The 72,089-nt window shown below is 37.7% G+C and overlaps 2 protein-coding genes across 2 annotated transcripts; both read right to left on the bottom strand.

Moving 5' to 3' along the window:
• Positions 1–31,481: 31,481 nt before the first annotated feature.
• On the bottom strand, positions 31,482–35,579 carry MYB83 (myb domain protein 83). Its single transcript, XM_079038698.1, has 2 exons — positions 35,192–35,579; positions 31,482–32,694 (listed from the first exon to the last, which is right to left on the bottom strand). The coding sequence occupies exons 1-2, from the start codon at positions 35,491–35,493 to the stop codon at positions 31,977–31,979; spliced, it is 1,020 nt and encodes a 339-aa protein (XP_078894824.1). The 5' UTR covers positions 35,494–35,579; the 3' UTR covers positions 31,482–31,976.
• Positions 35,580–37,961: 2,382 nt separating this feature from the next.
• LOC145064137 (putative mitochondrial protein AtMg00240) lies at positions 37,962–38,723 on the bottom strand. Its single transcript, XM_079011646.1, has 3 exons — positions 38,619–38,723; positions 38,393–38,474; positions 37,962–38,263 (listed from the first exon to the last, which is right to left on the bottom strand). Exons 1-3 carry the CDS (start codon positions 38,721–38,723, stop codon positions 37,962–37,964), a joined length of 489 nt encoding a protein of 162 aa, XP_078867772.1.
• Between the last annotated feature and the right edge of the window lie 33,366 nt (positions 38,724–72,089).

The raw sequence follows: 72,089 nt of genomic DNA on the forward strand, positions 1-72,089 counted from the left end.
CAATTTGTCCTTGAGGTCTTTGATCAAACCAATCAAAACCTAGACAAATCACAACTCTGTGTTTATGATCTAATATCATGAGTCCGTGATAGAAGTGAAACCCAAAATCCAATAAACCTTGAGGAATTGACGGGGAACCATGTTCCAGATCTTACAAAGCTTTTGCTTCTGTACCTTTTATACTCCAAATCATATTCATTTCTTTTGAGTGATCTTAATCAAACATCTGAAAACTACAATGTTTGTTCCCAAAAAGATCCAGCATAAATGTTTTTTTATGAATATGATTTCCGTGTGAGTATATTTTCAAAATCATAGTTACTTTGAATATCATTCGCAACCAAGTTGTCACTGACTACACTGGTCATACAACTAATTTTGTTTACAATTCCTCACCTTATTTTAAGGTTGATATGTAATGAAATTTTCGAAGCCATCCCATGTGTTCAATACAAGAAGCCCTTCGAAACTTCTTTACAAGTTATCGATTGTAATTCACGGGAAACCACACAAGCTGTTAATTATCTCTCTTGATAATTTTTGAAGATATCTTTGCCTGGGATAATATTGTTTTCGTGTCAAAAGAAATTGTTGACATAACAAGTTTTCAAAAAAAAATTATCCTTGTTTCTCATCTAATTTCTTTTGGAACACAGCACACACGAAATCCTTGAGGTTTGAGTAACACCAACTTAAACTGACGATTTCGAAATTCTGGCAAATGACTTTGCTTTTTAAACACCAAAGTGAAAGAGCCTAACCTCAATTCCGAAGGCATCCAACGGTTCCAATTCTTTTGGGGAATACCAAACAGTCCTATCTCTTGATGACGCATCGTGTATGATAAGCGTGTAAGGCGTGTTGACAGTTATGCTTTTTACTTTTTGATGAGTACATTCCGATTTTCAAAGTGCCATGTCAGCAAGCATTCAATGCATCCCGCTTCAAATTCAAATTTCTAGGGTTACATATAAAAGGGCAAATCAGAACTCCATAAAACTTTACGCGATCAAACTTTCAGAAACACAAAAACTCTCTGTGCAATTCATCTTCTTCACAAGTTGTTTTCTCAACATCATCTGTAATGGCGACCACTTCATCACCAACAACAGACGAGATCATCAGTGTTCCGATTCTGAAGATCCAGGGTTCTAACTATCAAGACGAATCGGATTTGTCCAAATATCCGGAAGAACTACACATGCTGGTGGTTGCTTTACAGAATTATGTTCTGTCTAAAGCCATGTTCGACTCATTTGCTGCTCCCATGTCCTGGTTATCAAAGGCAGGTTCTACGGCATCATACAACAAAGAGACTGGGTATGTTGAATTCACAATGGTCAACGATACAAGAATTAGGGTCTCAAAGCGGTTGTTCTGCAAGATTTTGGGAATTCCAAATTCTGGCCCGTATGATGAACTTACTTCTTCGCAAGTAGTGTACATGTTCAATGAGATGGGTCACCAACCTCCATTGACACGTATTAGTGACTTCAAGAAGTCGGGGTTACCAACGATTTGGAATTTTTTGTTTGGCATCTTTCTTAGATGTCTTACTGGAAGAACGGTGGGATTGGATAAAGGAAGGATGGAGGTTTATGCAATGGTTGCTCGGCTATACTACGATTTGCAGGTGGATTATTCTGAGCAGTTATGGACAGAGTTCATCACAAGCATTTCGAAGACTAGTGCCAAGCAGGGAATTTCTTGTGCAAGATATTGGAGTCTGATAGTCCAATATGTCTATCAGAAGGAGAAGATAGAAGTTCCTAATTACGAAGAGAAAGCTATTTTCCACATGTACGGGAGTCCGAAGGAAGTACATGATGATCCGGCCATTTTTACCACAGTTGCTCGCATTCCGGATGATATGCTAAAGAAGGTGGATCCCACGAATAACATGTTGGTGTCATACTTACAATCCATTGACACAACTGTTGTGACTGGGATGTTACAACAAGAAGAGAAGAAGAAGTCGAAGAAGTCAAAGAAGACCAATGGTGACTCTTCGGAAAAATGGGTAAAAGAAGAACAAAAGAATCAGCAGCTAATCGTTCCTTCTCAAACTATCGAAGAGGTGTCTCCGGTTTTAACCTTAGTGGCTGATACACCGGTTATCGAAGCCTCTCCATCTAAGGAAACGATTCCTTCGAAGACGGGAGTTTTTCGAAGAATCAAGATGAAAAGAGAATCTCAGTTGGTGAAGAAAACTCAGGTTACTCATCAAGGGGTTACCATTCGAGAAGTTCCTGCTCCGGTGTCTCCATCTTCGAAAAAGCGAAGGGCTGAAGATATGGCCAAATTTTTGAAGAAAACCAAACGTGTTGAAGAAGTGGAACATGTGCCTGAGACTCCTGAAGATGATATTCCAAAAGAAGTAGAAATCTTTCAGTCTACTGAGATTTCGAAGCCTGTTGACATAAAGATTCTTGAACCAATGTCTTTACCACAGGTTACTTCAACAACTGATTCTCGTACATTCCAATCCATTATGGATCAACCCTTCACCACCATCTTCTCTACACAATCAACTGATCCACCAAATCCATCATCACCTATTACTAAAATAATGGCGATTAATGAGGAAACTGACAACGAAGGGTTTGGAGGAACATTCGAAGCTCTTTCCTTTGACAAAGCCGAAGAGGATTTTCCGGACCATATGCTGATGACGATGAAGCAGTTCAAGATATTGAATTCAAAATTGAATTCTATCTTGCAATCACAAGCGGATGTAGGAAGTGCTGGAATCAATATCTTGGAAGTTGATTCTCTTATGAAGGAAATGGAAAGCAGGGTGATATCGAAGGCTTCAGGGTTAATGCGTGAATCTGAAAGCCGCTTATTGAGAAGACTGATCAGAAGGTTACGAAGGAGGTGAAAGATTTAAAAATGGTTACGAAGGAGCGTCATGTGCTCTTCGTACAGGAAGTGAAGAAGGTTCGAGAAGATGTTAATATGCAGATTCGTGAACTTCATGAAGAAATGACGAAGGAAGTTCAGCATATTCAACAAGGGTATGAATCAGCACATCAAAAGATCGACATCATTTGCGATGCGGTTGTTGAATGTGTTAAGATGTTCGAACCAGTGAATACTCAGATGATCTCTCTTTCAGCCACAGAAGAACAACATTTCGGAGAGTTGGTGAAGCTGCTGAAAGAACTCAAAGAAATTTCTTCAAAATCCTCTTCTCCGATTATCTCTCAAGAATTTCTTTCCCAGAAATTCATTCATTTCGAAGCCATTCTTCAAAAACACCTTACTCCATTACTTCGAATCTCAAGCCTTTTACCGAACGTTTCAGATGCCCCACCTGCTGTCACAGGGGTGCAAGGGGGAGAAAAGGTGGTTCAAGCAAAGGCTGGGGAACATGAGAAGAAAACAGAAGATTCGAAGGTGGTGGGAAAAGTTTATCCTTCGAAAGCTATGGTCAAACCAACTATAGTTTCAGCTGCTCCAGTCATTTTGACTGTGACTACAACTGTACCAATTTCAAGACCTAGTACAAAAGGTATTGTAATTGGGAATGTTGTTTCTTCAAATGTTTCTTCGTCAAAGAATGCAGCTCCTTCGAATGTGAAAGACAAAGGAAAAGGAGTCTTGGTTGAGAAGACTAACAAAGAAATAAAAGCTGAGGTGGTAGCAGAAGTTGAAAGGATGAGGCATGTGGAAAGCATTATGCGACAAAGAGCTCTCGAAGGTTCAAATGTTGATAAGGGAGATCCTTCGAAATTGTTCAACTACGAAAGTATTGAGTCAAGGGTGATGTTCGATCATATGTACTCGTTTGAGAAGATTCTGAAGAAGAGTTTTGTGGTGACGAATACTGATTTTGGTCAACTTGACTTTCCGATCAACGAGATGATGTTCGTCATGCCTCAGTTTAAAGCAGAAACAAATTCCATGGATATCGAAGAGGGAAAGAAGATGAAGATTCGATTTCATGCAGTATTGGCAAAGGCTCAAGAAGAGGTTTAGTACTTGGAGAAGATTAAGAAGGTGGTATCCATCAAAAGAGATGTTATTTTCGAAGGAAAGCTTCAGAACTTGAAATATATTGTAACAAGAGCAAGTGGGAAGATACAAGAGTTCACTGTGGCGGACTTTCCATTGATGAACACTTACGATCTCATCAATATTGCTCTGATTCTTAAAGAAAAGTCCTTTTCTTTCCTCCAAGAGACTGAACCAGATGTCTTCAATCTTGGGTGTAGGCATATAAAAATTTTCTTGGAGAATTATTTCGAATGCCTTGCTCAAACTGATGTCGAGCTTACTACTGTTAAAGGCATCGATATTACAGCACCAATGGCTCCTACGAAGAAGCAGGTTGAGTTGAAGAAGTACGAAGACGGAGAAATCTGTTTAAAGCCATTGGGGATTGTCTTCGCAGGAAAGGATAAAGCTAGAAGAGCCAAGAGATTCTTGTTTCAAACCTCTAAAGTGGAAAGATATACAAACTCACAATATACGAATTTAATTGTTCGTATGAATCACTGTAAGAAGAATTCAGAAGGAGACAAGAAAGAGATAAAGAAAGTTATCTCTTGGTACATGGAAATCCGAAGAGTGCTGATGTATGCTGCTTAACTACTTACTTCATGAAGACTTCGACCTTTATTCCAAAGGGGGAGATTGTTAGGGTATAAATGTTGTAATAAGTCGAAGTGTTAGTTTTGTTACGAAGGATCTTTAGTCTTCGTAAGTTGAGTCTTCGGATGTAATGTTATATTTACTAAGGCATTTTAATGAAGTCTTAATGTCTAGTCCTTAGTATTTTGTTATGCTTTTGTACGCCTATAAATAGGAGTCTGTACTGAGTGAGAACTTAACTTTTCACGTACTCTTTACAGAGAATTCTTTTGTACTCTGTAAAATCGAAAGCATAATATGAGCTGATCAAAGATTATATTTACTCTCGTGTTCATCGTGATTCTTCTTTCTTAATTCTTACGTGATTTGATCTTTAAACTCGATTACAAATCTCTTCAAAGTGTCACTCAGGACCTCAAGTCAATAAAACTTCTCAGTCTAACTTCTCTCGTTCTAATTCTTCTAATTCCTCTCAACCTCATTCTAAATCCACTTCTGTTCATACTCATAATCTAAAATCTTCAACAGATTTGAAAGGAAAATCGAAGGTTTCCTCAGTCAAGACAGATCAAAATCATCCCAAAGTCCAAATGCCTAAACCTGAATCCAAACCGACAGTAACAAATCCCAATAAAATTAAGGTTTTCACCATTAAAAGGAAAGATGAAACAACTTTAATAAAAATAACATATCTTGTTGACATCTCTCTTACTATTCCTGTACCTGTGAAAGGCTCAAGTGGACCCAAGAAACTTTGGGTTCCTAAATCTTCTTAATTTTTGCAGGTTATCAGTGACGAGCAGTTTGACGAAGAATGGTATATTGACAGTGGCTGCTCACGTCACATGACAGGAAGGAAGGAAGAGCTAAGGGAATTTCGGTCTCTTTCAAACGGTGGAAATGTCAAGTTCGGGAACAACTCATTCAGCACGATAAAAGGCTATGGAATGATAACAAATGGAGATTTCACGATTAGAAAGGTTGCATACGTTGAAGGACTGCAGCACAACCTCATCAGTGTATCTCAGCTTGTTGGAGGTACTGGTCTCAAGGTCTCATTCGATGATGAGGGTTCAGAGATAATAGAGAAGAAAACGAAAAGAGTAATTCTCAAATCGGAGCGCAAAGGCAAAATGTTTCCCCTGAATCTCAAACCCATCAAAGGAAATCCAGCTATCTGCCTGTTATCCAAAGCACAATCTGACAAAAGCTGGTTGTGGCACCGAAGGCTCTCTCATCTCAACTTCAAGGATATCAACAAACTTGTCACAGGTGGTCATGTCGAGGTCTTCCATTGCTCAAATTCGATCGAGAACATTTATGTGCTGCGTGTGAAATGGGGAAGCAGAGTCGTCAAAGTCACCCATCGATTGTAAAAACTAAAGTTGTTGAACCACTAAAGTTAATTCACATTGACTTGTGTGGTCCATCATCTATCGAAAGCATCGGCGGTAGCAAGTATATTCTTGTCATTGTTGATGACTTTTCACGTTTTATATGGGTGTTCTTTCTAAAGCACAAATCTGAGGCAACTCTCAAGCTAAAGATGTTTATCAAGCAGGTTGAAGTGCAGCTGAAGAAAGTCGTTCGCAACATCAGAAGTGATAATGGGCTGGAGTTCAAAAATAAAGAATTTGAAGACTTCTTGGCAGAAAAAGGGACCAGTCACAACTTCTCCGCTCCCTACACCCCTCAACAATACGGAATTGTCGAAAGACGAAACCGATCTTTGTGTGAGGCGGCTCGAACCATGCTAAGTTTTGCTTCTTTACCTTTATATTTTTGGGCTGATGCTATTGCTGCAGCATGTTTTACGCAGAACAGGTCCTATCTCAATAAACGCTTTAATCTCACTCCTTATGAGATCATCAACAACAGGAAGCCAAACGTCAAATTCTTCCACGTATTCGGCTCACGGTGTTTCATCTTCAATTCTAAAGAACATCGTAAGAAGTTTGACGTAAAAGCCGATGAAGGGATATTTCTGTGATATTCTCTCACTTCGAAAGCATACAGGGTTTTGAACAAGCGTTCGAGGAAGATTTAAGAAACTTATTATGTGACTTTTGATGACAGCTATGTCAAAAAGCTGAAGGCCAGTGAAGACACAGTTGGAGAAATTTTTTCTCAAAAAGGCCAAGTCACAGCCTCAATTGCAAACCTGTTTGAAAAGTTTGTTAAGTTATTCGATGAACCAGAGAAGGCTACTCTCTCGGAAGCTAGTGCAGCAGACAACAAAGTAGATCATCTAAAGCAACTCATCAAAGATGCTGCCATGCAAATGAATGAAGGAGGATCAAGTCCAAACGACCCTCCACAGCACGATGCTTCAGTTGAGGGGGAGGATCCACCTTCTTCATCACAGCCGGGCTCACATGTTGAGGGGCAGAACTGTTCTCCAGCTACTCCCGAAAGCCCAGCTATACCCGAAAGCCCAGCTGTACCCGAAAGCCAATCTGCACCTGAAAGTCCTGTGGTACCCGAAAGCTCAACACCACCCGAAACTCATGTAGCTCTGGAAAGTCAAGATACACCTGAAAGCTTATCTGTCAAGGGGAGAATGCAGATATGTCTTATGACGATGATAGTCAATCTGAACTAGAAGAGATGGTAAATGCTGAATTGGATCCATCCTATGATCCAAATTACCCTCCTCTTGTCAAATGGACGAGAGATCATCCTGTTTCACAGGTTGTTAGTAAAGTCTCTAAAAAGGTCCTGACCCGATCACAACTGAAGGCAAAGTAAACTTCCTTATTTTCAAAAGTAGAGTTATGTATGTTTAACTCCTTCGTCTCAAAAGTTGAACCAAAGACAGTTAACACTAGTCTTGATCACTCCGATTGGGTTCAAGCTATGCAAGACGAACTTAATGAATTCGAAAGAAATAAAGTTTGGCGCCTCATTCCAACTCCTCAAGATGCCTCGGTTGTTGGTCTCAAATGGGTCTTTAGAAATAAGATGGACAAGGAAGGCAATGTGATAAGAAACAAAGCTCGTCTAGTGGTGAAAGGATACTGCCAGGAGGAAGGGATCGACTATGAGGAAACTTTTGCTCATGTGGCTAGGCTGGAATCTGTTCGAATATTTCTTGCCTATGTTGCACACAAGAACTTTGAAGTCTACCAAATGGACGTAAAGTGCGCATTTCTAAATGGAGAACTCGAAGAAACGGTGTACGTAGAGCAACCTCCTGGATTTGTCAATGAAAAATACCCCAATCACTGTTATATTCTGGACAAAGCGGTATATGGACTGAAACAAGCATCAGGAGCCTGGTATGAAACTCTAACAAAGTTTTTAAAGATGTCCAAATTCAAACAAGGTTCGGTTGATCCAACCTTCTTTCGTAAGAAGGAAGGTAACCACCTTATGATTGTTCAAATTTATGTCGATGATATCATCTTTGGCTCAAAAAATCCTAGCTTAACGGCTGAATTCAGAAAGCTGATGGAGACTAAATTTGAAATGAGCTCAATGGGTCCGATTAACTTTTTCCTTGGTTTAAATATTAGACAGGGACCCGAAGGCATCTTTATTAACCAAGAAGCTTACACGAAGACTCTCCTTGCTAAATTTGGCATGATGGGAGACTCAAAGGTTAAAGTTACAATGGCGTTCGGCACCAAGCTCACTCCATCCTTGGATAAGCCAGCAGTAGATATTACGCTATATCGCCAAATGATCAGTTCTCTAATGTACCTTACTGCTAGCAGACCTGATATAATGTTTTCTGTTTGTTACTGTGCTAGATTTCAGGCGAATCCTCGTGAACCTCACATGCTTGCGGTGAAGAACATACTCCGGTATCTCAAGCGAACTACCTCTCTAGGCTTATGGTATCCATCCAACTCAGGATTCCTCGTTCAAGCCTACTCAGATGCAGACCTTGGAGGTTGTGGACTAGACAGGAAAAGCACCACTGGAGGCTGCCAATTCCTTGACGAGAAGTTGGTTAGTTGGCAATCAAAGAAACAGACCTGTGTCTCTCTGTCTACCGCTGAAGCAGAATACATCGCAGCTGCCTCCTATACATCTCAAGTGATTTGGATCCAAAGCCAGCTCCGAGACTATGGAGTCAATATGAAAAAGATCCCACCATATTGCGATTCTGAAAGTACAATTAGGATTTGTCATAACCCAGTGCAACACTCCAAGACTAAGCACATAGCACTGAGGTATCACTTCATTAAGGATCATATGGAAGATGGGAACGTCGAAATACACTTTGTTCGAACCACTGATCAACTGGCTGACATCTTCACTAAAGCTCTTCCTGAAGCATCTTTTAACAAAATACTACAAGGGCTAGGTATGATGGAATCGGAGTTAGTACCAAAAATTACCTCTCAAGATCAAAAATAAGAAGCGAAATAGACCGAACATTCGGGTTCGGGTCTTGTGCTAATGTACCGAAATGAACCGAACGCTCGGGTTCGGGTCTTGTGCTAATGTACCGAAATGAACCGAACGCTCGGGTTCGGTTGCATAATCTGCTTTTCGCTCATCACTCAAAGGTAGTTTCCTTGGTTGTAGATCTTATGTATAATTTTTCCAAATTCATTTATCTTATTGTCAAAGTTATTCTCTTTTTCAAACCTATTTTCTTTGGCAACCGAAATAGACCGAACGTTCGGGTTCGGCTCCAAAACATTTCTCACCCGAAATAGACCGAATGCTCGGGTTCGGTTCCAAAGTTTTTCTCAACCGAAATAGACCGAACGCTCGGGTTCGGTTCCAATTTTTTTTTTGTGTTTATTTTGTTGTCTTATTTTTTTTATATTATCAAAAATTCCAAATTTTTTTTTTTTCGTAAATTCAAAATCTCCAAAAATATTTTAATTTTTTATAATTTTTTTATTTTTGGCTTTATTTTTTTAATTTTTTTGTCTCCTTGTGGGTGTATCATTTCATTAGCTAAGTGTCCCTAGAAGCATGCTGTTGTATGTGTCCAAAGCCTCACCTGATTCTGAATAATAAGCCTTACTGACTTGGTATAAACAAACCTTGTCTTCCCAATTAGGCTTTCATATTTATTCTAATCATGAGCTACCTAACTCTCTTCTCACATGAGATATGAGTTTTCTGCTTGGTCCTATTTTTTTTATAGCAGAGGTACTTTGATTTCTTTACACCATCTACATTACATTTCTCCATCACATTCGCTTCACAAACGTAACCCTTGAGGCTCTCAAAAATTACCAGTGAGGTTTATGGTTGCACAATTTCTGCGTTTATGATCTTAGCTTCGTGCCACTACGTGCTAAGTGAAACCCAATATTCAAATACCCAAGATGCATTGACGGTGAACAATTAATTTGTTGTAGCTTTCACTGATGAATTGACGGACTTATCCATGGGGGTACAACATGAAATCTCTATTTTTCTTTTGAGTGATTCCTAGGAAATTGTTAAAAACAATAACATTTCTTCCCTTGGGATCCAGTTTTAATTTTTGTTGAGATTTTATATATTTTCCTAGCCAAATCAAATTATCTCCAACCTACTAGTTCAACAGACTACACCGGTCTCACAAGTACTTCGTTCGATTTCTGCCTTATATCAAGATTAGGAATTTTTAATCGAAGCGAAAGCCACCCTAATAAGCCTAATTAAAACAAGCCTTTCAACACTTCTTAATAAGTGTCTGATCGTTATTCAACGGGAAACCACACAAACACTTTACGGTCTCTCTTGACTTTGAAGGAAGAGATTCGTGACCGGGATCCTTTGTTTCGTGTCTTTATTGATATCACATATTTTCCCAAAAGTGTTGTTTTATTTCTTTTCTTTTACACACTCAGCACGGAATTTTTTTTGATTTTCCAAAATTCTGGTTCCATTAATTTCAAGGAGTTTTAATTGGCTTGGTTATTATAAAAGATTGTGGTGAATTTTAATCCACGTGGTAGAATTTTTTAAAAGATGTCGTTACAATTTAAAGGGATAAGATGACGACATGATAACTCAGGCGGGAGTCCAATCGATTTGATTTCAAACGGCGCAAGAGGGAAAGCGTGCAAATCGGAACAGTTTCATCTCCAAACGGCGCCTGATGGGAAGGCGTGTAATTAGGGCCTGACACTCTCTCTCATGCGTGATCATCGGCTACCCCAACTGTCACGCGTCAGTCAACTCCGAAAAACCCTTCATTTTTCGATCGAAGATTTGGAAAGATTTTTCTCTCTCCTTTACCCTAACTATAAAAGGTCGTGTAAACCACCATTTACCTCTTTACCACGCCTATATTTCCAAAGAGCCAGAAATTCTTCAACCTTCACTGTTCATCATCTCCTCCATTATCTTCAAAGCAATGGCAGATTCTTCCTCAGTTCACAAAAACATCCCACATCTTGCCCATTCGCCCACAGTAAATCTTGATCATCGATTTAACCCCTCATTTGTACGACGCATTCATGTTCCCCATCATCGAGTGTCTGAATTTTTCTCCAATCGCTCCTGCACTTACCAGGGCTGAGATAGTTCCAATGGAATTCCTGTCACAGATCTTTGCCACCGCCCACTACGACAAGGTCGTCGACAAAATCTTCTTCGATGTTTTTCAGCACAAGGCGTCGATTTCAAAGCAACGGTTTTGCTCATTGTTAGGGTTTGACGCGGATTCTTCCAGGGTCAATCCGGAATCGATTCCAATGGGTCATCTGTTCAACATGTTCTACAACATGGGATACACAGAGGTGCTTACTACGGTGACTAAATTCAAGAAGTCGTGCCTACCTCCACAGTGGAATGGGATGTTCATTGTTTTGTTCAAGGGTTTATCTGAACGAAGTGTCTGGTCTGATGGAGCCAGCCGTTTATTTCTCTCCATTATGTATGGGATCTACAATGGCATCAACATGGACTACGGGTCCGTTCTGTGGCAACAACTCATTCAGAGTCTCTCCTCCACTTCCAGACATTCTTAGATCTTGTATGCTCGGTTTTGGACCATTGTCACAAAATGGGTAATGGACAAGTACCACGTCCCCATTGTCGTTGGTGCTCCAATGTCTTCGATTGGTACCTTCCATACCACGAAGATCATTGTGTCGGACGCTTCAAAGTTTCCTTTCAACGGGTCTATCCTAAAAACCATGTATGGGGATGTTCCTGCTGATAGCCGGATTATCAGAACGTACAAGGAGTTCAAGCATTCTGGTCCGAGGGATCTTACTCCGGAGATGCTGAAATCAATTCATGACGCCGACAAGCCTGCTCCATGAGGCAAGAAGGCTGATAAGGGAAAACAGGTGGTGAAGGGGGCAAAAGGCCCGTCTCCAAAGAAGAGGAAAACCACCAGGGCTGCTCAGTCTCCACAACAGAAGAGAAGAAAAACTCAACCGAGGCGAAAGTTGGTTATCGCTTCCTCCTCAAGCGAATCAGAGGGTGAGAGTTCGGATTCTGAAGACTCTCAGCGTGGCAACACTCCACCAAGATCTCCAACCCCTGGCGTTCATGTCTCTACTTCTCCTATATCCTCTCCACCTAAATCCATTCCTATTTCTATTCCCCCCATAACCTCCACTACTCAAATACCATCCACTTCTATCCCAATACCTCCACCAATATTCACCGAAGCAACCACAGCAACCACTGCAGATGTTAGAACCAACGTATCTGATATGGGGGTTCATACTGACGCACCAAAAACCACCTCAGCACCCGAAACCACACCAGCACCCGAACCCACACCTACACCCGAACAAACAACCCAACCCGAGCCTACCCATACTACCGAACCACCAGCTTCACCACCAGCATCTTCTCCTGGTCACGCATCAGATGAAGAAGAACCACTCCTTGGCGGGGAAAATATGACTTTTGACTCGGTCTACTATAGCCCGTTTCAAGTACAAAGTGATGACGATGACGACGCTCCTGTCACCAAAAGGCATCTCCAGGAGCTCCATGACAAAATTGACTCGCTCATCGCCTCCTCTTCCACTTCTTAGTCATCCCTATTTGAAGCTGTTGTTCAGAAAATTGTTGAAGCTTTCTCCAAAGCTCAACAAGCTTCCCTTGCTTCTGCCACCACCGCCATAGATGCCTCCACCAAAGCCTGTCAGGCTGCGACCGAAAAAGTCGATAAACTATTTACTGATGCCTCTTCCCTGTTGAAGTCTTTATAGGAGAGTGCCAATGTTGCCAAGACTACGCTGGAACCTATTGTCCACCAGCTGGCAACATCAGTCGCAACTGAGTTGAAGTCATTCACTTCTCTTCGTCAAGCACTTTCTGATGACAACTCAGCTTTTCGAACAACCATTGAAGCGCGTCTCTCCAAGCTTCAAGAAGATTTGGCTGCCGAGAACACTCTCATGGATGTTCTTGCAAGGAAGACTACTGCTCTGAAGGTCAAGAGCCTTCAACTCTCCAACTCTCAACAGGAGATTAAATCTCTTCGATCTGAAAGAGAGGTGATAAAATCATGTGTTTCGGATGTCCACTCTGCTATCTCCAACATCCTAGAGGCACATGATCCAATTCTCAACTACACTGTGAGGCGTGACCTTGCTGAGAAGCTCGCTCCCGCCCTCGCCCTACTCAGCAAAATCGAAGGGCTCCTTGATTTCGTGTCCATTCCGAAACAAGAGGGAGAGAAGGAAACAATGTCTCAACCACCTCCTACCTCAACAGCTACTCACACAACCGAACCTCCTCCAGTAGGCCAAGCCTCCGGTTCCGGTGTGAAAGACAAAGGTAAAAAGATTGCTGAGGAGGAAGAAGACGAAGATAAAGAGACAATAGCCGACTTGTTGAAGCGTAAAAGTCGAAACAATGAGGCTGACATCAGTGCTCGTGTGGCAAGAGAGGCTGAAGAAGCCGAACGTAAACAGAAGGAAGCCCACGACCTTCTTGAGAGCAGGAAAACTCTGTTCCCTTCCTGGACTCTTGAGAGGATGATTAAAGAAGCCATCGACACACCAAGTATCTTGTGGCTGGAACCTGTGATCTCTTTAGATCGGTCCAACACTGTCGACTCACAGTTCGATATGTCACTGACCCGAAAGGCGTTTATCTTTCATGCCTTTTCCAACGTTGCAGAGTTCCCTCATCCTCATCCACAGGTTGATCGGGACTTAATCATTTTCTATCTGAAGGCTGCTCAACCCCAATATCAGACTTGGAGCGCTCAGAAAATTGTCAACGTCCGGATCTTGAAGCCGTACAGTGAAGGTAACTTCATCAATGTTCGGTTCAAGGTACTTCGGGGATCTGCCAAGACAGAACATGCTATTTCCCTTGCAGATCTTCCCAACCTTAATCCCCATGATTGGATTATCTTGCACAACATCCTCCTCACCAACGAAGCTGAATACGGTCCGATCATCGACCATTTCAAGAGGATGCTCGTGTGCTACATCATGGAAGTTGCATTGATGGATCAGGAGATTGCGAGCGTATTTAAGAAGAAACCTACAATATCTCCTGTTGGCTCTGCCAGTGATCTCAACCTGATGCAGATGGGGAAGATTGACCTGAGGAGGAACTCGGTCATGTTTACCAGGAACGAAGGACAGAAATGTCTCTTTGCCTTGGCAGACAAACATCTATACACCACTGCCTGTTTAGAGCACGTTTTAGGGATCATCCACAGATGCAAACAGAACACAGCGGATGATGTCAAGTACTTTGATGATATGATTCAATGGTACATTCGGTTCAGACAGACTATTCTCGCTCTAATCTCATGGTCTGTTTGATACTACAAAGAAGGTTCCCGCTGCTGGCCCAAGCAAGAAGAAGAAGTAGTCTCGCTCCAATTTGATGCAAAGGGGGAGATTGTTGGGTCGTGTTTTGTATTTTGTGTTGCGTCTATTGGGCTCGTTAGATAGTCCATTATGTATCTCCGGTATGGGCCTGTCCATCCGTGAGTTTAGTAGGGTTTAGTATATATAGGAGCTTGCATGCATCCTAGAAGAAAACGATAGAATAGAACGATCAGAGATTTATTCAGCAAGTTTATTGTTATCGTTCTTGTAACCCTAAAATCCTCTATAGCGGATGTTCTTAGTCGAGCTCTGCTAAGGATTGTTTGATCTAATCATTCGACACATCTTGATCCATACTTGTGTTATTTACTGCTTTTACATTCATCGCATTACCTGTTAAGAAGATCTAATCGATCATTAAGTTTGTTTATAGCTTAACAGAACCATTTGAGGTGTCACACTTGAGCCACTAGGCACTCAAGCTTCATGAAGACATTCTACATCAAATAGGTATGTATTCTATCTTGTTATATTCATTGTTTTGTATGCTAGATTAGGATAATACCTTGGATGTTCATAATTGCATGTATAATAGAGAAAACATAGATCAAGGTATTTAGGGTTGCATGTACACTTAGGAGTGTTAGAATGCTCAAAACCCAACAGTGGTATCAGAGCCTAGGCTTGTTTTCTTGTTATACTTGCAAAACTGCTTAAAAAATCGAAGCTGTTTGTTGTCTGATCATGAGACTTGGTGAGTCCATCAGGAGTCACTTCATTAAGTAATAAAATGAAGAGTCTTGTCTCATTGAATGGTTTTATGACTCCATAACTTGTCCTCAAGTTATGGAAGTTCAAGAGTCACTTCATTAAGTAATAAAATGTGTAACCTTAATTAATTCCATAAGTTATAAAATAAAGAAAAGTTAATTCTTTTATTAGTTTAAAGTCTTCCATAACTCGTCCTCAAGTTATGGAACTTGAAGAGTTTTTGGATTAAAACTACTTTAAACACATAGGTTACGGAATTAAATAGTTTTTAATAGTTTCAAAACTTGCCCTCAAGTTTTGGAATTTGAAAAGTTTTCACTTATGAATACTTTAATTCCAAGTTAGCCCTTAGAATTTTAAAAGTTAAAATTCAACCCTTATACTTTATAATATTATAAGTTAATAATATTTATATATATGTATAAGAGTAAAGTCAGTCTTACCATTAGTAGGCCTCATTCACGAAGCCGGTCTATAAGGGGGGTATAAGTTTACTGCCTATAAAATGGCAGTTTAATGGGTGTCCACTCTCACCCACAACTTCCTTGACCGGTGGAGGGTCGTTAGCCGAACGGGTAGGACAACGACTAGAATTCTCCATTCATTAAAAGTATTAATGATAAATACTAAGTAACTAAACCATTTATTAATACCCAATCTTAGTTACTTAGGAAAATGTGAATAAGTTGCTAATCCATGAAATTACACTTTGCACTTTGTTTAAGTCGGTTAGTGGAGCGTGTGTGGTTAACCGGCACACTAACATGTATTTAACAAGGTAGGCAAAGGGTAACTTAATGTTTATCATAGTATTGACGGAGTGTATGTGGTTAACCAGCACATCGTTTGAGGGGTAAACATTTAAGGGTACCAATTAATTTGCATGGTTACTTTACACCTTGTTTTGTGATCCTCGGCATCCCAGTCACAAAACCTGAAGGGCACACTCGAGATTGAAACATGCCACTGAACAGTTCAATGAATCTCAAAAGATCTAGGAGTTTCAAATCCAATTAAAACCTAATAATACATTTTGTTTATCTTGGTGGAAATTGGTGAATCGTCATTCACCTACCTTCAAATATTTTATAGCTTGGATTACGGCATCCCTCTTCTAAGTTATAAAATAGTTTGTAGGGTCCTAGCCTTAATATTTCATATTGGGTGTTATATTAAGGACTTTAGATCAACTATCTTGAACATCTCCCAAAAGATGTCTGGTTTAAATATATATGATCTTCCGAAATCTCTTGAAACAAGCTTTCCTAAATGAAGATGATGTCCCATGGAAATCATACTTCTTTCACCTCCTCCAATTATTCTCCGTAACCCACAAGTTCTTGAAAAGTTTAAGGTCACTCAAGCCCTATTGGCAAGGCAAGGTCTAGGTGTGATCACATCTTAGAGATGTAGTCACATATTGACAAGCCAGGAGAGTTGGGTGTCAAAGTCTTGAGAAAGTTGGTGGCTCAACTACTTTCTAAGTCACATAGTGAGTTCTTTTGGAATACCTATGAAACAGACTATGACAATACCCTTAATGATCTTATCTATTTGCTAAGATCAACTTCCTAAAACTTTATGGACATTGACAATGATGACATTGGATATCTAGTAAAGCTCTCTCTTCCCAGTGGAAAGGGATCGGCCATAGTCAACTCGGTTAACCAAATGGTAAAGAGAAAGGCTAAGTCTGTGATAGTCCCATGTTCCATTACCAAAGCGTCCATATGTGGAATTGCCAAAGAAAGGGGACATTGGTTGCGAAGCTGCCACATTTACCTAAGGATGTTAAAGTCAATAAGTTTGACTCTACTTTAGGAAAAGTCCACTATCTAACTCTGCTAAGTTTCTACTCTGAGATTCTTGATACATGATGTGACTGGGTCACATGGTGATGTTTTAAGAATCAAAGAAAAGTGAAGAAACTTAAAGAAAGAATATGTTGAATCTGATCGCGTAGATGGATTTCTATCGCATAGTTTGAAGATCGGATTCTTGAGCTACTTCTTAGGAGTTATGATATATTGCTTAGGAATAGATAACAACAAAGTTTTCATGTGCTTTTGCACTGTAAGGATAGTTTTCTGCAAAGTTTTAAAATAAAAGGAAATTTTCTAATTTTATTTATTTTAAAATATCCTTACAATGGCATCTGTGAAAATTTTTGTTGCTTATAAGATTTCATTAATAGCAAGAGTGGAAATATGAAATTGATTCTTTCATTTGTGGTAATGTCTAAAATTACCAAATAAGGAAAGATTTTCATCACCCAAGTTTCAATTGGACCAAAACTTGGAATCATGCAAGTTGTATAGCATGATGAATGAGAACTTTCAAGTATTGGAAAATTAAGACTAATTACTTGTTCACATGGATGTGTGAGTCATGTAAAGGACTAAGGGATCGAGTACACATTCTTGTGCATTGGTCAAGTCCACCACAAAATATTGATAAGATTATTCATCATAATTTACTAAAGCTCAGTAAATATGGTTACACTTACAAGCTTAAGTGTAATTCTGAGACATTGGAAAAGGTTCCAATGTATGACAAAGAGAATAAGAAGAATCGACTTAGGCAGAAAGATAAAAGTTTCTCAAATCTGAAAAGATGGGAGTGTACTTTAGTATCAGTTTTGTGATCATCTTAATGATTAAGAAACCATAGCACAATTAGTTCTCTAAGGGAATCTTAGTGCATTCTTATGACTAAAAAGAGGAATCTTTAATTGTTGAAATGGTTAAATCAAGAAGATGAGTCATACTTCGTTCCAATATAAGTCTTAGAGTCATACTCCAAGATTGTAAATTGAGTGACATGTCTTAAAGAAGGTTTAAAACACTTATCAAACGTAAGAGTAAAAGTTTTCTACTCTTGTACATTTGAAATTGGTAAGTTGTGATGTTTTGGATAAAACAAAGACCAACTAAGGCCAATTGTGTGAAGTCTTTGTCCTGATTAGAGTCTGCACTATCTCTTGGATGTTTGACAAGTGAGTATTATAGGTCAAGAGGACAGTGGGAGTCTTAAAGGTCTTGAAAGTCTCAAGAACTAATCAAGAATAAAACCTAAAGTTCTTCACTAGCACACGGCTTGAGGTTTATAACCTATCGTGTTGACATATTCTATGCCCATTCCAGTTAAAGTTGGCTTTGCAGATGAGTTCTTAGAGTTCTCAATTGGTTGCATAACAACTTGGAAGCAATGGCAGGCCCTTGAGCTGCCAGATGGAAAGAAATTAAGATTGAGTTCAGTCCATATGAGTTTGGATTTGTCATTATCCTTGTCTTGTGACTATGGTTTTGACAATTCACATGGATAAGAGCACGTACACCATTAAATCTAAGGGTCATAAGGTTTCTCTCCGATTAATGAAAATGATGGTGAGGAAACACTTCCACCAAGTAGATTTGAAGTAGATAGCAATTGTGATATTTGCATTCTCAAAGTCGTTAGTGGAGCTGTGTGGTTAACCGGCACACCAACATGGACTTGTGGAAGTGGCAAAGGTCTAAACAATTGAGACTATGATTACGGCATCCCTTTTCATAGTTCTAAAATTTTTTAGACACACCTGTGAGCTATCTAAAAGAGGTGTATGATTTTGATAAAGTTTTATCAAAACAATCTAGTATCAGAAACCTGAACTTTAGTAAGAAGGTCAGCTACTTTCTGAGTACATTTCAAAGCTAGTGGGAGCATAAGTGTTATGCTAATAATCATCATGTTAGTGGGAGCATGATAATTATGATAAAGGTTGCAAGTTAGCAATGTTAATTATAGAAAACAAAAGTTTCAACTAGGAAAGAGTTGTTTTGCTATAATTAAGAGAGAGGAAATTATACTTCATCTCAAATCTAAAAGCTTAGATTGAGGTTTTAATCGTATTTAGTCAAGGGTATATATATGAATTTCATGTTGGAATGGCTCAACATAAGGAAATTCTGTATATGGGTCCATTATTTGCATTCTAAAATTCGATTATGATTACGGCATCCCTTTTCATAATCTGAATTATGAGAACTTGGCAAATAGAAATGGAAATGTTATAGCAAAAGACTGGTTTAGTCTTTATGTGAGACATCATGAATCGTGTCCCATATGCTTCGGATATAGGATCGATTACATGTGCTATATTCATCCTTTCTAAAATTTTCCAAATGCCTGGGGCATTAAGAAGGGAAAAGGTCTAGAACTGGATATGATTAAAAGGATTAAACAATTGTCGAGGACGATCTATGGTTTACCAAAGATTGGTTCCTCAAGGACAGTTGGAAGTATAGTGATAATTATGGAAGGACCATATTGACATAATCTATAAGGAGGCAACTCTTGTTCAAAAGTGATAGTCAAAATGGAATATGGAAATGTTTCAAAGTTAGAAATTATTCAATCTGTGTAAGATTAGGAAGCTTAATGCAAGAAGGATGTTTCCAAGGAGATGATCTCTTTTGGAATGCTCTGTAATGGTTGTTGTCAAGTCTTTCTGACTTTGTGCATAATCATTACAAGAGGATCAATGCATATAAGTTTAGAAACTAACAGATTCCAGTAAATGGCATGAATTTGGAATTCTTTCATTTGCAGTAAGGAACTGGGACTGTGAAAAGAGGATCATTGGAGTTATGTTCAATTTATCTAATTCACAAAGTAAAGATCATAGACAAACATAGTATGCATACTTGGTGTATGGCGTGACTAGTGTTTAGAAAAGCATAGTGTACATGCTTGGAGCATGGGACAACTATTGTTTTAATTCAAGAATAAAGTTGATAGCTGAAACAGTATACAATAAATAATGTGTAATCATATGGTGATAAATAAAAGGTGTTTTATTTATTTTCATAAGTTCCGAGACCATATTAGATTCCATTATTATTGTGTTTCATTTTGCATGTTTTGACTTCTAGAATAAACTAGGTCATTGTTCTGGATGACTAAGTTATTCAAATCATCCACAGTCGGTCATATGTTGAAAGTAGATATGAATTAAGACTATCATGGGTTGGCTTGTAGAGGTCTAAGATGTTGGACAAAAGGGCTACAACACTCATGAGTGCTCATAAGTTTTGAGTATTGGATTCAACCCGCGCTCATTGGAATCACTTCATGGATTTTATCACGAGTGATCATGAGACGATAATATTTTATATTATTCAAACCTAGAGATATGAGTTGTTACTATTATTTCCTTGAACATTGATTGCACGAAAACGCATTCGGTAACTCGGTGTTATATAACGTGTCTTTGTGTATGATTCAACAAGTAGTAGAACAAGCCATATGAGTTGAAGTTTATCCATTCCTTTTACCTTTGGGATAAAAGCGATACCTGTGGGCCCCTCGATGATTTGATGATGACAAATGGAAGTGCTCAGCCGGGCCAGGACTGATTTGATTTGTTCAATTAGTCAGTCGTCATAAACCGGAAATCGGGAAACAACAGATGGACAGAGAGAATGATTATAATCCATGTCTCAGTCCATATGATATCTAGAATGGAGGAATATATGATCCCTTATCTAATGGACATGCAAAGGTTAGAGTTCATCTACAAGGTCAGAGTTCGACGGAAGCTTTTGAGAGCTACGATTGTTAGTCGGTTCTTGAAGTCATACTTGCAATAATAGTTTTAGACTTATCCAAGTGAGAGACTGTTGGATTAATGTCTAAGTCCATAACTATAATTGGTAAGACTTGACCCGACCCGTCATGGTCCATTTGGGTTCCATGTCATCATGCACTTGGATAGACTATAATGAGAGAAATAAAACTTAAGGATGGTTAATATATTATAAGTTCTAATATATTAATAAGATTATTTAATGAGTATTGATCAAGAATTAATCTAGGATTAATTAAGTGATCAAAAGAAGATTAATTAAATATATGGGTTGATTGTGTAAATCATTCATACTTGTATAGTGGGCTAATGCTCCACGGATAATCAAGTTGGGCTAAAACCCATAGAATGGTCCATGGATGCTCCATGGTGTATTTGAACCCATGGATCCAAGGAAATGGAAGGTCATGACAATTAGGGTTTACCCTAATTGTAACACACTATATAAGCATCATATTATTCACCAAAATCGGCCACTAGTGTGTGTAAAAGAAGGGCTAGCCAATTTCATGAGTTGTGGATTTCTCTCAAGTCATTCCAAGTGTATTTGGTGTTGTGTGAACCATTTGAGGTGTCACACTTGAGGCACAAGGCACTCAAGTTTCATGAAGACATTCTACATCAAAGAGGTATGTATTCTATCTTGTTATATTCATTGTTTTGTATGCTAGATTAGGACAATACCTTGGATGTTCATAATTGCATGTATAATAGAGAAAACATAGATCCAAGGTATTTAGGGTTGCATGTACACTTAGGAGTGTTAGAATGCTCAAAACCCAACAAATACTTCTTAGGGTAAAATGACCATTTTACCTCTAGTCTAATTTCGACCATAACCTAGGCCCAATTCCTAAAATGGGCCTTCACTTAAGGCCAAACATGCCCTTGGCCCAATAATTAACTCCTGATGGCCCACTAAGGCCCAAAATCTAAGAAGTCCAAAGTTTGACTCAACCCAAGGCCCAATTGTTGTGAAGCCTAAAACTGTTAGCACGTAGGGCGTACTCTTGTGTACACTACGTGTATAGGCTGTATCGCTTGTACGTTGCGCGTATTGGCTTGTACGCGCCGTGTATTATCCTGTTAAGCCATATTCCTCAATAATGCTTAATCCTTCAATTCCTTAAGTCCAAATTACAGATCTGAATCCATTATCATATTTTAACTCATAAAGTCGATTACTTGGTGGCTTGCAACCCACCAAATGGACCCAAACTTGGAATATAGCAACTAACTTCCTTGGAAATGACTAGAACTCATGCATGGTCATAAAAGGACCTTAAAGATCAAAAGTTTACAGACACAGGGACACATTTAGCATTAACGGTGGCAACCCTAAGCCTAGAAATGAAGATGAATCATAAAAATCCATTCTTGGGACCTAAGAAGTTCCAAAACTCTATCAACATAGATCTAAGCATTCATGAGGCAAGTTGAAAACTTTATACCTCCAATGAGTGCCAAATAGCGATGTAATCTCAGATCCTTGAGCTCAAGATACTCAAGTTCTTCTTCTCTAACTTCTCATTTCTTCTTTTAAGCTTCTAAACATCACCAACAACTTCACAAAGCCAAAAACACACAAGGATGAAGGATGAGAGGCTATCTAGGGTTTATGAGGTTGAGAGGTTGGTAAGGAAGCTAGGGTTTGAGTCATAATGTTGTATTTATATGGATTAAACCCTAAAAATTAGGGTTTTGAATCTGCATGCGTACACTGAGCGTATGTGCATGAAACTCCTGCATCCAATGTTGCACAACGACCCAGATACGCCAGGCTTACGCCTAACGTACGTCTTCGGGTATCCCAATCTTATCGGCCCACTTACTAAGGTCCAACTCAATAATCCACTTATCTATTTCATCGTCCAACAATAAATAATAAGTATTTTTAAATAAATAATACCTCAAGTGACAGATGTTACAATTTTCATAAGGATAATCTAGGGTTTCTAGATTATCCCATGTGGATAAATAGGGAGTTGGATAATTACCAATTGGAAATATTAATATTATATTCAGATCAGGGTTATCCAGAGCACCCTTGTTGCTCTATAATTAGGCCTTTAACCCTCATGATTTTCGGACAACTGAAACCCTCGAAGGGTAGCCGAAATTCCTTGTTCCGTCTCCTCTTTCCTCTCTCATGTGCTTGCTAGTATTGGGTGTGAAACATTAGAGGCACAACATTTGTGGTGCTTACTCTCTAAGCTTCAACAACTCAAGGGTTTCTTATTATTGATCAATAACAATCAAATGTATGTTTTCTAACCCTAGATGCTAATTTCGAAAATAGTATAGGATTCCTAGGGTTTCCCTTATATATTATTGGACCTAGATAGCCCAATTAAAAATGGATTACTTGCCAAGGAGATGGGCTTTACTAATTTGGGCTTTGGAGTGTGCTTGATTTCATGGATTTGGGCTTGTAATGGGTTGGGCTGATTTGTTTTGGCTATATGGAATTTGTGACCACATTTTTTTGGACTTGTCGGTGATCATGGAAGATATTTCAACCATTTCCTTGTCTTGTGTGTAGCATGGACAAAAATTGAAGAGTTTTTGGGAGTTTATAGTAGTTATTGGCTAGTAGTTAATGAACTAGTTAAATAAAAGCTCTTAATGATGAGCGTTTTCACTTTTGTAACTCATGGCTCTTAATGATGAGCCTTTTCACTTTTGTAATTCATGGATCCTATCAACTATATATAGGGTCGATTTCTATGAATAAAATACCACTTAAACTTGTTGCAATTTGCTCTATTTCTCACATAAGATAGGTCTCTTATCATGTGTTGTGTTGTGTGTCAATAGGTCTAGTCATTCAACCTAGTTCTTGCTTCAATAGGTCTTGAGGTAAGAACTAACCCTATCCTGTTCTCTACCGTCATAATCTCGTGTTCTACCCCTCTCTCTTCCATCCGAAAATAGCCCCCATACACGCATCATTAGTGGTATCAGAGCCGAAACAATCCTGCAGTCACTATGGATTTTAGTGAACCCAATTTTCTCTACAATCTTCAAGAAGCACTAAGGAACATCCAAGATGGCCAACCTCAAGACAAGCAAGGCATGAACGTAGGTCAAGTGAAGAATTCAAAGTCAACGAGTTGCCGAAATTTGCGGGTGGTACGGACCCGGAAAAATACTTGGAGTGGGAAAGAAAAATGGAACGCATGTTCGAGTTCAAAGATGTAGATGACAAAAAGGCATGTAAGTTTTCCTTCCTGAAACTTTGTGATGGTGCCTCTTTGTGGTTCGAAGGGCTTAAGGCCAAGAGAACACGAGAGGGTAAAGACAAAATTGCATCGTGGGAATCACTAAAAAGAAAGTTAAGAAAAATATATGTACCAATTAATCACCGCATGGAAACCTATAGAAAAAAAAAGCCGAGTTGAAACAAGGCAAAATGAACGTGGCTGAATATATAGGCGAATTTGAAAATTTGTCACTTATGGGTGATATTGTTGAAGTCGAGGAGTAGAAAAATGTCTCGGTTTCTATGCGGGTTGAACTTGAATATTGCTAACATTGTTGATTTGTATCCGTATTCTGATTTTGACACTCTTTGTGGCTTGTGTTTAAAGTTGGAAAACCAAGAAAAATACAGGAAAACCAGTGTCCCTTAATCCGAGTTCAGGAAATCTAAGTCTTGGGGTAAACCCGAGAATGCAATAGTCAATCCTTTTTCTGCGGGTAGTTCTTCCGGAGTTCCCAAAACTGCGACTCTTTCTAAAGATTCCAAGGAAACTAGTTTGTCCAAGGTGCGATGCTACAAGTGCCAAGGTTTCGGGCATTTCCAAATTTCATGCCCAAGTAAACGAGTCGTGACGTTACGGAAGCGATGGAATTCCGGGACGAGTTGCTAGAAGAAGAAAAAAGACAAATTTCCATCTTTGAGGAAGAGGCCGAACATGAAGAAGAAGATGAGAATGAAAGCTACGAAGCTCTGATCTATGACACATTGTTGGTCCTTCGGGCATTACAAGCAAAGGTGACACACGAAGAGACCGACCAAAGAACTCAGTTGTTTCATACTAAATGTCTGGTAAATGATAAATGGTGCAGTGTAATAGTGGATGGTGGTAGTTATACTAATGTAGCATCAAGCGAAATGGTGGCAAAACTGGGATGGTCACAATGAACCATCCTAAACCTTATGCACTCCATTGGCTAGATGACAATAAAAATATAAAAGTAACAAAGCAGGTAATGGTAGGTGTGACGATGGGCTCGTACAAAGATGATATCCTTTGTGACGTGATTCCCATGGATGCTTGCCACGTACTTTTGGGTCGTCATTGACAATATGATCGAGACATGACTCATAGAGGGTGGAGCAATGAATATGAATTGAAACATAACCACAAAAAAATCATACAAAAACCCATGCCGTCGCACGTCATCCGCTCGGTAAACACTAAAGAAAAGAAGTCGAATCTTGTGATTTTCGCCACTGAACGGGAGGTTGAAAAGACGAATGACAACGGTTGCATGGTGTACCTAATGGTAGCCAAAGATGATGAGGCAGGAAATCCTTTCTATGATGACGTGGCAGAATTCTTACAAGGGTTTAGAGACGTTTTCCCTGACGATTTACCACCGGGCTTGCCGCCTATTCGTGGCATCGAACACCAGATCAATCTCATCCCAGGAGCTCCATTACCAAACAAGGCGGCCTATCGGTGCAATCCCGAGAAGACGAAGGAGTTGCAAAGGCAAGTTGATGAGCTCGTGGCCCAGGGAGATGTTCGAGAAAGCCTTAGTCCATGTGTCGTACCGGTATTGCTCGTACCCAAGAAAGATGGAACGTGAAGGATGTGTATCGACAGCAGGGCGGTCAACAACATCACCATCAAGTATCATTTCCTGATTCTCCGACTTGATGACATGTTAAATGAACTTCACGGGTCGATTGTATTTTCAAAAATCGACTTATGAAGTGGGTACCATCAAATCCGAGTACGTCAAGGGGACGAATGCAAGACGACATTCAAAACAAAGCATGGCCTTTACGAATGGACCGTGATGCCGTTTGGCCTCACGAACAACCCAAGCACGTTTATGAGACTAATGAATGAAGTTTTTAAATGTTTTCTTGGCAAGTTTGTGGTGGTTTATCTAGACGACATCTTGGTGTATAGCAAGAGTTGTGAGGAGCATGGAAGTCATTTGAAACAAGTTCCGAGACCCTAAGAGCCCAAAGACTCTGTGGAAAAATGGAGAAATGCTCATTCTTCGTGGACGAGGTGAAGTTCTTATGGTATGTGGTGTCCAAAGCGGGCGTATCGGTGGATCAAGCCAAGATCAAAGCCATCAAGACGTGGCCGGCCCCCAAAACCATTAGCGACATTCGATCGTTCCATGGCTTGGCATCCTTTTACTGGCGTATCATTCGTGACTTTAGTACGGTGACGAGTCTGCTAACCAACTGTTTGAAGAAAGGTGCCTTCGTGTGGGGAACGGATGACCAAAAGGCATTCGAGGTAAAAAAAAAAGAGCGATTGTGTTCTGCTTCTGTTTTGGCGCTACCCAATTTTTCCCAACCTTTTGAAGTAGAGTGTGATGTAAGCGGGGTGGGTATTGGTACCATGCTAATCCAGGCCAAGCGGCCCATTGCTTGATTCTCGGATAAATTAGGGGGGGGGAGCTCGTTTGGAACTATTGCACCTACGACAAGGAGTTTTATGCCATTGTGTGGGCTCTGGAACATTGGAGCCATTATTTATGCACTAACCATTTTGTTTTGCATTCAGATCATGAGTCCCTGAAGTATATCAATGGTCAGTAGAAGTTGAGCCCGAGACATGCCAAGTGGGTGGAGTTCTTAAAGTCATTCCAGTTTTCCTCAAAGTACAAAAATAGCAAAAGTAACATGGTGGCGGGTGCACTATCTCGACGTTACATTTTACTAGCTACAATCGATGTTCTCTTGCCAGGCTTCGAGGTGTTGAAAGACTATTATGGAAATGATGTAGATTTTGGTGATGTATTTCTAAAATGTAATAGCGGTTCATAGGGAAAATACTTGGTGTAGGATGGATTCCTATTTAAAGGGAACCGTATTTTCATCCCGAAACACCCCATCGGGGAGTTATTGATTCGTAAGGCACACGAGGTTGGGTTAGCAGGCCACTTTGGAGTAGTCAAGACTTTGGAGTTGCTGAAAGAACACTTCTTTTGGCCCAAGATATTAGGGGATGTAACTAATATCGTGAGCAAGTGTGTGACGTGCCACTTGGCTAAAAGCTCATTCAAACCAGGCTTATATACTCCTTTACCCATCCCAGTTCGCCCTTGGAAGGAAGTATCCATGGACTTTATTGTGGCCCTGCCCCGAACTCAAAGGGGTAAAGATGCAATTATGGTAGTTGTGGACCGGTTTTTGAAAATGTCCCATTTTATTGTGTGTCACAAAACCGATGATGCAAGTATGGTTGTTGATTTATACCATCAGGAGATCGTTCGGCTGAACGGGATTCCTAAAACAATAGTTTCTGATTGTGACTCCAAATTCTTGAGTTACTTTTGGAACACATTGTGGAGGAAAGTCAGGACAAAGCTTTTATTCAGCACATCACACCACCCACAGACGGACGGCCAGACCGAGGTCACGAACCGAACCTTGGGCAAGTTATTGTGTGCGTTGGTGAACAAGTCACAAAAAGAATTGGATGTGAAATTAGCGCACGCCGATTTTGCTTACAACCGTTCACCTACCTACGTAACACGCCATTCTCCCTTCAAGGTTGTTTACGGCGTGAATCCTTACTTACCATTGGATCTAATCCCTTTTCCCAAGGAAGAGCTAGCCCACAAAGACACAGATGCCAAGCTGAAGTCCATGATGAAGCTACACGCTCAGGTTCGTGATCATATCGAAGCCATTAATGCCTCGTACAAGCAAAAGTCCAACAAGAACAAAAAGGCTCAGATATTTTCGGAAGATGATTTGGTTTGGGTTCATCTAAAGAAAGCACGGTTCACCGAAAAGGTCAAGAACAAGTTAATGCCGCCTGAGCAGAAGGTCCTTACAAGACAGTCACACGCGTGAATGACAATGCTTACAAGGTGGAACTCCCGGGAGAATACGGAATGCACGCAACTTTCAACGTCGGAGATCTCTCCCCTTATCTTGATGATGATGGCCTTGCGGAATTGGGGTCAGTTCCTTTCAAAGGGGCAGGAGATGATATATGTTTGGACCTAGATAGCGCAATTAAAAAAGGATTACTTGCCAATGAGATGGGCTTTACTAATTTGGGCTTTGGAGTGTGCTTGATTTCGTGGATTTGGGGTTGAAATGGGGTGGGCCGATTGGTTTTGACTACATGGAAGTTGTGAGCATGTTTTTTTGGACTTGTTGCTGATCACGGAAGATATTTGAACCATTTCCTTGTTTTGTGTGCAGCATGGATGCAAATTGAAGAGTTTTTGGGAGTTTCTAGTAGTTATTGGCTAGTAGTTAAATAAAAGCTCTTAATGATGAGCCTCTTCACTTTTGTAACTCATGCATCTTAATGATGAGCCTTTTCACTTTTGTAACTCATGGCTCTTAATGATGAGCTTTTTCACTTTTGTAACTCATGGATCCTATCACCTATATATAGGGTCGATTTCTATGAATAAAATATCACTTGAACTTGTTGCAATTTGCTCTATTTCTCACATAAGATAGGTCTCTTATCATGTGTTGTGTTGAGTGTCAATAGGTCTTGGCATTCAACCTAGTTCTTGCTTCAATAGATCTTGAGGTAAGAACTAACCCTATCCTCTTCTCTACCCTCATAATCTCGTTTTCTACCCCCTCTCTCTCTTCCTCCCGAAATTAGCCCCCATACACGCATCATTCCCAATTCATGTTCAAATGTTGTATATTCAACAAGAGAAAACATAGATCTTCAACTGGGGTTGCATGCACACATAGGTTTTTGTTTGTTATGCTCAAAACCCATCACCAAGGAAGATACATCGGTTTGTAATTGATTTTTGATGAATACATGAACGTGAAGAAATTTGGGAAAAAAAACTTCAAATTTTTGTCTTAAAGGATACATCTACAAGAAATGAGAGAGTTGATCTAGAAAGATAACATAATATTTAATACGACTAAGACTTTGCAAAGGTTAACTCCAAACATCCGAATGAATAACTTGAAACAAAAGCATAACATTAGTTTTCGATAAATCAAATAACAACCGAACATGTTTAACAAGTTGATAAGACTGAAACAAAGATGAAGAGTTCTTCTTTTTACGTAAAATGATGTTATTAGAAATTAAATGCTTGAGAGTTTGTTGACTAGGATGAACAAGTATTTAGGCCATGTGGTGGAATCAATACTTAGAAGAGCTTGGGGATAGGCATGGCAAGAGGATATAGATCTCTCGAATTGTAACATCAAAGAAGGATTTGTCGAGTGTGATAATCCTTCATAGAAAAACCAAAATTTTCAAATTCAATAGAACATTTATTATCACGATTAAATTGACGAAAATATATGAGATTTTTAATAATTTATGTGCTATCAAAACATTTTGTAAAAGTAAAGGACGAAACATGTTGTTATTAAGAGTGGTTTTACCAGTACAAAAAATAGGAATGTGCAATGCATCAGTGACTAAAACAAAATAATTATTTCACTTATTTCCAAAGGATTTGAGTATACTTGGATCGGCATAAAGGTGTGTAGTTTCCCTAGTGTCCATGAACCATAGATGGTGCTAAAAGCCTATGGTAGAGATGTATCCTGATCATTTTGAGCAAAAAATTGGAACCAAGTTAGATTAGTGGGTTGTCCAGAAAAGAATGCCTAACGCTGATGGGTTACACCATTGTGCTATTGTTCCTGTTGGCCCGCACTATTGTTGTTGGGTTGTTGTTGCCAATTAACATTGGGCTACTGTTGTCATGGGTTTGCTAAAGGAGAAAGGAGTAGCCTATCAGAAAAGCGCATTGATCGTTGTTGAGGGAGTGTACCAGGATATAAGATCCAACACCCCCAACCACCTACACCACTACGCATCCACGAAATTGTTGTTGGAGTCGGTGGTGTGTTGTTGACGTCCACCACCGCTACCACTAGTGTATCCGACGTTGCCGCCCCATGCTAGTTTCGACCTCCTCCACGACCGAAATTTCTTCCACCATGAGAAGAGTTTGATTCCCGATTGTTGTCATGATTTACATTGAGTGCAGTAGGAGCTAAAGAATTATCTTGATATGAGGCTTGAAGAAGGCGATTTTTATTCTGAAGCATGCGATGTTCTTCAATGCTGAGCATGGAGTGCATCTCTAGCCAAGAGGGAAACGGAGTCTTGTGACAAATCGTGGTGGCTATGTGATCAAAATTTGGAGGAAGACCATTGATGGCATATTCAGGATCAGTGCTTTAATATTTGACAACAAGTCGAAGATTGTTTTAATCTGAGTGCAATACTTGATGACTGAGGAGTCTCCAAGAACAATATTTCTTAGTTCGTTATCGAGATCCATTGGCTTTTTTATTGTCACGAAACTGGTCTTCAAGGCTTTTCGATATTGAGAAGCAATACAATCTGCTTGTATGATAAAATTAAGAAAAGTGCAAAATAACAATTTTTTGTTAATACTATAAACCTTACACATTTCTTTGTCAGCCGGTTTGTTGGAGGTGTCATCTAGATGATCAGAGACTACATATCTGATGCAGTTGGTCTTGAAAAGTTCACGCCATAAATCATAGTTCATGCCTTCCAAATCTAGGATTAGCGAAACGTAGGATTTAATGTTTTTGCAAGTGTATATTTTGTCATTAGGAGAGGACATGATTGAGAAGATGTGAAAGAAGAAGTGTCGATCACATAGGGTAAATAGGATAGGAGAGGGAGGGAAACAATTTGCTAAGGTTTTGGCCTGATACAATGCTATTGAGAATAAAAACAACTTCCAATTCAACTCACTATGTTTCTTTCTATAATTAATACATAAAAAACAGTTTACACACTGTTAATTATAATTCTTATTTCTCATAATAGTATGAGAAATATATTTCTACTTTTACATGCCGAGGCACAACATTATAAGGCTTGAGAGAGTAGGGATGAGCGTGGGACGGAACCAGTACCGACCCGTGCCGTTCCTGATTTTCCGAAAACCGAATTTGGTCGAAAGTTAATCTCGAGTACCGGACCGAATTAACATCACCAGGAATGGTACCGGTTTTTGGTACTAGTACCGGTACCGGTGGTACCGATTCCTGAATCTCATGTATTTGGAGTACCAAGTATTGTCCCATATTTTTAAATTCGGTATGGTTCGGTACCGGTTCCTATATAGAACTTATACGAGATCGGGATTTGAGACAAATTGTTCATCCCTATGAGAGAGTGGTACATGACATGCCACATTGGCACATCAACTTTTTGGCATCCATCTCAAGGACATATCATTTTTGCCATACAATATCCATGACATTTTAAGAGGTGGCTCTAAATTAAAAAATAAAATAGATAAATGAATAAAAAAGAAAATAAATAACTTAAGCCTCTCTCTCTCTCTCTCTCTCTCTCTCCCCCTCTCTCTCTCTCTCTCTCTCAACTCTTATTTTTCTCACCTTGGCAACACAATGCCGTTTGACGATGGGTTACTCGACATGCCACCTTTAGCGGTGTTGTATACCGAAAATGTCATTACCTTGCCGAACACAATGTCGTGTCATCCCTCAAGCCTAAGCTACGACATAGATGTACAAATAACGTATGTATGCAAATAAAAGGAGAGAATATTCCTTTCCAAGTTGCTTTTATTAATTTTGTACATATAAAAAGAATATTTGCAATATGCTGCTCAAAAAGAACATTAAAAAAATCATATGCACCATTACACAATTTGCTGCCTCACTTTATTTCTAGTGTATACAACACTACAAGTTTACATCTTCTCTTTATTTTCTACAATACATTTCGCTATTCACATTTCCATCTATATCGAATACCCTTTATGTTCGTCAACTTCTCAATAGCCTTCATACGATCGATGACAAATGCCAATGGATCCATAAACTCAGTTTTCCTCCCCGAAAGATATGTGCCCCATCACTTATATATCCAAGTATATATGTCTAGAAAGGTTTTTTTTTTGAACTTATGGCAACGATCAAAACACTAGCTAGTGATTGTATACCTAATTAGAAGTTTAGAAGTTGATGTAATTGCAGAGAGGAGTGTATATCGTATAATCTCTCTATCATAATGTTCTTATTTCCTAAAATTAGAAAATGTCTTTTAGAAATCAAGAAAAGGTAAGGAAGGTATATTTGCAAATAAACCTTCCAAATCCCATTCTCCCATTTTCAAGCTTTCTCCCGACCAATGATTTTCAAAACCAACCACCTCCTCCACTTTAACTTTCCCATCAATCTCCCCACTAAAGTGGTGGTTAAAATTGGTTGATTTCTTCTCAAACATGTAATTAGTAGCATTAGCATTAACATCTCCATCCATGGCCCCACTCCCAAGGTTACTATTTTCATTTTCCATTCCCATCATGTATGGTACTTCAAGAATACCACAATCCCCATATCCTCCGCCGTCTCCTCCCATACCAACTTCTCCTAAACAAGGGGAAACATTAAACAAATTTGAGTCACCATTTGTGTCACGATTGATGTGAGTTTGAAGGAGTGATGGTAATTGACCAAATTGGTCATGACCCTTCATAATCATAGAATTGTTATGCATGGATGAGGATGATGTGGTCGTTGTGGATGTCAGTGATGAGTCCATGCACATGGCCATGAGGTCATGATCATGCATGGTCATGAACATACCAGCTCCCATGACATCTCTACTTGGATCCGAGGATGTTTCGTCAATGCTATTGTTTGGTGAGCTTCTACAAACGTTGTTGTTCATTTTTAACCTTTTCTTTATCGTGGAGTTCCAAAAGTTTTTTATCTCATTATCCGTCCTTCCCGGAAGACGAGCTGCTATTTGAGACCACCTGAATATGTTTAAATAATAATTGTCAAACAACCTTAATTTCGGCAACAAATAATAATTACCATCCACTATATACTATAAAATATATGCCTTCCAGAAACATACTATAAAATATTTCCTAGCCAAAAACGAAAGATATATATTCATGTATAAATAATATTTTATAAATAGCATGAGTTTACTAAAGATAATACCGTTAATTACTTAATATATATTATTAGCACATAAGAACACATTAATTAATTTGATAAAATAATACAAATTTTATCTGGTTTAAGTCAATTTACATTCGATTGACATTTAGTTCACGGAGTATTATGATAGTTTTATTAATTTCTAACAAGATATGGTGTTATGAGCAAGTTCCACCGTTATTATATAGTGATTTTTATTTTAATAGTTTTGGATGAGCATGAGTCGGTTTGGATCGGTCTTTCGCTTAAACCAAAGCAAACCATAGAAAATTGGTTTTTCGGTTTTTAAACCAATATAGATTCGGTTTCTGCGTGGTTCGGTTTTTCGGTTTTCTTAGTTGGGTTTATGGATTTTCGTTTTTAAACTATGGGTGTATGAGCTCTTGTTGTTTTTTCTAGGTTTGGGTTCAAATCCAGAGAAAGCACGTTGTGATAAATAGTATTGTATCTATTTCAAAATATAAAAGTATTCAAAAACGGTATGTTGAAAATAAACATAAAATAATAAAGGGATAAAAGTTTAAAACTAAAAATTTAAAACATAGTAAATAATATGTATGTATGGTTCGGTTCGGTTTTTAAAACAGTTTTATACGTCAAATCAAACCAAACCATTATTTGTCAGTTTTTTTTAAATTCAAATTTAAACCATTGGTTATTGCTTTGTTTCGATTATGTCAGTTTTTTTTTTTCCCTTTTTTAGCTCAGTTGATTTTTTGTTGGTCCTACTAAAAGCAGTAATTAAATTTCCATATATATAGGCGTATAGCCCTTATGTTAGAGGCATAGGCATGTTGCTTTTTCTGAAAAAGAAAAACTGTTAAGTTTCCTTCTTGTTAAAAATAGATGAATTAAAAAACAATTTTAAGAGTTTTCCCGTTTCTTAAGCAAAACGTAATTATAGAGTTCTATCGTTTTCAATAAATGATGGGATAGTGAATGGATGCAACTTGTTAGGTCGTTATAAGAACCTATTATATTAAATCATTTAACATGCTTTTATTTGTCTCGTAAAAAAACTATTACATAGTTAGGTCGTTATAAGTACCTATTATATTAAATCATTTAACATACTTTTATTTGTCTCGTAAAAAAGCTATGACTACATATTCGTCATCTTCCTATTCATTTAAATGTCAAATTCAAAAGATAAGACGAGAAAAAATAATAATGTATTATACATGTTAATTGTTAAATATGTAGATGAAAAAATAGATGGAAAGAAATTTTATTTTTCAATTTTAAAATATCAAATTTACATAAATTTATTATTTTTTAAACCTACAATTGTGCATTTACTTAGCATTATTGTACAAGAAATTTGTAATGATCATCATGCCATTTTTTTTTGTTATAACTAAAATGTATTATACTTCTAATATATGTATTAATATATCAATCAATATTAAACTACACAAATTCAAATTTACGTGATAATTCTAGTAAGATGATTAAGTAATTTAAATGATATATGTTGTAAACCAAACAAAATATTAATAGCAGTGAGATAATAAAATGATTTTACATTATAAATAACATAATGCAAGATTATAGATAGGTGCTTTATGAAATACATTGTCATTGTTGTCAGGTTCTTTGTATACTCTTTTTTTTATCCAGTTTACTCGAAAAGAATTTATAAAAACTCGTTGTCCCCTAATAACTGTGATCGATGTACTTAAATAGAAATAGGATGTACTTAACTATTACAGAATTTGTAAATTCTAAAAAAAAAAGAATTGAATGATAAATAAGTTTCTCTTACTTGATTCATTTAATCTTACAATTTGATGAACATTAACATGATCAGAAAATGCTGTTTATAAATTAATGCAGGATTATGATAAATCTTTGAAAATCTACAGGAATTAATCTAGATTATCCATTATATAAATAAAACTGTTCATTTTATTAAGGCATAACCATCGGAGTATATATATATGTATACTACCTTCTTGACTTAGCAGGCACATATGTGTTCCCTTGGATGTGATCACAACAATTGTGTGTGAATAAAAGAAAATATATATAGCTATTTGAAGTTCACATTGTGAGCATTGTACGTATATTGACAACATCAAAAGTTCAAAACCCATATATCATACTCAAACCTTTGTGACTGATGGTATAGCTGGGATAGAATTAAGTTCAATGACTCGTATATGGAACCTTTTTAGCGACCCTTATAGTGTGTGCTTACCTATTTAATTTGTTGATATGCTTAATCTCTGCCGTTTCATACGTTATACACATTATTTGCTACTTATGAACAAAACAAGGGAGCATGAGAGGGGTGACACACACCTGTTGCCGAGAATAGAGTGCAAATGAACAATGAGTTGTTCTTCTTGTGGAGAAAATGCACCACGTTTGAGGTCAGGCCTCAAGTAATTGATCCAACGAAGGCGACAACTCTTTCCACAGCGTTGCAAGCCAGCATTTCTGGCGATATCAGTCCAACACCCTTGACCATTTCTTAACATGTAATTCATCAGCTTCTCATCTTCTTCAGGAGACCACAATCCCTTTCTAAGCTTCACCATTCCTTTATTGCTATTCGTATTGCTACACACCTTTTCTCTCATGATCGGATCTGGCTTTCTCATCACAAATATAGGATATTGATAATCCTCGGATAACAAAAGTTCAAAGTCGAGTTTCCTTGTTGGGAGACTGGGCTTTGTTTGAGATCAGATTGTACATATATGCTGAGAGAGAGAGAGAGAGAGAGAGAGAGAGAGAGAGAGAGAGAGAGAGAGAGAGAGAGAGAGAGAGAGAGAGAGATGGTTGGTCTTCTTGTCTTTAACTCAAACTTGTCTTTTTCGATGCATTTTTCTTCACTCACAAGGTAATCATCATATGTGTATGAGAATTGATACAAACTATTTTGCTTCCACTTCACATAATGATCATCTCTCTCTCTCTCTCTCTCCCTCTCTGGCTTCTCTCTCTATTGGCCTAAAGAGGTCCCCCTCCAATCCGTTTTCTACTCTACCTATCAATTAACAACCCCCATATCTTTCTTTACATTCTCTCTCTGGAGGCACACCCCACAAACATCACTGTCATCATCACCATTGCCACTTCAAGAAGCCATCACCCTCTCTCTCTATCTCTTTCTCTATCGCTTCTGTGTTTTTCAATGTCTGCACACGTGTATATGAGAGAGAGAGAGAGAGAACCAATGTACTCTTTTTGCATACGTTGCTAGGCTACAATGCAAAATTTGTAAAAAAAAAAAAAAAAAACATACAGTTGTCTTAAGGGGAGTAGTTGGAGATTACGTGAAAAGAAGACGGTTACATGTTAAAGCATGTCTATGTTTAAAGGTAAACCGCTTTCTAAGCAAATTAACTGTCGGCAGCTAATGTTTTTATCCCTTTACAATCATATCTATTATTGAAAATGAGTGATGCTAACAACACTACATATATAATAACACCTTATTTGTTTATTATCTTTGACGCCAACCTTTAACTTCTATTTTTATGTTTTCCAAAATACAACGTTTGTCCAATTGTCCTTCAGTTATTTCTATATTAATACGATTTGACATGAAAAACTTTCCAATTTCATCCACCACACGAGAGGACTTCAATTTTGAAAAAAAAATCATGCTATATTATCAATTTATTTATCTAATTTCTGCAGATAGGACGCAAATTTCGTTTAAATACGAGGAAGTTGGGATTTTTTTAAGAAAAAACTAATTTAGATACGAGTAAACTAGGATATGACTAGGTAATGTTTGTTAAACGTCTACTTGACAATTTAAATTCTGAAGCTATAGATTATTATAAACAAACTCTAAAGACAAGAGGAACCACACCATGCATACCAAGCATAAATATGACTATCCGTACCTTCCATAATCAATCCATGACAAGATTGGACTGATCAGCGATAATTTTACTTTTTATCAATAAAGAGACTTTATTATAAACTTAATCTTATCATAAATTCAATGTTTGTAACTACCATTCCTTTTAAAGGATCTAGAACACTCCCTTCGTCCGAAAAATGACTATTTTAAAATACACTACCAGGAAAATTATGATCATCAATTAGTACTTAAAAATGATTTGACCACAATGAAAAATGTATAGTTATAAGACATTATTATTGTCAAGGAGATGTACCTATCTTGTTGGACTAAATGTTTTATGGAGCCCTTTTCCTTTTATCCCCCAAAGCAAGAGAGTCGAAATGACTCAATTATATATGTTTTTAATTACCACCTCCCTCCTAGCACCTGACTGAATGATCAATGGTCAGAGGGACCAGGTCATGACTATTCAATATAATCACAATGCAACATTGTTGCTACTGCGGAAACCTACCATATCGTGAAAGAAATGAGGGTTACATCCAAATACACTTCAGTCCACCCACTTGGTTGTTGTAATCTTTCTACTTTAGTCATTCACAAATTTCTTTCTTTCATATACATGTATACGAACATTAGGCATTTTTAACAAATCCTTTCGGAAGGAAACGTTAGACAGTCCTCATATGAAATGTCATCTGCTGTATTAAGAAAGCTATGCAGCAAAAGCGTGTGTCATAACAATGATCATTACTCATTGTATCTTATTAATTAATTATAAACAACATCAGATATATGTTTTAAGAAATCTATTTTGATTGTTTCTAAAATATTTTATTGCTTTTGTTGAAGACAGAATAGGTGATATAATGCCCCCAAAGTAAGGTTGTGTTTGGTGCTCATAAGCTAGCTTAATTCTTGAGCTTATATATTGAGTTACATATTGAGGCCACATTGATATTTTTGGACAATAGAAGCATGAAGTAGAGACATAGTCCTGCTGAAAGTGGTGACGAGCGAAATCACAATCACTCTCACTATGTCTTGTTTACTCATGGCACAAATGATTCTTGGCAATCATTATTGCATTCTTGTTCTCACAATGCAAAATGGTAGGTTGAGAAATTTATGAACACTCATATCTACAAGAAATCATCACAACCAAACAATCTTACAAGTAGCAAAAACCATAGCTCGATACTCATATTTTATAGATGATCCAGAGACAACATCGTGCTTCTTACTCTTCTACAAAATCAACAAATCTCCAACAAACATACAATATCCAATAGTGGACTTGCTATCATAAACATCACTATCCCAATCAGCATCATTATAGGCACGCAATTGAAAAGAGGACATGGAAGGAAACATTAGGCTACGAAATTGAGTACCACAAAGATATTTCAAAATACGAAGAACAGCTCCGCAATAAACATTAGAAGGAGCAGTGACAAATTGACTAACCACATGAACTACATGAGCAATATTTGGCCGAATGGTGGTAAGGTAAACCAAATTTGCCATAATATTACGATAAAGGCAGGGATCTGATAAACAAACACCATTAGTTAGAAAATATTTTGCACTACACTTTAGAGGCATATAAATTGTACAATAATCCGAGAGTCGATCACACTTAAACAAATCTAAGATATACTTCGTATGAGATAAAATACAACCCATTGGAGATTGAACAACTTCAATCCCCAAGAAATAATCATATAACCAACATATAAGGGAAGAAGAACCTGATATGCACTAGCACAAAAACCAAGATAAATAATTATCGTCACAAATTTCTCAAATCAAGCGCGCGGGGCTTGTTGGAGACCATACAAGGCTTTCTGGAGCCGACAAACTTCACCTAACTAGTGAGAAATCCCTAGGGGGGGACATATATACTTCCTCATGAAGATCACCACTCAAAAATGCATTCTTGACATTCATCTGATAAATTTCCCATTGTCCAACCAAAGAAACAACAATGCAGGTGTGAACTATAGTCATTTTTTCAACTTCAGCAAAAGTCTACTCATCATCCATACCAAACTGTTATGAATATCCTTGTTCAATAATGTGACAGCCCCTAATTTCTCGGCCAGAAAAGACCGATTTAATTTATGCTTTTTAAAATAAAATCAGAGAAATCTTTTTAAAAGATGTTGCGGAATTGGTCCCCAAACAAAATATGATAAAAGTTTATCAAAACTCTTCATTAAGAAGGTATATGTTTTCCATATATATATCAAAACCTCGGGATGTCATGTTCCGATACAGATCCAAAAGCATAAACAAGACATTATAAGCCTTTCAACAGTTATTTACAACTACTGGCCTATAATCCAAAAATCTCTCGTTGTCCTCCGACTATGCTCGGGGTCCACTACCTGTAACATAAAAAGCTGAGTGGGTCAGGCTTGGGAGCCTGGTGAGCATATAGGGTTTTCAACCCACAATAATAATAAACTTACTAAGTTCATCAATCAACAATAACCCTGATTACCCGTTCCCGTTATCCTCACTTTATGTCCCTAAACACTTGTCACAAGGGACCTAGCCTAAAGAATATTATCGGGATGGACACTACTGCTAAGGGGTTTCCTCAGCCATATATGTCCTAAAGGCAACCGTGAGGGGGATGGAGTACAGCGAATGAACACTCTTAGTTCATTAACACCTACAGGTTGCGGACCTGCTAATGTTTCCCACTGGACTGTCTAGAAAGTCCGTGGTCGTCATCCAAACTCCGCTAGATGACTGGATCTCAAAACACATCGAGGCCTCTCATCAATTTTATTTTATCACACATCACAATCTACCCATGGTCTACCCAACATATTTGTAGATAAAAATACTTATACAGTTTAAAACTTGTATAAAACATCAACACAACAATCACCTCAAATAAATAATTAATATATTTACACATAGCACGTATTATAAGGTAAATACTTCATATCTATGTGTAAAATGAAAGTGACTATACACTCACATGATTTGATGATAATCGGGCAGCAATTTGTTTTCTAAAACGATCGTTTCTAATAAAACCGGGAGTTTTATTGAGAAACCGGGCTTTGTAAAAGTCGGGCTTCGAAACCGAAAAGATAAATTTTCCGGGCTTCTCGGGCACTTCGTGGGGTATTCCGGGCTTTACAATCGATACCGGGGCTTTGCGGGATGTTAATATGAAGAAAATATGGGTTTAGGGGCTAAATATGGCAAAATTCCAAAAATACCCGGGAGGTCTCACACCCTCCTATTTATAGGGGAAAGCTTTTGATCGGACGGTCAGGAGTCTTCTGATCCGACGGCTGAGAAGGCTCGCAGAGGGGGAGGCTCGCATGAGGGCTGCGTGTGCGAAGGGCTCTCTGGCGGCTTGTTATTGGACCGAGGTCTAGGGTCCGAAGTAGGGGGTTCGTGGCGCCTGCGAGGGTTCGGACTAATGAGTCACTACACACGCGTCGGATGCGAGGCTTGCCACCGAGGCTTCTACGTGTAGTCAGCGGATTGGGCCGCAGCTCGGACTCGGAAGGACATGACACGCCTCGCCAGGTGGCTTCGGTGACTCAGCAGGTTCCGGATACGTGGCACATGCGAAGCGAGGACACGTGGCACTTCCGGGTGAAGCCTATTTATGCGAAATCTCTCGAATTTTGTGCTAAAATCTTCTAAAATTCATAACTTTCGCATACGAGCTCCGTTTTTGACGTTCTTTATATGCACGCGTAGCTAAAATTAAGATCTACAACTTCCGTTTAGACTTCGTCGGCTAATTCTAACTTTAAATTTTATATTATTATTTTTAACAGACCGGGACAGGAAATCCGTTAAAAATTCATAACTTCTTCATCCGACGTCCGTTTTCGTCAGACTTTTTACCGTTGTGCTCCTAATGACGAGACCTTCAATTCTCGTTTAGGTTGTGTCGGCTAAAAATCGCTCGATCTAAAATTCGAGTTTTTAGCTGTCTACTAGTACGCTGAAATTTCGAAAAATCATAACTTCCTCATACGAAGTCAGATTTGGGCGTTCTTTTTATCGAACTTCTCGGTTTAACGAATACTACAACTTTCGTTTAGATTACTAAGGCTAAAAAGTAGTTTATCAAAAACTCACTTTTTACGACATTCAACACCGTGCCGGTTTTGTCGCGAAACTTCGACAGGTCATAACTTCTTCGTTATAACTCGGATTTTGGTATTCTTTATATCCCCGAAATCCTTGTTTCGACCACTACAAATTTATGTAAAGATATCGGGCTTATCTCACACTTTAATTTTGACGCTTATTTTTATTCTTAATTAATTAAGCCCTAATAATTAAGCATAAAACACATAATTCACATAATATTCACATAACTCCTTTTCATTTCTTCAAAATGAGTTACAAAGGTTAACCTAGACTATCAAATCAATATAAATGCCTAGGATAGAAACACGAGTGTTACAAATAAAGTCTGGATTTATAACGCCATCGGACCCATCAAACTTGGTTTTGATATTATATACCTAACGACAACCAAAAGTGTGCTTTCCAAGAAAGAGCGGAACTAAATCACATGTATGAGTCTAATAAAGAGCAATAAGTTCCACAACGATAGCGTTCTGCCAAAGGGGATCAAAGACGACCTCTCTATAGGATGTTGGCTGAAAGAGAAAATGTACATTCACAATAAATGAGGAAAATGTTGCAGGGTACGAGGAATATACAAATTGTGGAAGCTTGGTGGACTTTCAATTACGAGTAGGCCTTGGTGGTGGAGGGATCATGAGTAACAGATGGTGGGAATCTGGAGTTGAGGTTTGTGGAAAGCCGCAAAATCATCAAAAGAATTGGCATCACTGACAATGCTAAAAGGACCAATATGGTATTCTAAGAATACACATAGAGCTGATTTCAGAGACAACTTAGTCCGCTCTACATAAAGTCCTAAAACAAAACGGGTAGACCCAAAAACTCGCAATGAAGGGTAATTTGGATGTTTTTCTATATAGTTTTTCATAAAGAGATATCTCATAGTTGTGTGCAGTGTGTATGCAATTAATAACATATGCAATAGTAAGAACGACTTCTCCCAAAAAAATTGAGACCTAAGAAGCTAGAAGCAAATACTATGCAGTTATGATAAGGTGACAATTTTTTCTTTGTACAATATAATTTTGTTGAGGATTATTAGTACATCATTATTGGTGTACAGTTCCATTAGACACAAGTAATTGAGTAAAATCAATAAAAGTATATTCTCCCTTCAAATCACAATGGACGCATTTTATAATAGAAGAGTGTTGAGTCATGACTAGGGTTTAAAATCACTATGTATGGTGAAAAAATTAGGCATGTGCTTCATAAGATAAACCTACGTATAATGAGTGTAATTATCTATAAAGGAAACATAGTAAGTGGATCCTCCTTTAGAGGAAAACGGTGATGGGCCCCACACATTAGAATCCACAAGATCAAAAGGAGAAACAAAATGAGTGATATTTTTATTAAACGGTAGAGCATAAAATTTTGCCAGTTTACAAACATAATAGTCAAAAAATATTATGAATGATCAAAAAACCTAACAAACCATTAAAAGTTAAAAAATGTAAACATGATGAAAACCCATGTCCTTACCGAGAATACCAAAGATAAAAATTAGAAGACGAATGATTTAAATGAAGGGATGACAAATCGATACTAGAAGCAACAACATCAAACACTTATACTTTCTCGAAAACATGAAGCTCCCTAATTCTACGGCCGATCCCAATCACCCTATAGGATTGTTGATCTTCTACACAACATAATGAATCAGAGAATAAGACCCATCAACTAGACTTTTCATAAATGACTGACCGAAGCAAGATTCAAAGTAAGTGTAGGAATATAATGGACATCAGTCAAAGATATATGATGAGTAACAATAGAGCCAACACTCTTTATTAGCACAAGTGTAGCACTAGTAGACATTAAAAAAAATAAGTGAACTAGTAGATAACGAAGCAAAATATGAAATATATGGTGACATATAATGAGATGCACCAAAATCTAATATCCACAAGGATGAAGGAATAACTAAAGTGATGGATGAACATGTTAGATTAGGTGTCTAAGCCAATTATTAAATTGGAATGTACTTGAATTACAAGTAGAGTCCTTTTGCGTTACCCTCAAAACTAGTAATTGACAAAATGACTTTTTTCAGAGAGGTTGATTTATTGGTTTATAATAAGATTAATAAATAGCAATAAGTAATTTATTAATATATTATGTAAATAATATAATAATTAGAAATAGTATTATTTAATTAATAATTAATCAAAAGTTAATTTTGGGATTAATTGGATTAATTTAAAGTATAAGGACTAAATGTGAGAATTTTCAAAAATTGAGCAAAGAAACGCCAGCAGAACCTCCCTGGAAGGGACGGTTTTGGGGAAGCTCCTTATGGCTTCTAGAATGCCTTGGGGGAGTAGGGAAAGGTTAAAGGAACCTGCCTTATTTGAGATATTAAATGAATATTCAAATAAGGGTTCCCTTAGGATACATTAATCACCTATAAATACCTCTTAGTAGCCTTAGAATTTTCGGCCACTCCTCTAAATGCCTTACAAATGAAAAATTACATTCCCTCTCCCCTCTCCGCTAAAGTCTTCTATTGCTAGGGTTTGTGTACAAACCATTAGAGGCATGTGATTTCTAGTGCTTTCTTTCTAAAAGAGGAATTGTTGATTATTTGCTACAATAATTAAAAGGTATGTAAAACCTAAAAGCCTTTGTGATTTTCAAAATTAGTAGGGTACTCCCAGAGTTCTTGATGTTCAATTATTTGTTGCAAATCAATAGAGAAAAATATATCCAATAGGTTGCATGTGAACTTAGGGTTAAGTTTTTCCACCACATATATTTTTTGTAACCTATAAAGCCTATCAGCGGTATCAGAACCATTATTTTTAATTGATCTTGCATGATGTTTAATAAATCAAAATCGGGGTTTATAGAAACTAAACCCTAGAAAATGTATTTTCGAATATTGTTCGTGTTCTTGAAACCCTAGCCTCCACCCTTAGGTTTTCGAAAATTGCTAGGGTTCTTGAAACCCTAGCCCCCCCAACCATTTTTTGAAAACTAGGGATCCCTTTTAGGGTTAACTTTGTTTCCTTATTTGTTACTTTAAAAGCCTTAAAATCTAAACAATTAAAACCTGATAAACCTTAACTCTATTTTTAAAAATTTGGGGGATATGGATTAGGATTAATTTTGAATTATTTTATTAATTGGTTAATTGTAAATAATTATTTGGTCCATAATGATTTAATTAATTTAATTAAATTTTTAATTAAAAGATAAAGATGAATCATAACTGATTTAATATTAAATGATTAAAAGAATTAATTTAAAGAATTAATATTTAAACCTAATATTTTGAAATGTTTTATAATACCCCTTATATATTATTATTATTAAAACTTAATTACTATATCTATAAGACAAGTCAGTCAAATCGCTAGTACTCATTAGTCACGATACCATGCGATAAGATGGTATAAGGAAGTGGCCTATAAAATGACCGTTGAATAGGTGTCCACCCTCACCCATTCCTCTCCTGTGTGGTGGAGAGTCATTAGCCGAACGGATTTCATAAGAAATAATCTCATTAATAATTATAATGATATAAAAGTACTAGAATCTTATTTTAAGTAAAATCTCACTCTAATTACTTTACAAAAAATGTGAAAAAGTATGCTAATCAATGAAAATGTCCATCATACTTTAATATGTCGTTAGTGGAGCGTGTGTGGTTAACCGACACACTAATAGGGACTATAAAGAGAAATGATGGCCATATCAAAAACTATCATTGTTAATGGAGCGTGGGTGGTTAATCGCCACTTTAATTTGAGATGATAAATAACACGAGGGAGCCAAACGTGTTTGCATGGTTATTCACATATTTTTTGTGATCCTCTGTATTCCAGTCACAAATAGAAAAGCATAATGTGAGATTAAATATGTCATTGAAAGATTCAATGAATCTCAAAAGATATAGGAATTTCTTAGTTTGAAATTGGTGAATTATTTTTACCTACCTTTATAAAATCACAATAATATTACGACATCCCTCTTCTTAGTTGTGAATAGTTATTTTTAATCCTAGCCTTGAATATTAATTATGGGTTAAAATATTAAGGATTTATATCAACTAACTAAAACTACTTATTTCATAAATATGTCGGTATTCAACAACGTTGCTTCTACTTCACACCTCCTTCATGCTTTATCACCATACATCCCCGATGAGCAACCATCACTTCTATCCATCCTTATGAGACTTAAAGACACAATCTCACTAAAGCTTTAATAAATTGAAAGTACAATAAAATAACTTCAATGTGTGCTTATGTTGACAAAGTGAAGACATATGTTGATATGCTAATCAATATGGGCAGAGTATTTCCAGAAGAACTTGCAATAGATATGATTCTAATTTCACTTCCAAAATGTTACAAGAGCTTTATGGCTAACTTCCACCTTAATAATCATGGAGTCCCACTCATGTGACTTTCCATAATGTTAAGGGCTGAAGAAGTCAGAATTATCAAAATGGAAGTCATTGCTCGTTGCAAAGCAATTATTGATGATGAATTTGAGCAAATGGTAGTTTCTCTCCTTCATAAGAATGAAAGGATAGTGAATGGAATATTCAAATAGAAACTCAAGAGAAAAGTTTAACATGAAGTTGCTCTATACAATGACTCAATTGAGCCTTATTGTACTTGTTGTGAATTCAAAAACTACAATAAAAGAAGTTGCCATGAATACCTGAACCATGATGAGGATGATTTGTTTCAAGAAACTAAATCTAGTTCACCTAATTACACAAATGTTTCATAATATTAAAAGCATCAGTCCTTGATACTAGATGTGTTTTTCATATATGCTTGGTGCTGCAAGAACTAAAGATTGATGTCTTCAGCTTAGAAGAGATCCATCCACTTATGGAATTGAAGAAAGTTTTTATGTTGCATTAGCTAGGGAGATCAAGTTGAAGATTGAAGTATAGTTATGAATAATTTAGTTTGTTTTACACAAATTGTTTTCTATTGTAAACATTATTTATTTTCCTGCATTGTTTAGACAAGGATTTCGATATTCTTTTAATGATACAAATGGTTCGATTTTAGCTTATAAAAATGGTGTTTTTATGTTTGAAGCTTTACCTTGTAATGGTGTGTATGAAACTGTAATTTTTGTTCATAGCTTATGCAATAACCTATTAAATATTGATTCGTCTAATGGTGAAGACAAAGTATGCTTGTGGCATTATCGTCTTGGACACATTGACAAGACACACATCGCCCCACTCCAAAAGGATGGAGTGTTGGAATCATTAGACTTCGGGTCAGATGATGAGTGTGAGTCTTGTGTTTTGGGTAAGATGACAAAGTCACCTTTCACTGGATCTCTTTAAGAGGATAAGGTTTATTGGACCTCATGCACATAGATGTGTGGACCCTTCAGATCAACCACAAGGGATGGAAGTCAATTCTACGTAACATTTACGAATGATTGTAGCAGATATGGATATATCTACTTAATAAAACTTTGAAAAGTTCAAGGAGTTTCAACACGAGGTCGAGAATCAATTGGGAAGGAAGATAAACATGCTTCGATCTGATAGAGGTGGGGAGTAACTTAGTATGAAGTTCCAAGACTATCTTAGGGAATGTGGAATTGTTTCACAATTGACTCCTCCTAGGACACCACAACTAAATTGGTGTGGTGACAGGTGTAATCGGACCTTGTTAAACATGGTTCGTTCCATGATGATTCGATCTTTCCTTACTATTTCTTTTTGGGGTGTATTACTTAGAGACAGACGCCCATATTCTTAATCTTATCGCTACTAACAAAGTAGCCAAAAAAACCTCATGAGATGTAGACATGGAAAGTTCTCTCGCTAGATCACATGAAGGTTGTCAAGCTTTCGTTAGACAAGAAACTTACAATAAGCTAGAACCTAGAAGTGAGTGATGTATTTTCATTGGTTAACCACAAAATTCTTTTGGATACTTGTTCCACAGACCTAGTTAGAACATGGTTTTCATAGCTCGAAGAGGAGTCTTTCGCAAGAGAGAGCTCATTCAAAGAGAACAAGGCAAGTCATATCGATATGGAATAAATTCCATAATCATCCAATGAAGGAACATTAGAAGACACTAGCTCTCAGCGAGAGGATGAGACTCTTGTTGAGCCCATTGACAGTTCATTACCTCTTTATCGATCAATTATAGTTAGAATTTCATCAATGCTCTATGGTTTCCATATAATGTCTGATGGTGATACATTTATCAATGATGGTACACTAGTAAATTTGGATGAGCCGACTAACTACAAGGAGGCAATGGCGAGCCCTGAGACTGCCAAATGGAAAGAAGTAATGGACTGCGAGATTCAGTCCATGTATAACAACCAATTTTGGAATTTAGTTAATCATGAATCTGGTCAAAAGACAGTAGGTTGCAAATGGATATTCAAGAAGAAGACTAACATGGATAGGAAAGTGTACATGTCCAAAGCACGACTGGTTGCAAAGAGATTTACTCAAACCTTTGGGGTTGACTATGATGACACCTTTTCACCAGTGGCTATGATAAAGCTTATCATAATAATTCTTGTCATAGCCTGATCTGGACCCACCATTTCTGGTCATCAAAGACATAATACTATATTTTACTCCGATACGTATTTCGTACCATCAACATCTGAAAGTGTCACAGAACAAAATTCTACTATTCGTTCCTAACTGACACACATTCTCCGAATGAGACTACCCAATATCAAACTTAATTGAACTAGGCATCTATAATGAGTCTTATCTCATTAACGGGCAAAACTACTAGGCACCCAATACCGACTTTGTTTCGACAACACTATCCTAATTTAGTGTATATATTTAACACAGAGTATTTAGGTAGTAATATATTTTTATCTTTCTCTCTGATAATAGTTTTTTATTATTATCACATAATATATATATATATATATATATATATATATATGTATGTATATATGTATATATGTGTGTGTATGTGTGTGTATGTATATATATATATATATATATATATATATATATATATATACTAACTCATAAAGAACCATATATGGTTCACATATCCTATATCATCAAATACATTTCTAGCATATATTCTAGGGAATAAACATATAACTGATATAAATATTTCGAAAGATATTTAATACTTTGATTAATACCTATATTAAAATCATGTTCATGAAAGGGACTATGCACTCACCTAACTTAGATGAATGACTTGAGATTTGGGCAGCGCTTTGCCAAGTACTTTAGCTTTTCTTATTATGTGACCTAGGTAATCACATCACTAGGTTGTTGGATTAATGTCTAAGTCCATAACTATAACTGGTAAGACTTGACCCGACCCGACATGGTCCATTTGGCTTGCATGGCATCATGCATTTGGATAGACTATAATGAGAGAAATAACACTTAAGGTTTGTTAGTATATTATAAGTTCTAATATATTAATATGATTATTTAATTAGTATTGATCAAGAATTAATCTAGGATTAATTAAGCGATCAAAAGAAGACTAATTAAATATATGGGTTGATTGTGTAAATCATCCATACTTGTATAGTGGGCTAATGCTTCATGGATTGTCAAGTTGGGCTGAAACCTATAAGATGCTCCATGGATGCTCCAAGGTATATTTGAACCCATGGATCCAAGGAATGGAAAGCCATGACAATTAGGGTTGACCCTAATTGTCACTAACTATATAAGCATCTTATTGTTGACAAAATCGACACTAGATGATATGTGAAAGGGCTAGCCGGTTTTATGAAGTGTGGATTTATCGCTAATCTATTCCAAGTGTATTTGGTGTTGTGTGAACAATTTTAGGTGTCACACTTGGGGCACTAGGCACTCAAGCTTCATGAAGACATTCTACATCAAATAGGTATGTAATTCTAACTTGATATATTCATATGAACCAATGTTATTATGCTAGTTAGGATGAATACCTTGGAAAGTTGATATTTGCATGTTTAATAGAGAAAACATGGATGCAAGGTATTTAGGGTTGCATGTACACTTAGGAGTGTTAGAATGCTCAAAACTCAACAGTGGTATCAGAGCCTAGGCTTGTTTTCAATTATACTTGATGCAAATTGCTGAAAAATGCTGAAAAAATCGATTTTCTGGCTTTCTGAGCACTGGACTCGCCGAGTGTAGAGTCTTTATATTGTAAAAAGTCGAAGTGGTTGTTTCTTTAGTTTTGCATTTTAGTTATTTTACTAAGTCATAGTTTTATGTGAAGCGTATTGTAATAGACTTAGTATATTTTTTGTTCACTCAGGTTTCCTATAAATAGGGACTGAGGATAGAAGTAGAAAGAACTTTTTGCTCTCAAGTATTCTTTCTGCTTAAAGCTTTGTAACCAGTCTTCATCAATATAAGATCTGATTAATATTTACTCGTTGTGTTCTTACTTTTCCAATCATTCAATCATAATTGCTTTCATAATCTTGATAACAATTCTCATCAATTGGTATTAGAGCAGGATTCAAACTGCATCGATCTAATTTTCGTGTTAGAATCATTTGCTTTTTGAGTAGTAACTTAACTCAAAATTTTCCACGCATTTTGGTTTTGATAATCACATTTGATCTTCAGATTTGAATTGATTTTGTCTTTGAATTGTTTAGTCGAGTGATCGATTAGCAATTTGTGATCATTTCAGTTGATCAATTATCAAATTCATCAAGTTTTTCAAGCTTTCTGAAAATTTTCGTGTTCATCAATGGCGAACTTCAACGTGAATACAATGACTTCTTTCTCTCACTTTCTTGGTTCCTCAACCAAAATTCCGATGTTAATCCCTGAATATTATGATTAGTGGGCTGATAGAATGGAGGATTACTTAAATGAAATTGATGAAGAACTTTGGAATGGTATCGATGGAACAGTGCAAGCTCCTGCTAATGTTCAACCAATTGGACCGTCTACTACTTCTGCTGAAGTTGCTGAACAACAAAAACATTTAAAGAAGAATGAAAAGAGATGCATGAGGGAACTAAGAGGTGCTCTACCTCCTGTGGTTTACAATTACATCCAAAGTTGTAAAACAACCAAGGAGATCTGGATCACTCTAAAAGAGAAGTATCAAGGTAGCGAAAAGACGAAGATCAACTCTGTGAAGCAATGTCTTGTTGAACTGAAGGAATTCAGACAAAAGGATGCTGAAACTCTTGAAAAATACTATGATCGTCTGAATGAGCTTGTGTATCGCTACAATAGGTATGGAATCACTAGGTCTCTCATGGAGTTCAATTTAACATTCATCATGGGCATTCACAAGGAATGGCGAAGTGTGAGTATGATGATTAAGAATCAACAGAGTTTTGATACAACCAACTTGAATGATCTTTAAAATCAATTGAAAACACACGAAAGTGAAGCTTCAGAAATGTATGAAGAATCAAAAAAAAGTATATGAGGACCTTTGGCTCTTTTTTTAAAGATATCAGAAGTCGAAATTAATGAAACAGATGGTTCAGACAATGAAGGCTTCTTAATAAGCTCTGATGATGAAGCTGTGGCATTCTACTCAAACAACAGAGTTAAGAAATTTTTCAAAAAGCCTTTTAATCCAAAAGGAAAGGAAAATGATGTGAAGAGTAGAGTCTCAAAAGCTGGAGGAGAGGAGAAGAAGAAAATGGAAAAAGTTGATGAAAAGCAAAAAGATGATAAAGATGTGAAGAAACTGAAAGGTGATTCTGGAATCTATTGTCACTACTGCAATGGTGCGAATCACTTCGTAGCTGATTACATGTTGCGAAAGAAAGAGGAGAAAAAGAACAAAGTGAAAGATGAAGCTTACTATTCGGAAAAGATTGAAGAGTTGCGTGCAAAGACAAAAGGAATGTCACTTGTTGCAAAGGGTGAGTCTGATGAGGAAGAAAGTGGAACATATCAGATATGGTCTTCATGATTCGATGATGAAGAAATGAGGAATCCAACTCATGGAGCAATGTTCGCAAGCTTTGAAGAAAATTACGAAGAGAATGTCTTAGGTAGGTGCTTCGTATCCAAATCCACAGACAAATCACCAATGACCACCAAGATACGTGCTATTCTTGAATCTTTTAATATTCCTTTATCTGCTTATGATACTGAAATTACTTCTTTTGATGATACTGTTGCTTATTTTGATTCTGTTATTGTGTGTCACACCCCAAAACCATGAACGGCGGAAACGTTCAGGGGTGGAGGACGTCATGTACAGTATCACAATAGTGTAATATAACAAACAAGCAACAACATCATCCATTTCATTATAAGTAAAGTTTAATACATGTGTGTTATTTCGTTGTAATAAGACACCAAAAATATACAATCAAAATAAAAGACGAGACTTGTCTGCTCCGTCTTCTCAAAACCTGGCCTCCGTACCTGTCTACTGATGACCTGAGAATACAAGTTATTTTGAAAGCGAGTATCAACTTTAAAGCTGGTGAATTCATACGTATATAAGTGTCATTGCCTTGTTTGTGAAAATCTGTTATGAAAGCCATGTAAACCTTTAAATGAAAATGTTGAGGTAAGTATGAAATCCCTAGAAAAACCCTTATTTTCTATAAGTATGAAATGTAGTCTTCTACCAAGACCCGAATGTTCTGTACGTATGCAGTGTAGTCTTCTACCAAGACCCGAATGTTTTGTAAGTATGAAGTGTAGTCTTCTACCAAGACCCGAATGTTTTGTAAGTATGAAGTGTAGTCTTCTACCAAGACCCGAATGTTCTATTTGTAAAATGATAGTTTTTCCTTTGTATTGACTAGTACTAAAAGTGCTTAGTCTAACTCATCGTTTATGTGAATGTATTACAAAATAAAGTAAACAGGAAAATGTACTCCTGTAAGTGTTGTCACTGGGTACTAGGACCAACACAACATCACATTAAGCGAAATGTATAACCTAATGAACATCCGAAGATTGTCCAATTGTCCTTTGTAGCAGCAGCAGGTGGGTGGAAGGGTTAGTCCCAAATCGATCTTCCTAATATAAGTAGTAACCTTAGACCTCCAAAGATGGTCATCGACCACTGGTGCTAATCAGTGGGGTTTGGAATGGTAAGTCCCGTCTAGCTATCCCATGAACCGGGATAGGAAAGACAATTTACACAGTAAGTACTAATAAATCATCCTCGTAGTCCTAAGTACAAGTATCCAGGTAAGTGAATACAGGATAATGCACCTATGTAAAAGTGTTCATGTATGGTATTCATGTATGTGTGTCCATGTAACAAGTAAGTATATGTAAACATATTCATGTATCAGGTAAACTTCTGTAAGTACTCGTGTATCAGGTAATGTACTAGTATAGACTCATGAATGAACTGACTCTTGTGTGATTCCTTGTAATAGAAGTAATGTTTGATATCTTCAAATTATCCCTATGATAATTTACTATAATATAACTGGTTGATCATGTAGGTTTGTACACTCTTACTACTCAAGGGTGTGGGAAACCAAATGAAAGATGTAAATTATAACATCAATACATATATAAGAATATAAGTGTATATGCATAGTTTAGTTCAAGAATGAAAAATGGTTTTTGTAAGACATCTTATGGGTTTTGAACAATAATTAACAATGACTTGATGTCATTTTAATAAACATTTCAAAGGTAAACATTTGGTAACAATGTGCTTTTAAGATGTAAAACCATTTCATGCATCACATTTTGTAGCATGTGAAATCTGTTAAATGACAAACACAGTTATAAAATACATATCAATGATTTAATAACATGTTTGTTTCTACTTGTATTCCCCCCCCCCCCATTAAAGCATTTAAAATCATTTAAAATATTGATTAGGGGTATGAACTCACCTGCAGTTGGTGATTGGAATGAACTGAACGGTATAGGATGGCTAGGTGTCAAGCGAGGACTTGTACACACACTACGATCCTAATGAACATATAATCACACATATATGCATTCAATTAGTCTTAAATCACTAATTGATAAAGTTAAGACATCCTAGACATAATAAACACTTTATATAAGTATTTTAAGCCCTAAGGATTGCATCTAAGCTATAGTGGGACAAGGTATTTGTGTTTAGGGTTTCCAAAGGACCCTATATGTGAGTTTACTCCCCGTAAACCGTCACACATGGAGTTTACGGTTGTAAACTCTTGAGTTTACGGCCGTAAACTCCCAAACATGTGTGTTTGGTGTGTTTTGAAGTCCCAAATGCTTTCTAGAATTATTCTAACTTGGTGGCTAAGTCCTTGGAAGGGTTTAAGGTCTAGAAATACTCCAAATAGGAGTTTACGGCCCTGAGGCCAATCCCCTTAGAGTTTACGGCCGTAAACTCTAAGTATTGGGTGTTTTTGTTGTTTTCAAGTCTCTTGCTTTTGAAGGACATGTTCTAGACAATTGTTTAAGGAAAATGAGGACCCTAGGCACACTTTGGTGCCATTATTTCATGTTTACGGCCCAAGAGACTTCTCTTGGCCGTAAACTCACTTCGCTAAGTGATTTGGATGAGTTTTGGTCCTTCAATTAAGTGGAAACAATTCCTTGTAAAGGTCTAGGGTTTTAGGTGTCATGAAAACACCCCTTTTGTCCATTTTTATGGAGTTTACGGCCTAAGATACACTTGGGCCGTAAACTCACATTTGTTTATGTTCTTTGATGTGTTTAAGGCCTTACACTAAATGAGAACTAGTCTAGATAAAAGCCTTAAAGTCTTAGAGTCCTTAAAAACACCATTTTGAGTGTCAAAAGGGAGTTTACGGCCTATTAATCTCTTTGGCCGTGAACTCCCCAAACATGGGTGTTTTATGGATGTTTTATTGTTCCTAACATGCATACATAAGATTCCTAAGCAGTTGTATATTACAAAGGTCGTTTTTGGCTTCGTTTCGGGAGTTTACCGCCCAAGAACACCTTGGGGAGTAAACTCCTAGATCTAATGATTTAGCCATCTAAATGATGTTATAAGCATCTAATAAGCATTATAATCACTACTAGAAAGAGTTACTCATGTTTTGGTATAAAAACCCGAAGATCCGTGAGAGAGAAAATGGCTTTTGTCTAGTTGGAAATGTGAATAATTAATGAATTTGGTTCAGAAATCTATTTATAGTCCTGAAATATTTTTGGCAGAAAATATTTTTATTCCTGATATGATCTCTAATATAATAGAGTGTTGGAATAACAGTGTTGCACAAAACCCTAGTGCACCCACTCTCCTGATATTTCCTGAAGTGTAAACCTTGAATTACTCAAACTTATGTGAAAAAGTCTGAAAATTAACAGTGACCACTATAACTTCTATTGAAGTGATATAGATTGTACAGAATGGAAATTTTGGGTTGTCACATCACCCCCCCCCCCCCCCCCGTTAGAAGGAATTTCGTCCCGAAATTAGAATTTAAGCAAGTAAGAAATTACAAATAACTAAGCAAAAAGGTGAGGGTATTTCAGTTTCATTTGATCCTCACGTTCCCAAGTGAATTCCGGTCCACGCTTTGCGTTCCAGCGCACCTTCACTATCGGGATACGGCTCTGCTTTGTTTGCTTGACCTCTCGGTCCATGATCTCTACTAGTTCCTCCACGAAGTTGAGGCTCTCGTTGATCTCGATCTCATCGAGTGTAATAACAAGAGTCTCGTCGGATAGACACTTTTTCAAGTTTGACATGTGGAAGGTAGGATGTACGTTACTGAGTTCTTTCGGTAGATTGAGCTTGTAAGCCACAGGGCCGATTCTTGCGAGAATCTCAAAAGGCCCTATGTATCTTGGATTTAGCTTCCCACGCTTTCCAAAGCGTATCAAGCCCTTCCAGGGTGAGACCTTCAGTAGTACTCGGTCGCCCACCTGGAACTCCAATGGTTTCCTACGCTTGTCGGCGTAGCTTTTCTGACGGTCTCTAGAGGCTTTTAATCGTTCACGAATTTGAACGATCTTCTCTGTCGTTTCCCGAATGATCTCCGGACCCGTGAGAGTGCTTTCGGGAACTCGTCCCTTAGCAATCTGGGTATCACCCACTTCAGCCCAGCACAGAGGGGATCTGCACTTTTGGCCATAGAGGGCCTCGAATGGAGCTGCCTTTATGCTCGTATGATAACTGTTGTTGTAGGAAAATTCAACAAGGGGTAAATGAGTATCCCAAGCTTTCCAAAGGCAATCACACAGGCACACAACATATCTTCTAAGGTTTGGATAGTTCTCTCACTTTGCCCGTCGGTCTATGGATGGTAGGCTGTACTTATCTCCAGCCTAGTTCCTAGGGAACTTTGTAATGACTGCCAAAACCTCGAAGTGAATCTATTATCTCGGTCTGAGATGATAGATAAAGGAACACCGTGCAGCCTTACAATCTCCCTAATGTATGTTCTGGTAAGTTTCTCCATCTTGTCTGTTTCCTTGATCGGTAGGAAGTGTGCAGACTTGGTCAGGCTATCGACGATGACCCATATGGAATCAAGTCCACCCGTCGTCTTGGGCAACTTGGTTATAAAGTCCATAGTGATCCGCTCCCACTTCCATTCTGGTATCTTCGGTTGTTGTAGAAGACCGGAGGGTTTCTGGTATTCGACCTTGACCTTTGCGCAAGTAAGGCATTTACTCACGAAGGTAGCAATATCTGCTTTCATGTTAGGCCACCAGTATAGCTTTTTAAGATCCAGATACATCTTATCTGAACCTGGGTGGACGGAATAACGAGTGTTGTGAGCTTCGGTCATGACCAAGTCTCTATAGCCACTGTGTTTCGGTGTCCAGATCCGATCCATGAGGTATAAAGCTCCGCCACCCTTGACTTCCAAGTTCTTATCCATCCCTCTAAGGGATTCACCCGCCACGTTTTCAGGTTTCAAAGCGTCGAGTTGAGCCTCCTTTATTTACGTGGACAAGTGTGAATGGATAGTTAGAGTCAAAGATTTGACTCTACGACCAGTATATTCCTTCCGACTTAGGGCGTCGGCTACTACATTGGCTTTACCCGGATGATAACGAATTTCGCATTCGTAATCACTAAGTAGCTCGACCCACCGTCGTTGTCTCATGTTGAGCTCTTGCTGGTCGAAAATGTGTTGTAGACTCTTATGGTCTGTAAAGATCATGCTTTTTGTACCGTATAGGTAATGTCGCCAGATCTTCAGAGCAAACACAACTTCTCCTAGTTCGAGATCGTGGGTTGTGTAGTTAACCTCATGTGTCTTCAGCTGTCTCGAGGCATAGGCTATGACTTTACCTCGCTGCATCAGAACACATCCGAGTCCTTGATTGGATGCATCGCAATAGACAATGAAGTCTTCTATTCCTTCAGGAAGGGATAGTATCAGGGCGGTGCACAAGGCTCGTTTGAGCGTTTGGAACGCTCTTTCCTGTTTCTCTTCCCAGTCGAAGGCCATGCCTTTCTGGGTCAGGGTTGTAAGAGGTTTCGCTATGCTGGAGAAGTTCTGAATGAACCTGCGATAGTAGCCAGCTATACCTAGAAATTGACGAATTTCAGTAGGTGTCTTTGGTGTTGACCAGTTCTCGATGACCTTAATTTTGGAAGGGTCCACATGTATACCTTCTTCGCTAACTACATGGCCCAAGATTTCGACTCGCGGAATCCAAAATTCACACTTTGAGAACTTTGCGTAGAGCTTCTCCGATCGCAATGTTTCTAAGATTTTACGGAGATGTTGACCATGCTCCTCCTTACTTCGAGAGTAGATGAGTATGTCATCAATGAAGACGATGAAGAACTGATCCAAGTAAGGACGACACACCCTATTCATCAGATCCATGAATACTGCGGGCGCGTTAGTTAATCCGAATGGCATTATTACAAACTCGTAGTGTCCATAATGAGTTCGGAAGGCTGTCTTGGGAACATCCTCCTCTAACACTCGTAGTTGGTGATATCCGGATCATAGATCTATCTTCGAGAAGTAGTTGGCTCCTTGAAGTTGATCAAATAAATCGTCAATGCGGGGCAAGGGATAACGATTTTTAATGGTAAGTTTGTTGAGTTCTCTATAGTCGATGCACATGCGAAACGATCCATCCTTCTTCTTGACGAACAAGACCGGTGCTCCCCTTGGTGAGAAGCTTGGTCGAATGAATCTCTTCTTGAGAAGTTCGTTAAGTTGACTAGAAAGTTCCTACATTTCAGTCGGTGCCAGACGATAAGGAGATTTAGCTACGGGGGTAGCCCCTGGCACTAAGTCGATTCTGAATTCGACTTGGCGTTGTGGTGGTAAACCGGGAATTTCTTCTGGGAATATGTCGGGAAAGTCGCGTACTTCTGGGATTTTCTGGATGTCTTTCAGTTCTTGGCTGGTATCGACGACGTGTGTCAGAAATGCATGGTACTCCTTCCGCAAGTACTTCTGGGCTTGAATGCACGAAATGATGCGAAGGCTCGTACTAGGTTTTTCGCCGTAGATAATTAAAGTTTCGTTGTTAGGAAGGTTAAGACGAACTGCTATTTCGAAGCACATAATGTCGGCACGAAGAAGACTCAACCAATCCATACCGATGATAACGTCGAAACATTTCATTGTGACTGGCATGAGATCTATCTTGAAAGTATGGCCATCTAAAGTTAAGGTACAACCTACGTATATGCAGTTTGTACTCTCTGTTTTCCCGTTAACCATTTCTACCGTGAATGAACTATCTAATGCACATGGTTTTTGTTTAAGCAGGTATGCAAATTTATGACTTACAAAACTTTTCTCGGCTCCACTATCGAAGAGTATGCAAGCATATGAGTTATCGAGGAGGAACGTACCAGTAACTATCGTAGGATCAACTACCGCTTCCTCGTGGCCTAGGGCCATAACTCTTCCTACTCCTCCAGTCATCCTCGCTTTAGGGCAGTTCCTCTTGTAGTGGGCCACTTCGCCACAACCGTAGCAAGCTTGGCCTATACCGGCGTTAGGAACCTAGGTGGCTTGAGCTGTTGGAGTTTTGCAGAAACGGACGGTGTGTCCCTTCTTGTTGCAGTTAGAGCACTGCATCTCCCTGCAAGGTCCGTGGTGGTGGAAGTTGCACTTCGTGCACTTAGGGAGAGTCCCAGCATATGTTTTTGCTGGTAAGGGGTTCGCAGGGGCAACAGGAGTCACTGTGGCAGCATTTATCGCCACAAGTTGTTGCTTATTGGAGGATCCTTGTGGAGCCCCTCTTTTCCTCTTATTCCACCCCTTCTTGTGGTAGTCGGGTTGGACTTTTGTGGTACAGGTGTAGGGATTGTTGTGTTCTAAGGTTTCCGGTGATCGATGAGGGATTGTGCTAGTTCCTTGGCGCTATCAAAGGTAATAGGCCTGGAAGCGATCACACTTGACTGGATCTGGGGCGACAGTCCCCAGATATATCTCTCGATCTTTTTGCTCTGGAGAGCAACCATATCAAGGCATAAGTTTGCCAAATCACAGAACCTATTTGTCTAGGTAGTGATGTCGGATTCAACCATTTGTAGACCCCAAAATTCTTGCTTGAGTTTTTGTATTTCACCTCGAGGATAGTATTCTTTCATCAGCATGTCTTTCAAATTTTCCCAGCCAATGGAATACACCACCACCAACGTTAGATAGTTAACATGGCTGTTCCACCATGTTAGTGCTCGGTCAGAGAAGGTACAAGCTGCGAACTTGACCTTGCTGCCTTCTTGGCATCTGCAGATCTCGAAGACAGATTCCATCTTCTCAATCCACTGTCTCAACACCATAACACCCCCAGTTCCATTGAAGCTGCAGGGTTTGGCGTTATTGAAGTCCTTGTAGGTGCATTCCCGAGGGTGTCCATGGCTTTCTCCGTGGTTCGAGGGTGGTGCACCTGTTCCTGATCCACTAGGGGCTGGAGCGTTGATTGTTGACACAACAGCTGCAACTGCTACTGTGAAAGCTGCCTGGAACATATTGGCATCGAATGGATTTGGTGGTTGAAGAGGTACAGGTGGTGGTGGAGGTGGTGGTATTGGTGCTTCGTTGTTTGGGTTCCTCCTTGGATTCCTGCGCGGCGGCATCTTTAACTATACGTTTAAAAGATGATGAAATGGATAAGAATAAATGATTAATGAGTGTGTCTCATGGACTAAATCCCATAGCCCAACAACAGAAAGAATAGTATCACTAAATGAAGAAGATAGCATTTGGATAATAATTTCCATTAGATTAGATATCCATCAATAATACTGGAATTACAGATGTAACAAGTTCGGGAAAAATGGCCTAGAAGTAGGCCTTACATCAACCAAGATGGAAAATTTTGACAGAATTAAGACTTGATCAAGACCTTACAGATCTAAGATTTATACAGATAGGAAATTAGACAAAGTTTTACATAAGCTAGGTTATATCCAAAAGATGAGTCGACGAGATTCTATCGGCGACGAGAACTGCTAGAATGAGTCCTCGATCCCGACAGTAGACGTTCAATGTCCCTTATACGCCTGTCCGACCTTGCTTGCTGAGCTTGAAGTTCTCTAACTTCAGCTTGAGTTTCAGCAAGTTCCCTCTGCAGGTTTGCATCGCGGACCAGAGTCCTTTCATGAGCAGACTATAGTTGGCGAATGTGGACAGTGTTAACAACAGAGTTGGCATCAACTTCCAAAACTTGATTGATAGTCGCCTGAGCTATTATCGAGTTCCGAGAAATCCTACCCACCATGATTGGTAGGACTCTATCAGCAGAACCTCCTTCAGTGAGGTTGTAGAAACTTCGGTCTCCATTGTAAGGAATGGGCTGACCCTGTTCATGACTCCATGTAATCAAGTTAGTGGCCCACAGATGTGTGGGTCCTTGAAACACAGGGCGAGGGTTTAGGTTTGGGTTTTGAGCATTTGGGGGTAGGTTGTTGACTTCTGGCTCCGAGTCAGAACTATCAGAAAAACCTTCAGCATGGTGATCATCCAAAGGAATTGGGTGATCATCTTCTGGTTCAGCCTCTAGCCAACCAGCATTGCCTTGGTTTGGGAAGTACGGATCGCCATGGTGAAATCTAGCCATTTTAATCTACGCGAGAAAACGGATATAAGAAATAGCTAAATAGACGAACTGACTAAGATAATTACAGTAAGACCAAATACCCCTCTGGTATTTCTTTATGGTTGTGTTGGTAAGTTTTTAGACTTGTTGCCACATCACAACCATTCTTGGGCATATGCTAATCACTCCTCGGACCAGCATAGTTGATCAGGCTATGCCATTCCCAAGTCTGACCATATATCCCCAGGCTTACTTGTGATATTCAACAATCGTAATACTTTTGTTCTTGTCATTGTGACACTGGTTTTGTTACTTAAAAGTATAACTCTTAGACAGAGTGTTTTAATCCCGATGTATTTATAGTTAGTATATCTTTTATGGGTTGATATACTTAATTCACTATAAACAATGCTCTGATACCAATCTGTCACACCCCAAAACCACGAACGGCGGAAACGTTCAGGGGTGGAGGACGTCATGTACAGTATCACAACAGTGTGATATAATAAACAAGCAACAACATCATCCATTGCATTATAAGTAAAGTTTAATACATGTGTGTTATTTCATTGTAATAAGACACCAAAAATATACAATCAAAATAAAAGACGAGACTTGTCTGCTCCGTCTTCTCAAAACCTGGCCTCCATACCTGTCTACTGATGACCTGAGAATACAAGTTATTTTGAAAGCGAGTATCAGCTTTAAAGCTGGTGAATTCATAAGTATATAAGTGTCATTGCCATGTTTGTGAAAATCTGTTATGAAAGCCACGTAAGCCTTTAAATGAAAATGTTGAGGTAAGTATGAAATCCCTAGAAAAACCCTTATTTTCTATAAGTATGAAATGTAGTCTTCTACCAAGACCCGAATGTTCTGTACGTATGCAGTGTAGTCTTCTACCAAGACCCGATTGTTTTGTAAGTATGAAGTGTAGTCTTCTACCAAGACCCGAATGTTTTGTAAGTATGAAGTGTAGTCTTCTACCAAGACCCGAATGTTCTATTTGTAAAATGATAGTTTTTCCTTTATATTCACTAGTACTAAAAGTGCTTAGTCTAACTCATCGTTTATGTGAATGTATCACAAAATAAAGTAAACAGGAAAATGTACTCCTGTAAGTGTTGTCACTGGGTACTAGGACCAACACAACATCGCATTAAGCGAAATGTATAACCTAATGAACATCCGAAGATTGTCCAATTGTCCTCTGTAGCAGCAGCAGGTGGGTGGAAGGGTTTGTCCCAAATCGATCTTCCTAATATAAGTAGTAACCTTAGACCTCCGAAGATGGTCATCAACCACTGGTGCTAATCAGTGGGGTTTGGAATGGTAAGTCCCGTCTAGCTATCCCATGAACCGGGATAGGAAAGACAATTTACACAGTAAGTACTAATAAATTATCCTCGTAGTCCTAAGTACAAGTATCCAGGTAAGTGAATACAGGATAATGCACCTATGTAAATGTGTTCATGTATGGTATTCATGTATGTGTCTCCATGTAACAACTAAGTATATGTAAACATATTCATGTATCAGGTAAACTTCTGTAAGTACTCATGTATCAGGTAATGTACTAGTATAGACTCATGAATGAACTGACTCTTGTGTGATTCCTTGTAATAGAAGTAATGTTTGATATCTTCAAATTATCCCTATGATAATTTTCTGTAATATAACTTGTTGATCATGTAGGTTTGTACACTCTTACTACTCAAGGGTGTGGGAAACCAAATGAAAGATGTAAACTATAACATCAATACATATATAAGAATATAAGTGTATATGCATAGTTTAGTTCAAGAATGAAAAATGGTTTTTGTAAGACATCTTATGGGTTTTGAACAATAATTAACAATGACTTGATGTCATTTTAATAAACATTTCAAAGGTAAACATTTGGTAACAATGTGCTTTTAAGATGTAAAACCATTTCATGCATCACATTTTGTAGCATGTGAAATCTGTTAAATGACAAACACAGTTATAAAATACATACCAATGATTTAATAACATGTTTGTTTCTACTTGTATTCCCCCCCCCCCCATTAAATCATTTAAAATCATTTAAAATATTGATTAGGGGTATGAACTCACCTGCAATTGGTGATTGGAATGAACTGAACGGTATAGGATGGCTAGGTGTCAAGCGAGGACTTGTACACACACTACGATCCTAATGAACATCTAATCACACATATATGCATTCAATTAGTCTTAAATCACTAATTGATAAAGTTAAGACATCCTGGACATAATAAACACTTTATATAAGTGTTTTAAGCCCTAAGGATTGCATCTAAGCTATTGTGGGACAAGGTATTTGTATTTAGGGTTTCCAAAGGACCCTATAAGTGAGTTTACTCCCCATAAACCATCACACATGAAGTTTACGGTTGTAAACTCTTGAGTTTACGGCCGTAAACTCCCAAACATGTGTGTTTGGTGTGTTTTGAAGTCCCAAATTCTTTCTAGAATTATTCTAACTTGGTGGCTAAGTCCTTGGAAGGGTTTAAGGTCTAGAAATACTCCAAATAGGAGTTTACAGCCCTGAGGCCAATCCCCTTAGAGTTTACGGCCGTAAACTCTAAGTATTGGGTGTTTTTGTTGTTTTCAAGTCTCTTGCTTTTGAAGGACATGTTCTAGACAATTGTTTAAGGCAAATGAGGACCCTAGGCACACTTTGGTGCCATTCTTTCATGTTTACGGCCCAAGAGACTTCTCTTGGCCGTAAACTCACTTCGCTAAGTGATTTGGATGAGTTTTGGTCCTTCAATTAAGTGGAAACAATTCCTTGTAAAGGTCTAGGGTTTTAGGTGTCATGAAAACACCCCTTTTGTCCATTTTTATGGAGTTTACGGCCTAAGATACACTTGGGCCGTAAACTCACATTTGTTTATGTTCTTTGATGTGTTTAAGGCCTTACACTAAATGAGAACTAGTCTAGATAAAAGCCTTAAAGTCTTAGAGTCCTTAAAAACACCATTTTGAGTGTCAAAAGGGAGTTTACGGCCTATTAATCTCTTTGGCCGTGAACTCCCCAAACATGGGTGTTTTATGGATGTTTTATTGTTCCTAACATGCATACATAAGATTCCTAAGCAGTTGTATATTACAAAGGTCGTTTTTGGCTTCGTTTCGGGAGTTTACCGCCCAAGAACACCTTGGGGAGTAAACTCCTAGATCTAATGATTTAGCCATCTAAATGATGTTATAAGCATCTAATAAGCATTATAATCACTACTAGAAAGAGTTACTCACGTTTGGGTATAAAAACCCGAAGATCCATGAGAGAGAAAATGGCTTTTCTCTAGTTGGAAATGTGAATAATGAATGAATTTGGTTCAGAAATCTATTTATAGTCCTGAAATATTTTTGGCAGAAAATATTTTTATTCCTGAAATGATCTCTAATATAATAGAGTGTTGGAATAACAGTGTTGCACAAAACCCTAGCGCACCCACTCTCCTGATATTTCCTGAAGTGTAAACCTTGAATTACTCAAACTTATGTGAAAAAGTCTGAAAATTAACAGTAACCACTATAACTTCTATTGAAGTGATATAGATTGTACAAAATGGAAATTTCGGGTTGTCACATTGTGTCTGCTAGTACTGAAGCTCAAAATTTAAATATCCAACTAGTTGAGACACGAAGAGAGTTAGAAATAAAACGAAGTAGAGTAGACAAACTTGAATTGCAAATCAAAAATGTTAATTGTGATAGGGACAATCTTGGAAATGATGTTAGGTTATTGCTAGCGCAAAGAAATATATACTGTAACTCCGCTAAGCGTTTGTATGCAAAATTAACTGCTTTACATCATTCATCTGACATTAGCAAAGAACAACATAGGAAACTTTTACCTTTTTTTGAATATGATCGTGAAAAAGTTGATGTTGTGTCTTATGATTGCGAAAACACAATTGCTCAATTTGACAAAATACCTGATGATAGATTCGCATATGGTATTGTCAAAATTGATGAATTTTTGAATGCTGATGAGTTGGTTAGTATTGTTTTTTAAAGTTTGACAAAGAATGAAAAAGTGAAAATCTTAAAGAAAACTGAAACCTCAACTCTTGATTCTCAACTCAATTATGTTGATATCAATGACAATTCAGACAATGTGAGTGAAATCAGTGAGATTGAAGAGGAAGAAGAGGTTGATTGTTCTCAATTGTCAATCATTAATATCATATCTAAGATCAAAGGTAAAGAAATCATAGTTGATTCGATTGTCAAAGATGACATTGAAAAACCCTCTACTTCGCAACATTGTAACTTTGATAATGTGGAAGCTGAAAGCTGGAAATCTGATGACACTGATGAAAACAAAGAAGATGTGAAGGATTCACATGAAATACCTCCATGAGTTGTGGTTGATCAAGTGTTTGGAGATTCAAAAGAATTTGACAAAATTTTAAGTGACAAAGGTGCACTTTATTTGGAAACTAACACTGTGGTATATCCGAATTTTGTATGCACTGATAACACCATTTTTCCAAATCAAATTTTTGTCACTACTGGGAGTGCTGAGAAAATTCACCCTGAATTCAACAAAATGGTTGAAAAAGATAATCAAAGGTCAACTACTGAAGGCTTCTTTGCAAATCAAAAAACAGAAGAAAACAATTTAACTCAAAATCCGTATGTTTTTCAAAGACAAAAATCATCACAAAAATGGGTGGTTAAAGGTGAAAAAGCAAACAAAGTTTTTGAAAAAGTTGAAAAACCAAAGGTTGAAGTGAAATTAAATTCTCATGAATTTAAATTGATGGTTGCAATTATTCAATAGAAAATAATGTTTCAAAAAGGAAAGCAAGAAAAGCAATCTTTTGGCAAGTAGTGTCCAATGATAAATCAAAAGTTGAAAAACAACAAATTTCAAAGTCAAAATCATCATAATTGCAAAGCATAAATAAAAAAAAGGATACAAGTTTTCATAAACCAAATTATTCTGTTGACAAGATTCCAATGAAAAATAATGATAAACTTGTTCGCAAATATGACAACAATCGAAAATTTGAGACTTCGCAAAAATTTGTGAAAAATCAAAAGTTTCATAAAGTTGGCAAATTCACGAATGACTCATCATCTTTGAATGTCACAACTCAAACAAAAATGACGTTTTCTCCTAAACAACCAAATTTTCCAAATCCTTCAGTCTCAAAACCGACCAACGTTTCGTATACAAAAGGAAAATCTAATGTAGGTATGATCAATCGCTGGCTTGAAGGGAAAGGAAGAAAATATCAAAATGAGAAGTTTTCAGAGCAACAAATAAAAAATGCATTTGACAAGTTCGCAAATAACTCTTCCACTGGTAGTTCATCATCTTATAATTCGCAAATTCGAGTACAAAAATGGAAACCAGTTATCAAAGTTGCGAATGTTGTAAAAGATGAGATGAAACTCAATGAAAATCAAAAACTGTTGAACAACTATATTTCAATATCTCGATCTGATGATGTTGATATAATTGATAGTGTCACAGACAAAGTGAAAACATGGTTTTTAAATTCAAAGCATTTGTTCAAAAATACTAATGGAGGACCCAATAAGTCTTGGGTTCATAAATTTTTTCAATAAATACAGGTGATGTGTGACGAGCAATATGATGCAAAATGGTATATTGATAGTGGTTGCTCTCGTCACATGACTGGAAGAAAGGAAAACTTGCGAGATTATCGAAGCTTGGAAAATGCAGGAGTAGTCAAATTCGGAAATAATCACAAATGTCAAACCAATCGTGGGCAAACCTGCTGTGTGTTTACTATCAAAGGCATCTAATGATGTCAGCTGACTTTGGCATAGAAAATTGTCACATTTGAACTTTCACAATATTAACAAACTTGTCACTGAAGATTTAGTTCGAGGATTACCTATACTAAAATTTGACAATGATTCTCTGTGTGCAGCTTGCGAACTAGGAAAACAACATAGAAAAGGTCATCCGATTGTGATAGATTCAAAAACCGTAGAACCATTGGAACTTCTTCACATTGACTTATATGGACCGTCGACTGTTGCTACAATCAATAAAAAGCGGTACATTTTAGTTATTGTTGATGATTTTTCTCGATTCACATGCGTATTTTTTCTCAGGTTAAAATCTGAAGTTGCTCAGACGATGATTGATTTTATCAAAATGATTAAGATTAGCCTTAAAAAGAATGTTCGCAAAATTAAAAGTGATAATGGTTCTAAGTTTAAAAATCAAACTCTTGATTCATTTCTCATAGGAAAAGGAATCTCGCATAATTTCTCATCACCATATACTCCACAACAAAATGGTGTTGTAGAAAGAAGAAATCGATCTCTATGCGAAGCAGCCAGAATCATGTTAACATATGCGAATCTACCTCAATATCTTTGGGCTGAAGCAGTTTCCACTGCACGCTTTACTCAGAATCGATCATTCATTCATCGCAGATTCAATGTCACTTCATATGAAATACTCAACAATCGAAAACCTAATGTCAAATTTTTCCATGTTTTTGGTTGCAAGTGTCTTATAATGAATATCAAAGATAATTTGACAAAGTTCCAAGCTAAAGCTGATGAAGGCGTATTCTTAGGATATTCGCAAAATTCAGTTGCGTACAGGGTGCTAAACAAGCGAACAAGAAAAGTTGAAGAAACTTTCAACTTAACTTTCGATGATTACTATCTTAAACAAACAGATAGTAAATTTGAAAATAAATCAATTCTTGTTGATTCTGATACACAGATTAATAATTCTGAAATAAATGATTTTGATTATGACTTAATTTTTGGAACTCCTGACAGGGCAATTAATGTTGGAAAATAATGCTCCTGATAATCAAACATCAGAATCCTCAAAACATACTGATGATTCAACTATCACTACTTGTTCAATATCTTGCGAAAGTGTGCCTGAAGTTAGTATGGAGGGGGAGCATATGATTAACAATGAACACAGACAACAAACTTTCGAGGGGGAGAATGAAAATATGAATCATCAAGTTGAGGGGGAGCATTCACAAACTCAACAAAATCATCATGTTGAGGGGGAGCATTCGCAAATTCAACATGATCATCATTTTGAGGGGGAGCATCAAGATGAACATCATGTTGAGGGGGAGCATGATGAAACAGAGACAATTAATCTTGATGAAAATGATGACTTTCATGAACTAAATGATAATTTTTCTGTTGCAGGATCTGAAAATGAAGATATGTATGAAGATGCACCATTGGAATTTAATCCTGATTTTCCACCACTTGAGAAATGGACAAGAAATCATCCCAAAGAACAGGTAATTGGCAATCCACAAGATGGTGTGTTGACAAGAGCTCAAATTCGTGTGAAAAATGAAGTACTAAATGCGAACGAAGAACTGTGTATGTTTAATGTGTTTATTTCGAAAATAGAGCCAAAGACAGTAAAGGATGCTATGGAACACTCAGATTGGGTTGTTGCTATGCAATTTGAATTGGCTGAATTTGAACGAAACAAGGTTTGGAGATTAATTACTAAAGCTTCTGATGTTTCAATTGTCGGATTAAAATGGATTTTTAAAAATAAAACCGACAAAGATGGCAATATTATTCGCAATAAAGCTAGACTAGTTGTTAAAGGTTATTTGCAACAAGAAGGAATAGACTATGAAGAAACATTTGCTCCTGTTGCAAGACTCGAAGCAGTTCGCATATTTTTAGCTTATGCAGCTCACAAAGACTTTGATGTTTTTGAAATGGATGTTAAGTGTGCATTCTTAAATGGAGAACTTGAAGAAACAGTCTATGTTGAACAACCACCAGGATTTATAAATGATGAACATCCTGATCATGTCTACATTCCTGACAAGGCAGTGTATGGGTTAAAACAAGCACCAAGAGCTTGGTACGCAACACTTACTAACTTCTTGAAACAATCTAAATTTAAACAAGGATCAGTTGACCCCACATTATTTCGCAAGAAAGTTGGGAATCATCTTATGCTTGTTCAAATTTATGTTGTTGATATTATTTTTGGCTCAACTGACCCAGCATTGTCAATTGAATTTGAAAATCTAATGAAGAGTCAATTTGAAATGAGTATGATGGGAAAAATTAATAATTTTCTTGGATTGAACATAAGACAGAACAGGGATGGAATTTTAATCAATCAAGAAAAATACACGGAGAACTTGCTTGAAAAGTTTGGAATGACCAACAGCACGAAACTGAGAGTACCAATGGCAGTGGGAACAAGACTAACTCCTTCGTTAGATGCTCCTGCTGTTGACTTAACACTTTATCAAAGCATGATAGGGTCTTTATTGTACTTAACTGCAAGTAGACCTGATATTATGTTTTCGGTATGTAATTGTGCTAGATATCAAGCTAATCCCAGAGAACCTCATTTGACTGCAGTGAAAAGTATTTTTTGCTATCTTAAGGGAACAGTTTCATTAAGACTTTGGTATCCTTCGAAATCGAGATTTTTCATTCAAGCTTTTTCAGATTCTGATCTAGGAGGATGTACCTTGGACAGGAAAAGTACAAGTGGTGGATGTCAACTATTGGATGGGAAGTTGGTAAGTTGGCAATCGAAGAAGCAAACTTGTGTTGCTATATCCACTGCTGAGGCTGAATATATTGCAGCTGCTGCTTGCAGTTCGCAAATTATTTGGATTCAGAGTCAACTTCGTGACTATGCGATAAACATGAAAAAGATTCCCTTGTATTGTGATTCGCAAAGTGCAATTCACATTTTTCATACTCCAGTACAACATTCAAAGACAAAACACATTGCTCTTCGATATCATTTTATCAAAGATCATGTGGAAGATGGGAATATTGAAATTCATTTTATTAAAACCACTGAACAACTTGCTGATATTTTTACTAAACCTCTTGATGAAAAATCATTTGTAAGAATTTTAGCAAGTTTGGGGATGATTGATGCGAATTCAATTTCAAAATATCAAGCATGAAAGGTCCATTCAGCAGTTATGAGTCAGAATCGTTCAGATGTTACTGTTCATCCAGAGGCTTCGCATGGCTTCGCATCCACATTTCTTCGCATTTGCACACATGACAACTAAGGTTAGATTTCCAATTCATTTTGTATTTTTTTTAAAAACTTGAAAAATCCAAAAAGATTTTCTGTTTATTCATTTTCGTTTTTGAAAAATCAAAAATCCAAAAAGATTTTATTTTGTTATGTTTTTATTTTTGAAAAATTTAAAAGTCACAAAAAAATAAAAAATAAAAAATAAAAAATAAAAAATAAATATTGCTTAGTGTGTTTTGAGTTTAGTTCAGGACTTAATGCGAAGAAGTCATGCTTATATGTTTCTATGGGAAGGTATCAATTTTTTTTTTAAATTTGAACTAGTTAGGATGTCCCTAGAAGCATGCTGCAGCATGTTGACTCAAGCTTCATATGACTCTATGTGTGAGAAAAGAAAGCCTTAATGAAATTATCACATGAAAATTTCTTCCCAAAAAGGCTTGTATTCGCATAAGTCAAAAGAGCTACCTTACTCTTCTCATATGAGTTAAGAGTTTTCTGTTTGGTCCACAAATAACAGAGGTACATTCGATCTTATAACCAATCTTTTTCATCTCAAAATTCTTCACACAAATCACACACAAAGACGTATGTCCGAGAGGTCTCTGATCAAACCCATCGAGACTTAGATATACAAAAATTCTGTGTTTATGATCTGACATCATGAGTCCGTGATGAAAGTGAAACCCAAACATCATAAACTTTGAGGAATTGACGGGGAACATTGTTCCAGATATTAACGAAATTTTTTTTTTCAGTACCAAAATTTTGAAACTCCAAATCATATTCAATTCGCATGTGTGGTCTTGATCAAACATTCGCAACCCACGATGTTTGTTACCTAACAAGATCTAATACAAAAATTTTTATGAATATGATTTCTGTGTGAGTTTCATTCGCAAATCCTAGTCATGATAAATATTTTCAAAAGCCAACTTGTCACTGACTACACTGGTCATACAAGTAATTCCAGTTACAATTTCTCACCTTATGTTAAGGTTGATATGTAATGAAATTTGAAACCAACCCAAAAGTATCCTTCAAAAGAAGCCTTTTGATACTTATCAAAAAGTATTCGATTGTAATTCACGGGAACATACACAAGCTGTTGATCATCTCTCTTGATGATTAACGAAGCAACCTTTGCCTGGGGTTTAACTGCATTCGTGTAAAATTGAATTTTTGACATCACAGGCTTCCAAATTTTTTTTGATTGTTTCTAATCTTATTTCTTTGGAACAGGGCACTCACGAAATCCTTGAGGTTCTGAGTAATACCAACTCAGGCTGATGATTTCGCAAATCTGGCATATGACTTCACTTTATATCCCAAAAGTGAAAGAGCCATGCCTCCATGCGAAGGGTTTTAACGGTTCCAATTCTATAACGGTAAAATTGACAGGCTGTGTACTCAAGATGGTTGGTATTCTGTCTAGTTTTCTAGGAGATGTGACAATTACTTTTTGCAGCATGGTTATCTTTTACAGTCATGGTCCGATTATCAAGCTGCCACATCGGATAACATTAAATGTATCCCGCTTTAATTTCAAATTGATTTGGGTTACCTATAAAAGGGGGTTCAAGATCATTGTATACGGTTACGCGAACAAAACTCTCACAAATCCCAAAGTTCATCAAATTTCTTCAACTTAATCTTGTTCAAACCCTAACAATGGTCGGTACTCAATCAAACACTGATGAAGTTCTCTCATAATCACTCATGAAAATCCAAAGCACCAACTATCTGGTTGATCCAAATGTCTCATCATATCCAGAAGGATTGAAGATGTTAATAGTTGCCTTGAAACGATCTCCTCTGTCTACTGCAATGTTCAGTTCGTTCTCAGTTCCGATGACTTGGTTGTCATTGGCAGCATCATCGGCTTCATACAACTATGCCAGTGATGTTATAACCTTCAATCTGATGAACAAAAAAAGGGTTAAACTCACCAAGAAACTGTCCATTGAGTTCTTGAACATTCCCAACAACCCTCCCTTTTTCAAACCCCTCAATTGTCAAATAATCTTTTTGTTCAATTAGATGGGTCATTAGCCAGCACTTGAGAAGATTAGTGATTTCAGAAAGTCTGGATTACCCTGTATGTGGAATTTTCTATTTGGAATTTTCCTCAGATGTTTGATAGGAAGAACATTAGGTCTTGACAGGGGACGTATGGAAGTCTACGCGATGGTGATGGGATTATACTATGACATTATTGTTGATTACGAAACTCAGTTGTGGAAGGAGTTCGTAAAAAGTTTGGAAAACACAAATCCTGAGAAAGGTATCTCATGTGCAAGGTATTGGAGCCTTATTCTGGAAAAGGCGTATGAAAAAGAGGGATTTCAAGTTCCAGAGGGTGCTGAGGTTGCGGAATTTTCGTTATATCAATTTCCGAAGGAGGTGGAAGATGATGAAAACATATTTACTCATGTTGCTCGCATTCCTGATGCGATGATTCGCAAAGTATCATCCACTCACAAAGTGTTGGTACGATACATGAAGACGTTTGATCCATCTGTGCAGACTGGGATCTTATTGGAAGTCACTGCCAAAACGCCAAAGAAAAAGACGACCACTAAAAAGGATGCAAAAGTTCAATCTTCGAAAAATTGTCAAGAAAAAGAGGTTCAGATAGAGGAGACCTCGTCAAAATCGAAGAAGGAAACAATACCCTCAAAATCAGGGGTATTGAAAAGGATTCGCAAAACCGAAGTAAGAAGTAAGGGGGTGATAGTTCGCAGTGTTCCAGCTCCTGTTTCTCCAGGGTCAAAGAGGCAAAGAGCTCAGGATGTTGCGAAATAGATTCAACAAACTCTTTTGAAGAAGCGGAAATTGATTATTCGTAACGAGTCTTCTGATGAAGAGGTGATTCTAGAGACTCCACCTGTTTCTACACCAGTAACTGTTTCTCTTCCAATTGTTTCAATTACACCAGTGTAACAGCCCAAAATCTCAAGTATTATTTAATTGCATTTTGGGGTGTTTTAAAGGGGAGACTCGGCGAGTTGGAGCCAGACTCGCCGAGTGGGGTCGCAGCTTGGGTCGCGGGTTCGCGACTGGACTCGACGAGTCCAGGTATGGACTCGGCGAGTCGACGCTGTTCAGTGGAAAACCCTAGCCGTTCAGTTTGGGACGTATATAAGGGATCTTATGCCGTCATTGTTCGTCTTTTGGCCGATTGAGGAGAACCCTAAACGACTGTGGCATCTAGAGCAAGCTTGAAGGCCATTATTGACTTTGAAGGAATTGTGGTGCAAGAAGAGGAAGGATTTTGGCCAAAGGAAGATCAAGGGGATCGAGTTCTGAGGTT

The sequence above is a fragment of the Lactuca serriola genome, chromosome 1, assembly GCF_051521515.1.
Source record: "Lactuca serriola cultivar US96UC23 chromosome 1, Lser_US96UC23_V15, whole genome shotgun sequence".
Classification (NCBI taxonomy): domain Eukaryota; kingdom Viridiplantae; phylum Streptophyta; class Magnoliopsida; order Asterales; family Asteraceae; genus Lactuca; species Lactuca serriola.

Excerpts from the sequence above, each read along its gene's own strand:
- MYB83 (XM_079038698.1), bottom strand. The coding sequence starts at position 35,493 with ATGAGAAAGCCAGATCCGATCATGAGAGAAAAGGTGTGTAGCAATACG. Across the intron at positions 32,695-35,191 it reads CACTCTATTCTCGGCAACAG|GTGGTCTCAAATAGCAGCTC; the intron begins GTGTGTGTCACC and ends AAACATATTCAG.
- LOC145064137 (XM_079011646.1), bottom strand. The coding sequence starts at position 38,723 with ATGACTATAGTTCACACCTGCATTGTTGTTTCTTTGGTTGGACAATGG. Across the intron at positions 38,475-38,618 it reads GTGGTGATCTTCATGAGGAA|TGCATATCAGGTTCTTCTTC; the intron begins GTATATATGTCC and ends TTTTTGTGCTAG. Across the intron at positions 38,264-38,392 it reads TGTTCAATCTCCAATGGGTT|ATCCCTGCCTTTATCGTAAT; the intron begins GTATTTTATCTC and ends TTTGTTTATCAG.